Source organism: Alligator mississippiensis, chromosome 7 (genome assembly GCF_030867095.1).
Source record: "Alligator mississippiensis isolate rAllMis1 chromosome 7, rAllMis1, whole genome shotgun sequence".
Lineage (NCBI taxonomy): Eukaryota > Metazoa > Chordata > Crocodylia > Alligatoridae > Alligator > Alligator mississippiensis.
The window spans coordinates 28574326-28635273 of record NC_081830.1 but is presented as its reverse complement, the minus strand read 5'-3'; the positions used below and the strand labels follow the sequence as shown (position 1 = coordinate 28635273).

The following is a 60948-nucleotide window of genomic DNA, read 5'->3' as shown; positions in this document are numbered from 1 at the left end:
GCTCCATGAGAGATATGACACTCCAACTAGAGCTAGGAGGAGTTGCTCCGCAGTAGCCTTCTGTGGGCGACCTTCGTGCCAGGTGTGAAATTTGTGGTTTACCTGTCCCACTACGAGTGCTGGGAGTGGGATGGGCCAGTGGGCACTGTCTGCGACCACATTCAAGTCGGTAACACGCCCACCACTCCATGCTGCCTGTCGGGTCAAGGCACTCGCTTCTTCTTTGTCCAAGGTATCAGATCCGAATTCCACTATTAACCGTCCTAACCACATTGCCAAGGTCTCTCCTGATCTTATTTTAGATTCCTTGCAAAGCTCTTGAATTTCTGGTCGAGTGCGTGTGCGTGAGATAACAGTGGTATGCGTGGCACCATCTTCATCTGCAACATGCTTCGTCACAGCTATCGGGTGAGCTGCGGTAGAGAAAGAGTTAAATTCTTCGTCTGGGAGCGTTGGGTACATCCCTCCCCCCATTGCCCCCTCCCCTTGGCAAGGAGGTGGGGCCGTTGGGAACGATGTCACCTCAGGGGGCGGAGGCGCTAGGCGGATCCCCGCCAGGTCTTCTGAAACTCCGCCCCTCCTTTCCGGGTTTCCCGGATGGCTCGCGCTTCTTTTGGCGCCATTTTCTGCTAGCAGTATCATGCGGCCGGTGCTTCTGACAAGCGCCACTCCGGAGCTTTCTGCTGTTCGCTCCAGCGACTCCTTACCTGCCGTATGCATCTGTGCCTCTAAATTTGCGTATTCCCTTAGTAGACCCGCTACTGTATGGAACAGCACATTTATCATTTTTCCCTTCTTCCATTTAGTTAGACCCCATCTCGGCACATGACGGCCCTTAGTTTCCAAATCCTCCCGGAGCTGAACGAGGAGCTCATGACCCCGCGACTCCGGCACCAAATCCGGACAGTTAAACCAATCCGTGGGGGTGGATTCCCCTCCTTCCCTTAAGTATCGAATGCATTGATTGAACTCTTGAGCGGGGGTCAGCTTCTCTGCCTTCCGCGCTTTCACCCCGGCTAAGGATATAGTCGAGGTTTCCTCCGGAGGTCGATAATAGACCCGGTCGCTCCCCATTATACATCAAACTCCCCAAGGGATAGCTTAGTTCTCCATTCCTTCACTACTGCTTCTTCTCTCTTTACGGAGAAGTAACCATCAATATTTCTTTCATCCCCTTCTACCGCCTGGTGGTAAGCGATATGCGCCCATAGATCGTTAGCATTCTCTACGTGGTGGTTCCCGGTGCGCCAGGGGCAGCACCCGATCAGGTTCTTCTCTATCACCGTGCCCTTTAATCCCATCCTCGTCGCCATGTCTCGGACGGCCAAAGCCGACTCGAGGTGATTCAATAATTACTCGTTCGTCGGGGCGGGCTGGTGAATAGAGAGGCCGAGAAAGCTTTATGGTTGTAAAACTTTACTTATGTCGCTTGCGGTTGCGATGAAAAATGGTCCGGTCGTCTGAACAACTACGTTAGTTGTTCCAGCTGGCAGGGCTCAAGCCAGCATGTCCGTCTACAAATCTTGTCGGCAGGGAAAAGGATACGTCTGGGATTGCGCTCAGTGACAGGGAGAAGAATCGATAGGTGATCAGTCTATTGATCAGCTCAGCCACGAGTCAGATCTCTTCAGAGGCACTCTGCAGCGTGCTCAAAGTTCTCTGACTTGGGCGGAAGTCGCGCTAATTTTTAAATGGCCAGCAAGCCAATTACTAGCTGCCACGTAGGAATAATTGAGAGCTAGCCAATAGCGGGACACAAATTTACATTCGAATGGCGGGAACTCTCTTGCACCGGGGGTTTTCTGCAGCAACAGAAAGCCTTTACTTTGCAAGAGGCTCTCATGTGGCGGGAAAATTCCACCGTGCCGAAGCACCAAAATCACTGGGTTGTGACAGTGGCAATGACAGAACAAAGAGCAACGGCCTCAAGTTGCAGCAAGGGAAGTTGAGGTTAGATATTAGGAAAACCTTTTTTACTAAGAGGGTAGTGAAGCAGTGGAACAGGTTATCCAGAGAGGTGGTAGAATTTCCATCCTTGAAGGTTTTTAAGACCCAGCTAGACAAACCCTTGGCTGGCTTGATCTAGTTGGGGCTGGTCCTGCTTTGAGCAGGGGGTTGGACTAGATGTGACCTCCTGAGGTCCCTTCCAATCCTCATTTTCTATTGTTCTGTGATTTCTTGTCAGAAATGAAGCTGGAGTTGAGCATTGTAGACTAGACAGAGAAGAGAAGTGCCACCTGGTGTCTAAGCAAGAGCTCAGTACCCTGCATGCAGTTCTGCCAGGTCTTTGTAGCCCATGGGAGCTCCCGGAGTCTGTTCATCCCAGCCCTGTGCTGCTCCTGGGTTTGATAGCCTTCTTGTAACACTGTTGGGTTGCAGGTAGACAGACAGTTCTTTGGGGATCTGGGTCAGGACAGGGAGGTGGGGCCAGCAGGGGTAAGGCTGGGGGTGGATTTGTAGGTGGGGAATGAGGTTGTGGGTGTGAATAAGAGCCCCCTGGGGTAGAGCTGCATGAAGTAAAACTACTGCTCCAATCAAGCAGGGTGGCCAACTCAAGAATTTATATTTTTTACTGATTACCTAAAAACATTGTACTGACAATGAACTTATATGGTAGTTTTAAACCCCTAAATTTGAACCCTGGACTTGTTCATGGCTTAGCAGAAGGGTTACATTTGCATTGTGTAAAACATATGTCAGTAAAACATGTCATTTCAAACCTGTTGTCAGTAATAATTTTGCAGATTATCAGTTTAAAAAAAAAAAAAAGATTGGATTGGCAACCTTGCAGGAGGTATGACAGTGAAGCCCAGGGGGTGACGTACTTTTAGGCCATAGGCTTAAAGTGCTGCTATGCCCAGGGATAATGGGAAGTGAGGGAAACAAACAGTGAGGCCCTCAGGATGTCAGGGCAGTCCTGTAAATCAGTGTAACTGCAGTTGGTCCAAATCCCCAGCTGGTATAAACTGGTTGTTCTGCTGGACTCCCTGATTTGGTTCCCCAGGTGGTATCCATCAGCAGAGCTCCTCTGAAGCCAATGGGAGCTGTTCCAGGTCAGGGTAGCTCCATTTAAGTCAAGAGAACTACAACAAGTTATGCTAACTATGGAGCCCGGGTTAGACAATTAACCACCATTTTGTAACAGATGTATTTTCTTTATTCATTCACTTCTCTATACATCAGCGCTCTACTCTTCCATGCATTGCTGCCATGTGATTGGCCATAGTTCTGTAAATCACTAATACAAAGGAACATGAAAGTACAAACAAGTATGACTTGACCCTAAGCAACTTGTTAACAAGGGTTCAGATTCTTAGCTGGTGCCAATCCATGCAGCCCTACAGATCTCTTTACTGCCTGTAGGATTAGTATCAGCCATGGATCTGGTCCAAGGTAACTCCACAAGATTTCAGAAGTATTATGCAACAGACATATTCTGCTCCAGTGTAAATTTTGGCCCCAATATTTAGCTAGTATAAATTAGTGTCACTTTACTGAGATTTTTTAAAAAAAATGGCTTGTTTCAAATGGAGTTTGATACATTTATGAACAGGGTTATAGGATTTGGTTTCCTGTGATAAATGGAACTAGACTCAGTAGAACTTCCAGTCCTATAGTCCTAAGACAGTGGATTTGTGGTGATTTATATGAGTTGGAGTCTGAATGTTTTACAGTCAAATAAATGACCCAAGTTACTCTGGATTAGCACTTATTTAATTAAGAGCAGCATCTGTTGTAGTAATCTTGTGTGAAAGTCTAAAATTAGGAACCCAATTTTCAAAAGCATTAAGCACACAAAAGCTTCTATTTATAAAACTATATAGGTGGCTAGATTTTCAAAGGACACAAACTCCCATTTAGGCTTTTTAAAGACGTGTCCAATTCATGTTGAATTCATCAAATCTTTTTGGGTGGCTAAAACGGTGAGAATACATTTAAAAAAATTGAAAATATTTTGTTTCCACATTTTCAGCTTTGTTTTAGATTACTTAAATGTTTCCCTTTGACATCTCCAACATAAAACTTTTTTACTTTTCTTTCCAAGTATCATTTTTCACTTAAACATTGACCTAAATTTGGACTAAGGGAAGGTTCTAAGCAAGATTAAAAAAAAAAAAAAGGGAAAAGTTCTAAAAAGAGTTATATATAAATACAACTATTTAAATTCAGGCTTAATGAATCTTTCAGTTAAGTCAAAATGATTTTTAAACTTATTTTTCATTTTGTTTCATTTTTTTTTTTACAATTCCACTCCAGTTCAGCTCAAACCTCCCGTTCCCCCGAATTTCAGTTTGACCACCAAACCAAAAATGTATTGTTTGCCCAGGTCTTGCTGTGAGTTCTGAGCCTGGGAAAATCCAGTCACATGGACCTACATTTTTAAAAGTGACTTCTAATTTTGAGTATGTTGATTCTGATGTGCCCCATTGGAGACCTTCAACACAGTCTCAACAAGTTCTGAGCACACACCTTTCAGACTGGGAGACCCAAAATTACAAGGCATTTTTCAAAATCCAGGCCACACAGACTGGGACTGTCCAAGAAGCCTAGGAGAGTTAAGTGGCCCAGTGCTATGCATGCTTGATGGGACACGAGCACCTACCTCTCCTAGGCTCCTTTGAAAGTCCAAGCCCTACAGTTCTGAGCTTTTCAAATTCCTCCCGCAGGAACCGAGCATGGGTAAATGTAACAAAAGTGAGTTTGGCTCTTACGTCACGTAGGTCCAGATCTCCAAATGTATTTTGTAGCTCAACTCCTCTTCAGGGTCTTATAATGAAAACACTGGCAGTTAGACACCTAAATAGAAATGAAGTGCCTAAATATATCTGAGGCTGTGGGTTTAGGAGCATCTAAAATTTTATCTTCTCATTTCTATTGCGGTTCAGTCATATTCAGTGGGTTCTATCCCACTTGGCAGAAGGAATTTTCAAGGACCAGAACTGTATGAGTTAGTTTTTAATTCATCTATAAAAACTAAATGCACATTTGTGTTCATTGGGGCACCCCAAAATTACAGCACCCAGCACAAATGGCTGCTGAGGAACTGCATTTTCACTGAATGGATTCAGTAATGCCAAATTTTGATTGGTTGCTTTCCTCAGCATCTGTTATAAAAATGAAAAGTGGATGGACTCTGTAAGCACTCCACGTGGGATTTTAAAGGAGGCCTAAAAGAGTTCCTATGTCCCACTGAACCAGGTGCCTGATTCAATTAAGCCTCTTACTGAATTCCAGCTTCCACAGAGGGGATGGAGAACCATAGAAAATGGGGGATGGAAGGGACCTCAGGAAGTCACGTCTAGTCCAAACCCCTGCTCAAAGCAGGACCATCGTGAACATCTATTGAAGTTTTCAGTGTTGCGATTGATGGAACAAAACAACAGTTGTGGACAGTCCTGGAGCGAATATTCACCAGCCTGGATAGAATGGCAGAATTGTTCCGTGCTATTTATTTTGCGCCAGCTGCATTTAACAGTTTTCAAAGAGGAGAGGATGCCTGCCATAAAGAGCTCACAATCTAAGTTAGTCACAGACAGCCGACATGAATGATGAAACCCACTGGTCAGGCACTGGGCTGTGGTGGAGGGAAGGCAAAGGAGTTCAGAGAAGGGGAGGGAACGGGGACCCAAGGGGAGAATGGTCACAGCAATGATGATTACTTCGTGTTGCAGTAACACCAAGGAGTGCCTATGTTGGACTTGGCCCCCATTGGGCTCAGTGGGCACGTCTACATGTTCATTAATGCGCTGTAATTAGAGCTCATTAAGTTTAGTACCTGTAATGACAGGTACAAATTTAATGCACCGTAATTAGCACTATTGTGCATTAGTGCAAACATTTTTTTGGTGACATTAATGCTCAGTAGACTAAATCTACTGCACATTAGCCCATTAGCACAGGTTTTTCCCACCATGCTAATGCACAGTAGAATTAGTGTACTGCACTCAAAGTTTCTCATATAGACATACCCAGTGTAATGCAAATGTAACAAAATGAGTGTTTCTGCCTCTTGGGTTTACAATCTAAAAATAAAACCAGGGACAACAGATAGGTGCAGAGACACAAGAGGAGCACAAATACAAGCAATGCATTTCTCTTACTGTTTAAGTAGCATTGCATCACAGCAGGAATATTTTCCAGTTTGGGCAAAGGAGCATGCTTTAGCAAAGCGGGGCTGAGAATTTTATTAAAAAAAAAAATCCACAACATTTTAAAAAACAAAATGGCAGCAGAAAGTGAGGGACAGGGAAGGGCAGATTTGTTGATACAATAGGGGCCTAGGAATAGCAGAGGTGGAAGCAAAACCATTGTTGTTTTAAGCATGTTGCTGGTTTAAAGTTACAGCAGTCATTTTCACTATTCAGCTATAGGAGCAAACAGACAGTAGTTGCATCAGTTCAGCTGACGTGTGTTCCCAAGTGAGAAGTCCTGCTCACTTACAACAGCTGAGTGTAACGTGCCTATATTTTAAGAGTAAATGGTGATTATGCATTAATCATAAGGAGGGTTTTATCTTTCTTCATCTGATTCTTTTTCCCCCTTTGGAATCGATGGATAAATAGATGGACAGAGAGAGAGACAGACAACCCTGAATTGTGGCCCTTGTTTTTAAAAAGCTAGAAATGATAGAGAGCTAAGAACATCAACACTATTGAAAAGGATGTTTAGTTCTTGACCAACTACTTGACTATTTCCTGAAAGATTATTTGATGATTCTTTCAAATGGTTATTACTGAACTCTGGGATTAAGTCACTGTGGGATACATATCCAATTTCTCTGTTACCGATCCAGCCATGAAGTCATACAAAGGCTGCATGTTTTATGACCTTACTTGTGCTTTGCATTGCTTTAACTGCAATTTGAATAATTTTGTTGTTGTTCTTTGTTTCAGGTTGGATCCTTACCTGGCTGAGAGTAACAGTTAAAAAAAGCAGTTCTCCAGCCGAGCATCCATACCCAGATGGATAACAATTGAAAGAATGCAAGGGTGGGCTAGAGCACTGAGGTTAAACCGTGTTCAGTGGGCGGAGCATCCCTTTAGAGTCTGCACATCCCAGTGCCCCTAGCACCACCCTTGGGCACTGCATTCAGCACCAACTGTGCGGGGAGAATTCCTCTACTGAAGCTATGGTGCTTTCTTCAGCACCCCGTGGGACATTGCTGTCAGTAATGATATAACAAGGTGAGAGCTGTCCTCGTGTTTTCTGCAACACACTATCAGTGCTCTGGGGCACTGCTGTCTGCACTCACACTACTACTGTCTGTAGCAGGTCCCTTTGGTATCACAATGGGCATCAGAGTCAGGACCAGTGTTGTGGGGAGAGTGCCCCTTCCTGAGCTGCTCACCATGCTCACTGAGATATTTTTGGTGGTCCTCCTAGCTGGAAGCACAGCCAGCTCTACTTAGCTTGTGAAATCTGAAAGACACGAAGGAGAGCACAGCTGAGATTTTCAGGGCTGCCTAAGGGATCTGGATTCCCCGGTCACATGAACATTCATGAGAATGGGATACCCCTTTGTGGCTTGAAAATCTCAGCCTGGAAATACTGTTTTGGTTGCTGCCTTTTAAAACCAAGACCAGAGAAGAGCAGTTCATTGCTGCAAGATCTGATAAGAGGTAATTTTCTCATTGAAGCAGAACAAACCAGCAAACCTACAGCCACAGTAGCCACTATGGGATATGCAAAGGAGTCTAAGGGGGGTCGGATACCCAAATTAAATGCATGTTGAATGCCTGATTTCCTCAGGCTTCTCTGAAAAATCTCAGACTCTGTGTCGAATCACTTCGGTGGCTTTGCCTACCTCAGCCGGATATAAAAATGATTTTTGAGTATTCCATATAGAAATCTGGGGGGAAGTCAATGCACGTAGCTAGAGAGCTACAATAGGGCCTGACACCTTAAAATTAAGTTGCTTTTTAAGTGTGTGATGATTCCTTTGGAGCCCCAATATTAAAGTCACCATGACTGACTCTTTTGCTTAAGCATTTATCTTAAGCAAACCAGCCTGCTGTAGGATGTGGCTACTATGGCACAACTGTCTGAATACCCCTACTGAATTCTAGTCAACAGGCTACAATGTAAAAAGAAATGTGACTGAACAAAAAAGGCAAAAGGTATAATAAATCCTGTAGGATTTTCATAGGGGCTGAGATTTTTCAAAGGATGCACAGGGGTTTAATACAGTGCCTAATTTCTCTACGTCCCTTTGGAAAGTCCAAACAGGTAGCACAGTGTTCTTTTACAGTACATATGCAACTTCCTTTCCAAAGGCACACAATCACCAATATCAAACTTAAATACAGATCAAATAATATATACAGCACTACCATGGAACCAAAGCTTCAACCTGTGGTCTGTGTTCAGCATCCAGAGAGTCAAAAGCAAGATTTTTCAAAGTAGCTTAAGGGAATTAGGTCGCTATCTCAAAGGCATGGATTATGGTGCCCCATTTCCCAGTTAAGTAGAAATACAAGCAGTGCATACTGTATCTTTGCACAGGGTTGATTTTCACCCTAGATCAGAGATATTCATAGACCATTAAGGAGACTAGGATGACCTGTTTAATTATTAATTGAAACTGAGTCTTCAAATAACTTTTGGAGACTTTGAAAGTCAAAGTCTAGATTTAGAAGGGGACAGGAATAGCCTATAAACTCTTGTTCCCTGTTCAAATCTCACCTGCAGTGGCCAAAGCATGGCAAAAGATGCTTTGTAACAAATGGGAAAAATCCCACTGGGTCTCAGCTGTAGTTGGGCAAAATTTGGTAATGGGGAAGAAATTGTTAGAAAGTTCAGAACTTTAAACAAAGAGTATCTTAAAATGTTGAGATTTAAAAAATGGGGGGAAAAATAACATTTTTCACTGTTTTTTGTTTTCTTTTTAAACAGCTTTAGTTACATTCTGATTTTCTCCCTGTCACAAAGTTAGCAGTGCTGTAGCAGGCTGTAACAAGCTGCTAGAGCTAAAGGCTAGTCTGACTCTTTTTCCATCACAAAGTTAGCAGCACTGTAACAGGTTGCTGAAGCTACAGCCCAGCTGCAGGCAGCAATGCTAAGTCCAGGCTGCTCAGGACAACTGGGCCAGCTGAGAGAGATATTTAGCAGCTACAGGAAGTTAAAAGGCTTCTGGGCAGGGGGAGTGGCTAAGCTAATGACTACAATGCTGGATCAGGGATTCTCAGGGTTTGGAAACAGCACCATGGGGAAAGAGGAGTAGCAAGGTAGAGGCACCTTCTCAGGGGCTGAAAAGGTCTGAGACCTGTAAGTTAGCCCTTCACGGGCAGTGTTTGTGGACTGAGTGATGTAGGAGTCTGCTTGTGGGGCAGATGTGCCTTGGGAATAAAGGACTGCATTTTGATTAAAGGCTTTCTGAGCTAAGCAATAATCCCAAACCCACTACAAGCACCAAATAGGCATGACTCGTAACCTCCCCCTGGAAGACCAAGCAGCATAGCAAAGGATGGAATTTGCCATAGAGACTGAACTTCTCTTCCCCTCTATTTCATTCTTCCTTTTCCAGACTGAGCTGTGGTAAGGCAGGGTAAGGGAACTTGCATAGTTCCTATCTTTGCTGTGCATATCTTGTGGTTAAGGGAGGAATTCATTCTCTAGAGCAGAGGTTCTCCAACTGTGGTCTGCGAGCTCCATTCAGGTGGTCCACAGAAAGGTGACCTAAGGCTAAAGCTGACAAACATTACACCTGACTTCCCAGAACTTTACTGAAAAAAACAGCAGGCCTATCCACTGCATTAGAAAGGTAAGACTACTGATATTACAATATGAGTTGTTATGCTTTGATTTGTTGAACAAAAAAGTTTATTAAATGGTCTGCTGAGGCCTCAGGAATTTTCAAGTGGTCCCCAAACCCCCCCCCCCCCCCCCCCCCCGGAAAAAAAAAAAAAAAGTTTGAGGACCACTGCTCTAGAGTCCTCAATCTAGCACCTAACACAGATAATAAATGAGCACTAGGGAACATCATGGTGAGGAATGGAGAAGAAACAGCTGTACAGTGAATTGGCTAGTGGAAGTTGAGGGAATTGGCAAGGGGGGTTTACTGTCCAATTGGCACCAGGAGGTAGGAAAACATGGGGTGGGGAAGGAGAGAAAGACACTGCTAAGTGAATAATGCAGCTATGTATTTGTCTTTCTATCTAGTTACCTACTTTGCCATTTGTATCCATCCACAAATCTTCCAACTCATTCACTACCTGTCTTTTTACATGTTTACTCAATCCCAAGATGCTGGTCTGAAGATAAGCAGAACCCTGACAACATTGAACTGTCTGTAAGCAGTAAATTGTGTGAGGCCTGAAGGACAAAACTGAACCAATAAGGACCACAGGGCACAAAGATATCCCATGTTCCTGGCTACTTTGGGCCAGCACCTGAGTTCCTCTAGTTCCTATTTATGTTCCTTCTTGCATATTGCTACCTCAAAGTCATTCCTTCCTGAACTCAACAGTTCCAGGCAGGGCTAATACAACCTGCCTCCCAGACATAGGGTACATTGCCACACCACTGCTCATGGCAATGCTCAGTGCTCATGGCAATGCACTGTTCTGCCGTGCCTTGCTTTGCATTGCTCCGTACTCCTATTAGCTTGCTTTGTACTGCCTGGCATTTGACATGTTCTGCATTAGATTGCTTTGCATTATATTAAGTTCCCTGCGATACGCTGCATTGAACATCTTTGCAGGAGATGACACTATCCTCCAGTGCTGTTCTGCAGCCCTCCTGTTCATGCTCCTCTTAGATTGAATGAATCAGTCTATGCAAAATGCAACATCTTCATGGGACAGCCTGAGTGTAAACCCTGCAACCAGGATATAAAAAGCTTGGTGGTTGGAGCACGCTTTGAGTCAGTGTGCGTTCACATTCTAGATGAGTGCCCCAACCCCTAGATAAAGTAGCATTTTTGTGTGTCTAGCAGCTGCGTGAATCTGGTGGGTTTCCCCCACACCCAGCAAAATCTAGTTGGCAAGGGAAACCTGTATTTGTAAATTACTGCAGAACAACTGAAGCCACATTTTCAACTGGTAGTTTCACCCAGCATTAATGTCTAAAGCACAGTGCTATATTTCTCATCTCTGCTTTACATTGCTTATAACATTGCACAAACCTGTATTTCTGCCTTGATTTCCCTTGTGTTTTGCATTGCATTCCTGCTTTATTTTATGTTTTTTTTACTCTGCATTCCATTTTTCTCACTGCACTGCTTTGTCTTGCACAATTTAGATGGCTTTTTTTCATTGCATTCCTTCTCTCTAAAAATCTACATGTCTATCCCAATGTAAAGCAGGTAAGAAATACATTCACGTTTCTCATTGCAATTTCAAATACACTAGCTCTTCCAAGTATATTTTCCTTTCTCACTTGAATTTCCTTTAGACATTTAATTATTAAGAATGGAAAAGAGTAATAAAGTATTTAAAATAAGAAGCACAAAGGGAAAGAGCTACTGTAGATTGCAAATGGGGGATTTTATTTTTTTATTTTTTTAAGGAGGGGCAGTTTTGTGGTCCTACAGTGAAGTGGAGGATGGGCTGAAGAAAGCATGATAAATGACTATATGCACACTGCTAAAAACAGTGTGGCCTTGACTTAATTTTCTTCTATTACCTATATTCGCTTCCCCCCATAAACAGTATAGCTTTGACTTTTTTATTTTCTTTTGCCTACAAATACCATATATTTATATCTATAGAAATATAGATATAGATATTGGGCTTTTGGAGGTAATGGAAGAGAATGATGAAGCCAAAGCTACACCATGTCTTGATGAACTTTGAAAATTTAAAATGGTGTTTAAGGGCTTTAACAATACCTGGCAGTGCAAAATAAGGAAATTGAAAAGAAGTAAGGATAAAAAATATGGACATTTAAGAGGATATTTTTCTTGCTTACATAAAAACAAACCAGGGACAAACTGCATGTCTTTATCTTTTTGGTTCTTAACCCTTTCTGAACTATAATACTATGGTACAATGGGAAAAACTTTTGTCATACCTTTCCCACTAGCAATAGGTTATTAAAGCCTCTTTGTGCACCCCGTGTTGTAAATCCAAACTCTATCTACAGATATGTTGTTCTGATTATATATATAAAAAAAATAAGCATCTGGTATTTTTCCCAGCTATTGTTTTTTTTTGGTGTCGGAAAAAAGTTTCAAAATAGAATATCGCACAAAAGGATTAGCTTTCTTAAATGTTTCATTACATGTTAGAAACAATTTTGTATACATTATTGATGTTGGAAGAATTTTTAAAGAGGATGCTAAAAATTTCTTGATTAACTAACCAAAAATACTCGTGTAAAATGGTCTATGTGATGCACGGAAGCCTATATGATAAATAATATCTAAAATATGATCTATATAAAAATCAATTACCACTTTCAATACAAAACTTGAGTTAAATTTGGATTAAAATGCTTATGAAAATTAGTTAAAATATGATTAAAACTTTCCAATCAAAAGCAAGTTTTTCCAAAAGCAGGGGAAAAATGCGGGGGGTAGGGGGTATTTGTGAAAAATTTGTGAAGACTAAAATGAAAAATAATTCATATTTTTAATGATACTTTTTTTTGACCATTTCTGAGCTCCCACACCATTTCTGAGCTCCCACACCCCCACCCATTCATGGAAAAGTGTTAGTATCAGTCTGACACTGCAGGTCTCATCCTCAAAAACCCTTCTCATGTGCCACGTGACGTATGTCCTCCTATACCCCACCACCCCACGTACAGCACTTGGGAACATGCTTAACTTATGCTGACACCAGTTAGATTAGGGAGGGTGTAACACCCTCAGTCACCCTGAAACAGATACCTTATGGTGATGGAGAACTCCAGCGGAGTGGTGTACCTATGTGGCTACAGGGTTGCATTCGTTAGTTTAAGCTCTCAGTTTTTCCCCTCCCCCATGACTTTCTGCCCAGAAGCCTGCCTTGAGTAGGAGGCTGGAGGGGCCTCCACCCAGCTTCATCTGTGGCTGGGTGGTTAGGGCAGTGTCTTTGGTGATCTCAGATATGGGTCTAAATCCCTTCAGGCTGTAGAGGCAAATGCTTTAACCACTAAACTACTGGGCAGATGGGTGCAGCCAAGGATGCTACCCTCAGATTAGGGACTAGCTATTTTGGATCCCAAGTGGTAAAAGGCACCTAAGCGAGGAACCTGAGTGAGAGGTGGGAGTTCAGACATCCCCTGTGCTCAACATTTCCTGCTATCTAGTTCTAGGTACCTCCAGGATCTCTGAAGCATTCTTCAGAGGCAGCTGACTCTCTCCCTTGACTATATGGGGAGCTAATGTACTGAACTCCGGCTTAGATCATTTATCTGAAGCTAGGCACCTAATGGTATAGACAGGCATTAGACCTGTATTGCTACCAAGGCACATTGAGATGAGCTGTTATGTCTACATGATTGTGTACTGATACAAGCACAGGAATACTGCTTCAGCTTGAATGCTGCTTCTTTCAGGGTCAAAGTTAATGTGATTTAGCTCACTTATAATGCTACAGGCTCATGCACACAAAGCAGCGAGGCCTTGGAAAGACCTTCATTTGTAGTGCTACACAGGGCAGTCAAAGGGTAATTGGCACCCTAGGCATACTGTGTGCCTCGGTGCCTTCCAATATAGAGGAAAATAAGAAGTCTAGAATGAAGTTTTACTTCTGAGATTTTTTCTAAGGTCTTTCTCCCCTTACCGAACCAAAGGTCTTAGACCAAGGTGGAGCTGTAGCCCGTCAAGGCTGTTATTTAGAATGATGTTCTTGTTATTTTGTCTTGCATATAATTTTGGGGCCCCGCAAATGACAATTTTGGCAGTGCCTTTTTGTAGGGGGCCAGTGGTGTCTGTGGGTGGGTGCAACCCTGGGGCCCACTGCCGCACCCCCTCAGTTGCTGGGGACATGTGTTGTTCATGGCCCAGCCTGTACATATGCTAGTTTTTATGTAGTGGTAAGTGTTTGTAGCACTACAAATATGATCTCCAGCCTTGGATACACATGATAGCTGCTGCATGCTAAAGACCTCCAGCTTCTCCTGCTTTTTTAAAGGGCTAAAATGTACATTTGGCTATACCCTAATTGTTAGGTGTTGCAGTGCCTAAATGAAAGCATCACAGAGGCTAATCTGGATATATACGCATAGGCTGGTCACTGTGATGCTTCCATTTATATATTTCTTTATATATAATTACATGTATATACATATATGTACTCAGTAACTACAGCTATATACACAAATCAATATACACATAAACATATGAGTGTATATGCTTTCTCTGCCCATCTTCTCTCTATCTACATCTTCACTTGTGGCTATGGCTGTAGATCAGGGGTTGCCAACCTTTTGCTGGCATGGCCCACAGCTTGTGACCCAGCTGTCCTTGTGGGCTACAAGTCTACATCCCTTCTTCCTAACTGTTGGCAGCTGGCTGCAGTTACTGGACCCCCTTCAGCGAGGGGTGGAGCAGCAAGCTCTGCAGTGGAGGGAAGTGCAGCACGGGTTGGGTGCAGCTCTAGGACACTGATCCATTGTACTGGATCAGACCTTTTTGAGAGCCAAATCCAGCCCTGGGCTGTAGGTTGCCATCCCTTGCTACAGATTATATGCTAATATAATCTATATTACAATACATTTACAGTTACTTCACAATTTTCACGATAAGCCCCTGTTTGAAGTTATCCACTATTGCATCAAATGTTGACTATTTGGGCTGAAACTTCCAGTACCACATGTTTGCTTCAGGGTGGTTATTCTTTGGAAATTACAACAGAAATGGTTCATCTGACTTCTAGAACGAGGTAGGGAAACATGTCAATTTTTCACATCTAAAAATTCTTAATGGTGTTTCACTAAGAAGCTCTAGTGCCTCTGTGCTCTCCAGAGGGAACTTGACATTTGGCAACAATGTCACCCTGCAAAGACAGCAATGGCATTTTGCCAACTCAGTGAACACATGCCCAGAGCTGCCTAAGCTATACGCCTTGGAAAATGAACATCTCTAGTTTCCCTGCTAAGTCACTTGTAACTACATACTGTACCATCATGAATATGTATAAAAGGGCAGAATTGAGATGGCATGAATAACTGTAAAGCAGGCATTTCTAAATTCTTGAGGGTGTGTTTTGCCATCTAAACAAGGTTGCTTCAACGCGTATGCATGTGTGGTATATGTATATGCACTAGGTATGAAAATAAATATAGTTCTAGTAACAGGTATAGATAATGGTATAAATTGATGTAGAGATAAATATAGATAGCAACCTATGAAAACTTAGATATCTATCAATTGGCAAACCAAGGAAAAAGACAATATACCAATGCAGAATTTGAGAAATAAGCATATGCAAAATAAATGTTTTGTGGTACTCAGGTTAATGGGTACTAAACTGAGGGACTCTTACTTGTAAAATGCTCTGCTCTAAAGAATCAATCCTGTATCGCTGGCATACTAGAGGTCTTTGCAAAGGTTTTCAGTAAATTGGGAATAGCAGGGGGTTTGTAATTCAACTCCCCAGAAGACTATATATGCATGCAGACAAGTAGTGCCTTGAACTACCGCTCGGGCAACTCCATTAAAATTAAAGGGGGGGCTGCGTTTGGATTTTCAGTAGGATGTATTGGAGTTAGGCACCTGGATTGCATAAAACCTGAGTGAGGTTTGAAAGCCCAATTTCATTATTCCCCTGTGAAGATGCTACCTGGGGTACATTGATATTGCAGTGGTTGGTGCTTTTGAAAGGCAATACATAGGGACCTATTTCTCCCAGACCAGCTGGACTTTTTCTGGTGCACCTCAAGCCCAGCTTACTTGGAGAGGAAATCCTTTTTGCGCAGCAGTACCTTCCTCATTGCCTGCTTGATGTCATTGTTCCTCAGGCTGTAGATGATAGGGTTGATGACAGGAGTGAGCACGGAATAGAAGATGGACACCACCTTGTTGAAGTCAAAGGCCTGGATGGTCTTGGTGCGGATGTACATGAAGATGGTGGTGCCATAGAACATTGTGACGATGGTGAGGTGGGAGGCACAGGTGGAGAAGGCCTTGCTGCGCCCCTCAGCAGTGGGGATGCGTAGGATGGTGGCAACGATGAAGATGTAGGACACCATGGTGAGGACGAAGGAGCTGAGCAGCACAGCTGTGCCCACCATGAAATTGATCACTTCAATCTCAAAGATGTCCCGGCATGAGAGCTCCAGCAGTGGCGGTGAGTCACAGAAGAAGTGATTGATGACATTGGAGCCGCAGAAGGGCAAGCGGAAGATAAAGGCAGTTGGCACAGCTGGTGCTAGGAAACCACCTAGCCAGGACCCCAGGGCCAGCCTCACACAAACCCGCCGGTCCATCATGGTAGTGTAGTGGAGTGGGTTGCAAATAGCCAGGTAGCGATCATAGGCCATGGCTGCTAGCAGAAAGCACTCAGCTGAGCCCAGGAAGAAAAAGATGTAGAGCTGGGTGAAGCAACCGGTGATGGAGATGGTCCTTGACTGAATGGCAATGTTGGCCAGCATCTTGGGCACAGTGACAGTAGTGTAGCCAATCTCTAGAACAGAGAGGTTGCTGATGAAGAAGTACATAGGGGTGTGGAGGCGATAGTCCATGCCAATGACTAGGATGATGACTATATTCTCAGTGAAGGTCAAGGCGTACATCAGGAGAAAGACCGCAAAGAGGATCAGCTCAGTCTCTCGGGCATAAGGGAAGCCCAGGATGATGAACTCGGTTACTAGGGTCCAGTTGCTAGCACCCATCTCCTAGCTGGGAGGGGTCTGAATGCTGGAAAGGTGGAGAAATTCTCATTATACTGCTAGGAAGGACAAGCCTCATTTTAAGTTCACCAATTTGAACTTAGGTTGGATATATTTAATCAGTCAGAACGTTAGGGAGGAAAAAAGTGCCAGTAGGTCTATGATCTGGCTGGGCAGTTGTGTGGCGAAATAAGATTGTCCAGGTATTCATGCAGGGCTAGATAAGTCTCACTATTTTAGTTGCAGAAGAAGTGGGAGAAGGAGGAAGGCAAGGGCCTTCCCAATTAGTCTAGTGGTTAAAGCATTCACCTAGGGAACAGAAGACCTAGGTTCTCTCTCTCCTCACCTGGAGGAGTGGGGTGGAACCTGCACCTATTGTTTCCCAGCAAAGCCCTAGAATGCCCAGGCCAATGGGTTAACCCAATCCTTCTTCAGCCCTCCTCTTGTACCTGCCCACTGAACAGCTGGGAGGGGGGGGATATATGGGACCAGGAGGAAAAGAGCAAGTCAAAGCAAAGGGGGAGCTCAATTAAATGTATGCTTTCTGGAAGGGAGAGGGCCCTAGGGTCTAGTACAGGGAAGAAACTTTCCCAGTGCTGTTTATCCAACACAAATTAAATGCAGAGTGCACTGGGGAGCTTCAAGATGGGCTTGAGAAGGTCCTGGGTGATGCCTGTCCCATGTTGGTTAAAACACCTTGCAGGGATACAGGTTCAGGCACCCTCTGCATGAGGAGTGGGGCATAGAGCTTGATTCTTCTGATCCCTGGGCAAGTGTCTTAAGCACTCAATGACTGGGCCAAAAGGTGGGGAAGTCACCCCTCTTCCTCCACTGTTTTACCTCAAGCAGATAGGCCTTCAGGGGTATCTGAAACTCTGGGGGACAAACTGCAGTTCATATGGCTGTTCATGTGCCGTGTAGGCACCTACAGTAAAGTAGGGTGTAGACCCATAGAATCCCCAAAATAGGAACAGAACATTGGCCCAGTGCTTTGTCTCCCTCCGAGGCCTCTTGGAAAATTCCCACCAGATTCATGGAAGGGAGGAACCACTTCACTATGTGTTTCAAAGACTGAAGAAGTTCTCCTTGTGCCTGGGAATCTGGCAGGTCATGGGGACAAAAGGGAGTCTTGAGTTTTTAATGGTGCTCACTGCCTTGTAGGAATAAACTTTTCACATACTTAGCCCTTGAAAAACAAGGGATATTGCTCAGGGGGAAGGGGTGTATCGGGAGTGCTGGGGGTTTCTGAGGACACGGGGCAGTGCCATTCAGAAGAACAGCTTATAACGAGGTCTAATTTCCCCAGGGTGCAAAGTGGCTCCTCTGGAGCTGTCCCAGTTTGCATGAGCAGAGAACCTGGCCTGATGTCTCCTCAACCCCAATGTTCACCCCCGCCCCTTGGCACAGACTAAGGGATTGTGGCAGCCATTGTTTCTAGCTGGTGTGGAAGAGCTGCAAATTCTTGTTTTACCCCCTCTCACTGCTTTTTTCCCACCCCTTTTGTTGCCCAGAGCATATGAGGTTAATTAATGGGTATATTTCCCTTTATGGGTGTTGGTAACAAGGTCTCTTGGGAAGGAACAAAGCTCACAACCCTGGGGAAATGTCCTGAACTCAGGTCATTAGTAGTCAGGGGTGAATTTAAGTCAAATATGAAACCCCAAATAACTGGATCCCAGTGTTTGTATCTGAGAGATTGGCTCAAGGTGCCTCTGTTCTTTGCCATCAGGTGACTGTTTAGTGGTCTTAGTCCAAGAAAGTCCATGGACTTGGTCAATATTTCCTGTCATTGATCCCAAAGTCATTGCCCTCAGCACTAATTGGCTCCCAAGGGTGATGGCTCTGGCAGAGAGGCCAAGAAGGGAATGAGCCAGGGAGACAAAGCAGGGATGGGCTGAGGGATATAAATATGAACATGCCCTGTCTCTCTAGTCTTCTGTATCTAGGAAGTTCTCACTGCAGCTATCCACATTTGCCTATTCTTCAAAGGTGTAAAAGATTTCACTGGGAAGGAAAAAATATATTTGCTGCTGGGGGTCTAGAGCCTTAAAATCCCATCTGCCCTACAACAGGAAAATGGATCATCTTTTAATGCCATTTCAGTAGAATTTCTGAGGGAGATTTTGAAAGAGATGGAGATCCCACAGGCTCCTAGACTGTAAGTTTTTCTCTCTCTCCACCAGACTCCCTCCAAATGATGCCCAAAATCTTAGAAAAAAGTCTCCTCTCTACCATAGAAAATCCCCCAAAGGGAGGAGCTGGTGGAATAAGGTTTTAATTAGTTTTGTCCACCAGCTCCAGTGCTCTTGGATTTGCTCCACTCGTGTTGCAAGTGCCGTGGCCAGTGACAGAATGAAATCTCTTGGAATCTGTTCCTGAGCAGCTCTGTAGAAGCTGAAATGATTAGTAGTGAACAGGACCAGGTAGTACATCCAGCTCCCATGGCAAGGAGTAGCTGGAGGTGGTTGGAAAACTGTTCTGTTTTTGTTTTATTTCCTGATCAAAACATTCCTTTATACATATCTTATCAACATGTTAGACATTTAAAACAAGGTTTTTTTTCCTACTGAAAATGTTTCTTTTCTATCAATGATTCACAAACCAAAAACTGAACCTTTTTTGTCCAAAAGAGGCAAGTATTAAATCAAACATAGCTGAAAATACTGAACACCCATCACATAAACTCACACAATGTCCTGAATCCACCCCTTCTCCCCCCCTCCCCCCCAATATGATGAAAGAGCTGTTGAAAACAAGAAAAAAATCCAACTAAAACCTTCAGTGGAAAACTTATAAGGTGTCACATGTGACTCTCTCTGCCCATGGTTTTAGGACACAGACCTTTGGACATGAGAAGGGGGTCTGGTTTGGGAAGATAATGACTTATTATTTCTCTATGTCAAGTTCCTTTTAATAATTTCAAATCAATCCCCCAGACTTCAGTGCACTAAATTTAGCACCTTTGGCACAAACTATCTTGTAAGAGTAGTTGTGTTGGGGAGAGACTAAGAGTGGTAACATCTTTTGCATGCCCTACAGTGAGATTGCTGGTGCATCCTTCAGATCAGTGTTTGAAAAGATTGTTCAAGTTGCTATGGAGAACCCAGTAATTTTATTTTCCCTTGTGGAAAACTATTGCATTCTGAAGGGGATAAACCAAAGACTTGGATTAGGAGTAGATAGCTCCTTTGTAAATCCTACCTTGGGAGTCACTGCAGCAGGGAAATATAGATACAGTATTCTTAATGTCTTGCTCTCTTAGACATTGGTGCATCACTGTAAAATAAGGATAAAACAATTATCAATACAGTAATCTGTGTTGTACTATTTTATTTTGATTATACCTATTTAGTCACCCATTAATTTTAAGTCCCTTTACATTCTATCAGTAATTCCTTTGGCTAAATAAATATATTTGGTAATGTAGTCCTATACCTAGATATGATTAAAATATCTGTTTTGTTGAGAAATAAGATTATTTATAGACGTGCTTAACTTTATGCACTGTGCTATCCTTGAAATATGAAGTTAAGCATGTGTTGAAGTCTTTGGGTCAAAGGATTGTGCCTAGTTTTTGGATGGATGTGCTTCTTGGAGTAGCATTTACAAAAATGTTTTCCAACCCTGCCAACAGGATCCTACCTATGCATACTCCACAGGCAATTCATTTGACTCATTCTCATGAAATAGAGACTTATCCTAACAGGAAATAGGTGATAATCTCTGGATTGTATGAACAGGAGTCAAATTACGTGAGTAAAGTTGTATATTTGGTGCTCTTTTTGAAGGCTTGGGGCTATATGTGATTAAGCAGGACCTTCATAAATGATGAACTATGCAATAAGATTTCATTATGTAAAAGTGAAAGTAAGACTAATAAGTTATTACATAAAAATGCAAACTCATAACAAGATGATCTGAACAGGCTTGGAAGAAATATTTATGGGGAAATAACATTTCATTATTTCAGTTATTTATCCAAAATTTGCATACAAATCAGCTGGCAACTTTACTTTAAAACAATTTTCAACCCATTATTACCTAGCATTCTTAAAATTGCCTTTTAGCCTTTAACCCTATGGGTTAGAAAGCATTCACGCAAACCGACAGTGTCTATATGATTACAATTGTCAGCATTCAGATGTGGTTTGTATGAAATATAAGAGAAAGTTAAAAAAAAAAAAAAGGCAATCAGACAGAAACAGTTACATGAACCTCATTAGAATCTCATAGAATTAAAAAAAGAACTGAGGGGTTTTTGCTTGCATCTTTATTGGGCCAACTGTCTAGCTGGGAGAGATATTAAACAAGCTTTTGGGCACAGTGTCCTTCCTTTGGTCTTGGAAAGAAATGGACAAGATCTCTCCCAATTATTCAGTTGGTCCAAAAAGATATTACCCCCTTCCCCCCCCCAAAAAAACAAAACAAAACAAAACAAAAAACACCTTGCTTCTCACAAATTCCCAAAGCTACTACAAAAGGAAGAAAGACATTTTAAAATAATTCAAGTAAAATTTAATTCTGTGAGGTGACAAGACTCTGTCATAAAGATTCAGACACACAATGGGCAGACAATACATAAGAGAACCACTGCTTAATCACCTTTTTGTGTTCAGCTTTTCAAGAAGAAAGAGGAAGTTAAAAATAAAGTTGGGACAGAAGTTGGGACAGAAGCTAAGTAAATAGTCTTCCTTGGTGAGCCAGGTTTCTAAACTAGAGGGAAGGGAAATCTGCTTCTACTGATGAAGCCCACCCTCTACTGACCTATATAAGGGCTCTGACCCTGGGTGTTTGTCACTGAAGAGAGCCTGGCAATAATTGGTGCCTTGATACTGAGGCCCCAGGGAATAGCACAAACCCGGCAGCTCTGTAAGGGGTATGTGTTTTAGCAACAGATGCCAGGCTCTTAGGTTTGTCCCAGTAGTAGGATAAACACCCTAAACCAGAGAGAACAATGCATAGCAAACCTGCTGTGATCAAATCAGAAATCAGGATGGGAGTGTTGGTTGGAAAAAGAGGGAGAAGACTGCTTGTTTGAAGATCATGGCTTTGGCATGGTATGAGTGATTTATGATATGATCCTGCATCACTGAATTACCTGGACAGTCATGAGGAGCACAAGGAAAAATTAAAACAATCCATATCTCTTATCTGGCGCTCTTCAAAATGTTTTGGAAGAAGGTTAAGAGCATCGTTCCTCATAAGAGCCAGGGAGATCAAGGGGAAATGACTTGCTCAGTGTCACCCTGCAGGCTAGGGGGAGAGGCAGGTCTAGAAATGAGGTCTCTAGTTCTCTTACCACTATGGGGTGCTGCTTTATAGCTCTTCTGTGACTTTATGATGCTGTAGAAAGTGGTGGCCCATCTACAAGCATGGCTACCGAATACAGCAGAGACCCACAAGCTTTTAAACTTTTCCTGGGATTTATAACACACCTTTCCTGCTTGGAGGATTTGGGAATTTAGATACCAAATGACTTGGCACATATCTGTCTTAGGCTTCTTTGAATAATCCACCCATATGCCCTAAACCAGCAGGTATCTCAGTAATTTAACACTCATGAAGCAGTCTTATTGGGAGAAAAGCTGGTCTCGCTAAAATCAATGGGAATTTTGCTATTGACTTCAGTGGGGCAGAATTTCACACATTTGCCTGAATCGAACTAAAAGCTCTCAGCACACGCATAACTCTTTGCATCATCAAGACCTCAGAAAAGCCAGATATGGGTGCCATTGGCAGAAGTGTTCAGTTTGACGCCCTGTTATAACAAGGCAACTCAAGCAGGGCTTCCCTCCCCAAGGAAGTCCAGGGGAGAATGGATGCACACTGGTCTGGGAATGGGGACTCTTGGGTTCTTTTTCTTGTTCTGCCACTGTCTGTTGAGTGACTTGGGTAACTTCCCTTCTGTTTTACTGTGTTTCAGATTTCACATCTCAAACAAATGGCAATAAAAGTACTATATCAGACTTAGATATTATTATTGAAAGCCAGTAGACTTGGGCATCTAATTGCTATCTGTATCTTTGAAAATCCCTGCCCGGGCATCTCGGACCTCTTTGCAAATCTAGCCTAGTGTGTGGAATGTAGAAGACCTCAACTCTCTTTTTTCCTTTTTTGATTAAGCATTTGACCCTTCCCACTGTGCTTGATTACCAAGATGCATCAAGAAAAATAAAGATTTTTCTCTCAAATGATCCAGTGGATCACCTCTCCTCTCATTTTATACAGTATACTTGTTACTCAAGTCTGGTCAGCAGTTGGTTTCAGTATTCCTGTCCATTGATCTCTGCCAGTATCCGATGGAGAATTTGTCCCATACATTTCACTGGCATCAGATTCTGGACCTTTGCGAAGGTTGTTTCTCCCATCACTGGAAAACCATCTTCAATTAAAAGCAAGACCAGCAAATAAAAGTATCTCAAAACTTTGCTTATGCAACTTTTACCTCTCATGGGACAGACTGAGGCAATAGTTTTTGCTTCTTGCATTGGTCCTTCTTTATTTGAGTTCTGTTTATTGCTAGTGAGCATAGAGACTGGAGAATCCTGCTGAGGTTGTTTCCATTGTCTATTATCTCTGAAATACTTTCTCAGGGTGCTAACAGCTTTCACATCACATGCAGCCAGTTCCTAACTCTTTAATTAGGTCCTTATGGATTTTACTAAGCATAGAGGAAAAAAAACAATCACCTCAAGGCCTCCAGAAAACAAAACTTTTAATGAATAATACTTTGGGAAATGTTTCAAGAAAGTTGAAGAGCCTGGAACACAGGATCCCACTTGTGTTTAAAACATACAGGGGTCACTCCTGCACTTGGTAAGGAGCATTAAGTCATTCTCTGTCCTGTATTCATCATCAAGTGCTTCTTGTTTAGATCTGGCCACTTTTGAAAATGGGACGTAAGGCTCCTAAATCACAGGAAAAAGAGGTCTAAAATTAAAGTGGATTGTATGGGCCAGAGCTACATAATGTAAAATAATGAATGCTGAAAAATAAGTGAAAACATTGTAAATACCAACTGATCAAAATGCAATCAAATTTATCTTAAACTTTTCCCCCTGCAATTTTATATTTGGATGGATGTGTCTTGTATCCTGGAAAATCTGGTTCGTAGAGTGGGCCTTACTGAGGGAATTGAGGCAAATCACACTACTTCTGTTTCTCCTTCTGTTTGCTTGCTTGTCAGTATGTAATCATCCCCTTCTGTTTTGGGGCTCATTCTGTACCCACTCACCACCCAGTACTATAGAGTGAGCCCAGAGATGAGCCTGCAGTACAAGTTACTGGCTCTGTCTGATGCACAGATTACATTTTCCACTTGTGTGCTCTCACTCGGATGGTACTTTTCTCCTGGGCAGTGGTGGGTCTCACTCCTCACTTCCTTGTTTCATGCTTGTTTACACCAGTGCAAAGAAGGTATAAAGTGCTCCAAAGTGGAATATTATTTTCTACACTTTGCACAGAGGTAAATGACTGCACTAGCGATTTCTTTTCTCATGTTACTGTTTGCAGTGTAGAAGGGCACATTTTTCCAAAGGAAAGGAGAAAAAAAATGTGGCTGTTAAAAAAGAGGTTGGGGGGGAGAGGGCAGGGGTGGGTATGTGTGTGGACCTTTTATAGTTGCCAGACACACCTTAATACATAGAATGGAAAGAGCTTAGGAGAACCTGGGATTTTCCTTTGTTGATTCACTTGTCTAATACAGGCTTTTGATAGCATGCTAGGGGAAATTCAGCTGAAACACCAGCTCCTAATGAATTTCTTTGGGAATCAACTTTCCTCAACAATATTAGGCCCCTTGGAGAATCCCAGTGCTTGTGTGAAAGGCCAGAACAATCCCAATAGGCCATAGAAGTCCTTCCTGAAAGGCCAGAATTAGGCATGGAGTGTTGCATAGTGCTTTTTTTAAATTTTCAGTCACAATATTATCATAATTATCATATTATAACATTGCAGTCAGACAGGAATATAAACTGAAGCCAATTTCCTATAATCATCAATATTGCCTAACTAGATAGCACTAAGGATATGAATATGAAATATTATTATATGGGACTACTCTGGTTTTAGTAATAAGAATGAACAATCCCTCGCATGTATGTGTATCATAGTTTTTTTTCCTTGTTCTTGTCCTGTTTATTCCAGATGAGGTTAAAGACATGCTAGTTGTGATTTGTTTTTAGGGTTTTCTTTTTTTTTGCCCATTGGGATTAGGTGGGTGTGAGAGGAAAAAAAAAAATCAGCATCTTTTTTTGCTTAATGATGGTACTTTTTTTTTCTTGCAACACCTGGCAGATGACTCAGCCTAAGCATCTAGCTAGATCCCTGCTAATGGTGGTCTCCAATTAAAGAAGGAAGAGAGAGAAGGGAAGCAGTGTAGTTGTTTGATCCCTTGGGGATCATTAGATGAGCTTCAGCGGTGGTAGTGTCAGGTGAGGATTTGAAAGGCAAAGCAAAGTGCATCCTTGCTGTGGCTCTGACTCCTGTGACTGATACTCCCCTTGCTGGGCACTTCAGATCTAATCATCCTCTTGATGTGGGTCTCACTTACCTGGCCAGAGCCCTTAATTGAATTAAGTGCCAAATCATAGCCCCCTGTGATTTTGAGTAAAACCCAGGCATTCACAGGATTTTCAATTTGCACACAGTAGGAAAGCCCCTGGGGTTGGGGGAAGAGAGAGAGAAGGTGTTGGGGATGGTATTCTACAGATTTCCTTTTACAGGTTGAGCACTGCAGGCCATGGGAATCCAAAGGGAAAATCTTGCAACTCTCAGTCACAGCAAGTTGAGTCAAATGAAGCTAGGTTTTATGACTATGATATTATGTAACCCTTCTGCTAGGCACAGGACAGCAGTAATGAAGACAAGAGTTCAGTGTAGGGGATTTTACATAAAGCTATTGTCTTAGCCTGAGCCCTCACCCAGAAAGCTGGGAAAATAAATTCTGTGTGGGTGCTCCACAGTGAACAAACTTCCCCAGTTGCAAGCAATGTTAAATCATTGCAGGGCTTATTGAAAGGTGAAGGAAAATGGGACAACAAATGCTGCTGGGGAAATGTAATACCATCTCCCCATCCCCCTTTTTTGTTGAATCCAAGTGCCAGTTCAGTTCCAAATTCAGTTGACCAAAGCTCAATAGCCATGTCTACATGGGCCAGGAAATTATAACCAGGCCAGTATCCTTCTTCCCTCCCAAACCCGTAGGCCTGTGAGTTCCCATGTCTAGGTGGGCATCCCATATGCAAGTCTCTCAGGCCTAGATGCCTGAGAGTTCAGATGCGTCATCTGAACAAAAGAACAGGAACTGGTGATGATGATGATTTTTTTTTAAAGTCCGTGTCTCAGACCAAACCAGTTTCAAATTGTATGGACAGAGCAGAGCTCAATTGTTCACGTCTAAAACAGTAAGTGATTGAGAAAATCCTAACCTGAGCTTTTCCCTTAGTCCAGTTTAGTATGCCTGAGCTGAGGGTCCCTGTACTTTTAGACCCCTCAGCAACCTTTACCTATTTTCCTATTGCAACATCTATACCCATATAAACCTTACAGTTGTAGAAGGTTGGGCCTGTGCACACAGCCCAATTCACCTATTCCCTTATATTCAAGCTGTTAAAAGCAGGTTGGCAAAATGAAAACAAACACAGAAACATTTCTACTTCTCTTTACCATGCATATCAATGAGAGTATGCAGATAAGCACCATGGAGAGGTTGTCACACAACATGAGTACAGTTGCAAGGGGGCAGTTATGACAGTATATATAGATTATAATAACCAATGTTGTGATAGTATAATATACCATATTATAAAGGCCGGGGTAACAAGTGGCAGGTTGGGCAGTATTTGAATTCTCCGTCTCTCTCACTCCCTGACATCTCTGCTGGTGATGCTATTTCCAACTGCCCCTTTCAGTAGCTACTTCCTGACTGGTTGTCTGCCATGGAGTTACTGGTGTGAGAAAAGTGAAATACCCACTGAAGTAGGGAGAGTATATCACTTACAAAGAATAGGCAAGAGGGCTATAACTGTAAGGATGCAGACAGATGCCTGCTGAAATGCTCAGAAGATTGTGTCCCTAACTCCTGTTGGAGTCCAAGTGTCTTATTTTTTCCTCCCAAATAACATGAATGTTTTTCAAGTAAACCACTGATCTTCTGGATCTTGAGCCTGTTTGTTTACATAGTCAAGCTTTTCCCTGCGGTCGGTACTTCCATAAATGGCAAGATTCTGTATATACCGGAGACTCCAGAAACTGGAGCTTTCATAAAAATGCCAAATATTGTGAGACTCTTGAAAAAAATGGGAGAGGAGGTAGTGCTTCAGTAGGAATTCCTTTACTAACCTCCTTTGGGAACCTGAACTTCAGGATTAAGATGGTGACCCAGGCACTCTGGGGACTGAGGGGTAGGAATCGGGCAGCCTAGTCAGTAATGTTCATGTTTAGGCAGGAAATACACACAGATAACCACGGTGATAAAATACTTATATCCACATACTGATTTCTCCCAAACTCTGCAAATCCTTCAACATTTTGATTTTAGTCTGTTCCTTTGGTGGTATTTCAATAAGAGACTTGTAAATTCCAAAGCTAGTGGAAACTATTTAAAGCTGTTGTGAATAATGAACCATAGTGGACATTTTTTCTCCCAGCTTTATTCACAACTGCCATCTACTGACCACTTGGTATATTTCATATTATTATATAAAACAGTATTTCTGGTTTTCTGTGAGCCTGTTCTGGAAGTTTTCTTTGAAATTACCCCATTTTTTTATAGAGGCAAAGCTAATTGATTCTGGCATATGTTTTTCTGCTGGGGGCTGAAACATTTTACAAGGCTTGTAGTGGATTTTCTTCTTTCCAATTTTTATTATTGGTTGTGTTTCTAAACCTGTTATCATTCTTACAGGGGTGTAGGTTGTAGCTGTGTTGGTTTAAGGACATAGGCAAAGAAGGTTCTTTGGGTGCATCTGATATCTTTTATTAATTGAGTTGGTCTAATAAAAGAGATCAGATTTACCCAAAGAACCTTATCATTCTTTCCGCCCTTCTCTAGACTCTCTCCAATTTCATAGTTTCATAGATGTTAGGGGCTGGAGGGGACCTTACAGATCATCAGGTCTAGCTCCCCCTGCACATGGGCAGGAAAGACTACTTTGTCTATATATATATATGTGTGTGTGTGTGTGTGTGTGTGTGTGTGTGTGTGTGTGTGTGTGTGTGTATATATATATATATATATATATATAATTAGTTTAAAAGTGTGATGGACATGATATATACCAGCAGAGGCACTGACAACAGTAGAATAATTTAACTCCTATTTCTTGTATTTGGCTCAACTTTAACACCTCCTTGAATGAAATTTGAGTTTTATTTTCACAACAACATCACGTTGTTGGCTCATGTAGTGGATCACAAATTAACCACAAAAGATCTTTCTCTTCCATAATTCTGTTGAGGATGCCCCATTTTATCTATACATTTGCTTCTCTTTTCTTTTATGTAGCACTTTGTACTTACTGTATTTTGTCTCATTGATTTCAGGCCATTTCTCCAATTCATTGAGATGTTTTTGCATTATGATTCTGTCTTCTAAAATGGTTTGGCATCATCTGTAAATCTTGTAAGTGTCTGCTATTTTTAACCTAATTCAAAGAAGAACTAATTCAGGGGAGTCTTGTCGCTTATGTTTTAGAAGGGAAACACTCTGATTTTATAATCTCTGAATGCAATCCTGGGAGTTTTTTCAAAGGAGAGGAAGAGAGTCGGACTGACTTTCCATAAGCTATTTTGTGGGGAGAAGTTGTGGTTATGATCACTTATTTTGTGCTAATTAAAGCACTTAGTAAAGCCCTGCCTGATGGCAACAGAGCAAGGCCATCAGGATTTGCCCCTTGTTATTAAATAATATTTTATAGGAAGGGATAGCCAGCATGAGCTCAGATTGGGCTATATTGCCCTGGTCACTAACCTGGGGCCCTGCACTCTAGAATTATATGTATGTATTAGATTTATATGCTGACCTTTCCAGCAAAGGCTGAAGATGGCTTATAGTAAAAGACATAACATATAAAGGATTGGAATATTTAAAATGTGAAGCAAAACACTATTACTGCTTAGCCTCATTGACCGAGGCCACAAGTTCGGTCTCTGTGCTCTGTCTAGGATGAAACCCAGGTGGCAAGGGTCCAGGAATCTTAACAGCATCCAGATGCACGTGGATCTGTTGAGTAATCCCCAGTTCAATAACTTTTCTCCAAATGGGGAAGTTGGAAATAGGGCAATAGGTGGCTGGAGAGACAGCATTAAGAGTTTCTTTTATAGGAGCCAGGCAATTACACTTAAGAATGGCCAACACTCTGCCCTCCCAGAGGGAGGCATTGATAACCCCTTTCAGCCATAACTCTGGTTGTCCCCAGCTGGGTTTTAAAATCCAGGACAGGTGTGGGTTCAATTTACAGCTGGTTGCTCCTTCCCCTATGCATATCTTCTGCATCACTGGGTGACAGCAATTTTAAACTGGTCCCAGTAAAGAAATTAAGCTTGTATAGATGAAGATGGTTCTTTCCAAAGAGCCCAAGGTAGGAAGGTAGTGGTGGGAACTGAGTCACGGGATAACCTAGGTGCCCTGCCACTGTATGCCAGCTGTAGCCATGTGTTAAGTACCCTGGTTCCCTGTACAACTTTCAGGGAAAGTAAATCACTTAGAGCAGCAGTTAGGCAATTAGTCCAAAAGAGGACTGAGGCAGCTGATTCGGGAACTGAAGAACATTTTGGTGGCTAAATCCAAAATGGTGATTCTGAAAACCCCTATGCAGCTGCCACCAAATCCTGGAATTGCCATCTGTGTCTCAGATTTTACCTTAACCTTAATCTTGTCTTTGAACAATATTCTAGTGCAACGGTACTCAAATCTTTGGTGCCCACCAGCCAGATGAGTGGCTTGGAGCTGGCCTGCTGGATGGCTGGAGGTCAGCATGCCAGGATCAGGCCCTGGGGCCCAACACCACTTGCTCCCTACCCCAGATGCCAGGATTATGTGGGCAAATTAGAGAAAATAGAGCAGAAGATAATGAAAATGGATTGGAGGCTGGAGCACATGACTTCTGGGGAAAATGGGCTTATTTAGTTTGGAGAAGAAAAGACTGAGGGGGGATTTAATAGAAGCCTTCAACTACCAGAAGGGCGGTTCCAGAGAGGATGGAGCTGGATTATTCTCAGTGGTGGCAGATGAAACAAGGAGTAATGGTCTCAAATTGCAGCAAGGGAAGATGAAGTTAGATATTAGAAAAAACTTTATTACAACGTAGGTTGAAACAGGCTACCCAGAGAGGTTGTGGCTGGGATGATCTAATTGGGGGTGGTCCTACTTTGAGCAGGGGTTTGGACTAGATGTGACCTCCTGAGGTCCCTTACCACCCTCATTTTCTGTTTAGGCCACAGTACCCACCCCCTCCTGCCCTTGCATGCTAGGATTGGGCCCAGGAGACTGGGGCTGCCTCCTCCCACTACTGTGCACTGGGATTGGGCTCCAGGGTCCTGTCACTGCACCCTCCAGACCCCAAAATATTTTTTTTCTGGAGCCCAGTGGTGCAGGGGCTTCCTGCAGCTCCCCATAGTCTGGAGTCCTTTCTCCTTGGCCAGGCAGGCCCCTCTCCTCCCTGAAGCTTTGCTCCCTGCAGCATGCAGAGGCAGACTGTCCACCAGGCCTTGGGTGTATATGCCTCTAAATTCCACCCCTTCTGGTCATGTGACCACACACAGGGGATTTCCTCTTTGCCTAATGGCCTGCCTGTGCTCCTCTTGCTGCAGGTCCCACGCAGCAGGCTTGGCCTACTGCAGTCTCTCCTTGAAATGACAAGAGCTAATGGCTCCCTGTCACATGTGGGGAAACTAACAATGAAGCCAGGAGGTTCTTATTAAGTAATATCACCATCTTTGAAATAATTGTTTTCCCAAGAGGTGTAAAATTCAGGTAAAGAGGTAGGAGAATAGAACTAGTCAGGAGTTTCTATCAAAGCAATGCTCTCTCATTTGGAGAGGATGAGCATTGTGGGAACTGCTTGACTGCCATGTGCCATGAGAAGTGCATTCCAGAAAGGCCAAGTGACAGGGAAGACTTGGGGGCATGAGGCATTGGAAGTATACCTCCAGTAACACAATGTGACACCTCAGTGAAATGCTATTTAAGTTAAATTGATTCAAGATAATTAATCAACTTCAGTTAACCCCCCCAAAACAAAACCGAAAACCCCCAGCCCTCCAAAAACACCCCAAAACAACAACAAAAAAGAGAGAAACCTCCCAAAATCCCAAAACAAAATAAAACTTTACATTTCATGATGGTGAAAACTCTCTTTTTGATTGGGAGCATTGACATGAATCATGTTGTCATTTCTGACTAGTAAAGATAGAAATCAGGCCTTTTTGATTTAGCAGTAAACTGACATTTTAGCACTTGAAGACAGTGTGCAATGGGAAGCAGAAGTGGAGATCCTGGAATTTCCTATGGGATGGAAATTCTGTATTTCACTCAGCTCTGCTGGGAAATGAAAAGAGTTGCTTACGACCCAGTGTGCCTGGCATTTCCTGAATTAAGCAAGACTGTTTCTTGTAGACCTAAAACTGTGAGTGAAGAGAACAATAGAGGTTCTAATTAATCCTTCTTTGCTTTTCTGAAATCCTGAAAAGCAACAGTTTACAATGAGTCACAATATGCATGTTAAAATGAGATTAATTAAAAATATAATCCCTATCTGGAAAACTCAAGTAAATGTAAGGCATTTATAATGCACCAGAGAAAACCTGCATAAAAAAGGATTGTGCTTATATAACCCTGCTTGTGTTACACATGATTATGCTGCATTATGGTAAATTAGTGTATTCCTTCTCTGCATGCCTTCATTAGTAGGCCTGCTAAGAGGCTTGGGGGCTACTTGGTTTTACTGTTTGAGGGTAAAGAGTGCACACTTAGACTTTATCCGCCCAGCCCTATGTGTCCCCAGGTCCTCTGGTGCTAACCTATGGAGTTCATAGACGCATACAGGTTGCCAAAAGGGAAGGTGAGCAAAGATTACCAAGGGGTTAGCAATCTCTGCAGTTCCAGCGTGGAAAGGGAGTGTCTGAGGAACAGGAGAGACTCCAAACAGTTTGTCATCAGATCCTCAAAGTGCCTGTGTACCCAACGCAGCTGGAAGCCTGTCACCCATGAGTTCTAGAAGAGCAGAAATTTGGGAGCCTGCTGTTTAGTAGGTCAGGGTCTAAAAGGCCTGGGGTTGCATAAGCAATTTACTGAGGAGTGGTGGACCTACGGCGGCAACCCGCAGTGGCACTGAGGAGCAGAGGAGTCCCAGCAGCAGAGGGGGGGTGACTTCTGGCAGCAGCAAGGAGCAGTGGAACGGCAGCAACCCCTGGCAACAGCAGCAGCAATCCTCAATGGCAGCATGGCAGTGACACCCCCCCCCCCCCACTTCCTTCCCATGCAGCGCAGGTGCAGGAGAAAGGGCTGCCAGAGCTGCGGTGAACTTTGCAGGCCTCCCTACACAGCACTTGCTACCTTGGCTGGTGCAGGTGGTAGAGGCCCCAGAGCAGAGCATGGTGGCAGTGAGGAGCAGCGGGGTCCTCGGAGTGGGCTGCTTCTGTCTGATCTGGGTGTGACAGTTCCTGGATGGCAGCCCTGGGTGAGTTTCCTTTCTTGATGGTTTGGGCTAGGCAGTAGCTCCCCTAGGCTGGTTTAGCAGTAATTGTGAGCAGCACCGGGTTAACACACAGGCAAGCTAGGCCCTAAGTGAAGAAGGGGCCCAGTTGTACTTATTTTACGTATTATAATTTATTGAGTGAAAAAAAAGTAGGGGCCCATGAGTTAGTTTGCCTGGAGCCCACTAAAGGGTTAATCTGGCCCTGATTGTGAGAGAGACTTAACTGCTTGGGGTTTCAGTTAATATTTAATACTCAAGGTTTTCTTTAGAGTTGTGTATATCTCCTTTCCCCATTCATATACCCTGTTACGGTTGCATGTTTGCTTGTGAGTGGAGTCGTTTTGTTCTCTTTGGAACACCCTGTTACAATTTATTTTCTCAGGTGTCTAGGTTGGGGCTGGTGTCCATATAGAAAGTTTGTGTAAACCCCTCAACGTGAACCTGGCCTTTCCTACTGCCATCTAGTGCCTGGCAGAAGGGTTGCACATGCTTTATTTAAGGACGTTTATTTAATATCATTGAGCATAGCATGGTCAAAATTGCTTCGGATTTTAATTCAGTGACATTGCTATTGCTATTGCTACTGTTGTTGTGGTTCAGTAGTAGAGTTCATGTCTACCACATAGGAAATCTGAGTTCAATTCCCAGATGTGGATGTAATTACAGCCACTGAGGTACTGAATGTCTTGGGTTCAGTCTGGCCTATGGATTCTTTCTCAATGGTCTGAAGAGGGAATGAAAGGATTGGGCAGCCTCCACTTTTCCATACTCCATACATGTCAAGGCCTGGGTGACCTCTCATGTATATACCACCATGCAGAAAGATCAATGGTTGCCTGCTCTTGTCTTGATTGAAATCTTTTGTGCAGCTGGATGTTCAAGAACACATTTAAGGCAAGAGTCACTTTCAGTACACATTCACACACCCAAATGGCATATACATGGTGGTTACAGAGCGTAGTGGTAATGGACTTCACCTAGGAAGTGGGAGACCCAAGGTTATATTGTTGTAACTCCAGGCACCTACCTGGCTGCTGCTTCTCCCTTAGCTTCAGCCGCAGCAGTGGCCAGTGACTGGTATCCCCACCTTCCTCCAGCTTCTCATTCCTGCCCTCTGCCCCAGGGGTGGTAAGGGACAGCATGGCAGGACACCACCCATGGCATCACAGAACCCTGCAACCAGGAGCACCTTTACAGTGCAGTGGAGGTGCTCCTAGCTGGGAAGGTGAAGTTTGGGCCAGGTTGCCCACATGCATGCAAGGTGGGAGGGGAATGAGGGTAGAAGGCCTGTGCACACATTGCCAGTGTGGTCCATGCAGCTGGTGGGAGGGAGTTGTGGCTTACACTGGTGTGGCGCACACAACTGCTACATGCACAACTTGGACATGAGGCTTGGGGGCACAGTGCTAGAGTAGTCACAAGCTGAGGGTCAAGGCAGAGGGAGCAGGCAGGAACAAAACTGAGGATGGAGACTGGGAAAGGATCCAGGCAAGACCAAGGCAGGGAAAACGGAGCCAAGGGATCTCAGACTAGGAATCAGGAGCACAGGGTCTAATCAGAGGGGAACATGTCTTGATTCAAGCCCACGGAGCACTGCAAGGACTACTGCTTGCATACCCAACTAAGGGTACTTGGGTAGTTGGTAGCTAGCCGCCAGTCCCATCCAGGCTATTGAGGCCAGCTGGGGCTCCTCTGGGCAGTAATATGTTATGCTAACCCACTGCTTTGGCCTATGCAGTGTGCGTGTTCTGACCACTTAGAAGTTGGACAGCTCTGTAGATAATAACACACAAAACATGATAGTGCAAAAGACAACTCTAGGGTAATGATTTCATCCTCAGGATGCCCCAAATGTCCTTCAAGAGTTGCCAGAGCATGTGTGGAATGACTTTAGTATGATTGTCCACATTTCCCCATTAGAAACAACCTTGGTGCACTAACAGTTCCAACTGATGTGACACAAGAGGTGTCCACTGAGAGGTTTGGCCGCCTAGTGCTGTACCTTGTAGAATCATGCCTCTCAAGGGCAAGAACATCATCCTTTGTTTCCTTATTTGTGTGCATTTGTGGGGGTGGCAAGTAAACAGTCCATAAAGTTGAAATGAGAACCCTTTTTCTATTGTCTTTTCCTTTCAGTGGCCTCTTGGACAAAGGTGATGTGACAACCTGTCAACATTGTTGAGTCCCCCTATACTTCATAGCATAGGCTCTTAGGATCATGGGAAAATCGAGCTGCAATGGAAGGGAGGCATCACAATATACAAATACATCAGTTGATGTCAGTAATTTCTTTGCTTTCTTGTATGCATACTCACATGCTCTAGTCCAGTGCCATTTCTGGTTTGCTTACAATAGCTGCTTGCAGGTAACAAAACCATTGCCAGAATAGGCAGGAATTTTACCATAATAGTTAATAACACCAAGAAGGAATGTAACTATAAAGCATTTTCTTGTAGTGCTTGAAGGTATTTTCTCTGGTCATTTCCTTAAATGTATGGCATCAATGACATGCCCAAGGTATTCAGTGGAGGGTTTGAAAAACTCCCATTAATCCCTGCACACTCGCAGTCATGGACTTTTATATGTTGCAGGATGGTGTCCGACTTTCAAAAGTGATCTTCCCTGTAACCAGGATCTCATCCAAATATGCTCTTTTTAGATCTTTTAACTCTTCAGCCATAGTTTTCTGAAAGAGGGCAGGAGAAGGTATAACACCAAAGGATATTTGATTATAGCAATATAATCCTTTTTGGGTGTTTATTGTGAGATTTTTGTGAGCTGTTGGATCCACTTCACTTTGGAGGTATGCATTATGCAAATTCAATATCCTGAAACACTGTTTTCTGTTAAGAGTGACCAACAAATCCGAGGCAGGGGATACTGGACAACACAAAATTTGTTTCAGTGTTACTTTGAAGTTGTCATATTTTTGAACTGAGGCATCCTTCCTTAACCAATAGACTATTGGGCTAAAACAGAGGAGGGCTGCCCTCCTCTATCTAGCACAGTGGCTTCCAACCTTTTTTTGCTGTGACTCTAAATCCAGGTCATGACCCCCACCCCTGCTGCCGACTCTCATGACTGGTGGCGCCAGCAGAGCCTGGGTGGGGCCGCGATCGCGGGGGGCAGTGGTGATGAGAGCCGTGCAGATTGTGTGCCAGGAGAGCCCGGCAGGCGGGAGGGGCAGACCCTCTGCGACCCTGATTTGGGTCATGCCCCAAGGTTGGGAGCCACTGATTTAGCAGCTACTAGTCATGGCTTTTTTTCTTTTTCTGTTTTTTTTGCCTGGCTACAATTTCTGAACATTCATGATTTTTGCGCATTTCCCCTCATGTGGAATAGGATCACACTGTGATCACAACGGGGTCAGTGGCATTTGGGCAGGGAAAGTGGAATAAGATCTAGCCCTCATGGCACATTTTTAAAGGCATCTCAGATAGATGCTTGGTACAATTTTCAAAAGCATCTAAGCAAGTTTGGTACTTAACTTCCATTAAAAATCAATTGTTGCACTGCTCTCTCTAAAAATCTAGCCTTAGTGCTTGTCACCACTGACAATAGCACCTGGGCTCCAGGATTAATCCAAGACCATTTGAAACTTTTTCCATAAGACCTCTGAAAGCCAGTGAGAGTTGTGCTTCCACTCACAGGTCACTTATGCACAGTATTAAGTAGTCCCATTGAATTAAATGCAGGTACACACATACTTAAGTACACTTTTAGCGGTTTGCTGATCAGTGCCTTAATTGCAAATATGATTTACAGAATTTAAGGCCAAAGGGACCTGTGATCATGTAGTCTGATCTCCCGTATAACACAAATATGAATTCCACTAAGTCATTTTTCTGTTCAGGTTCATAGCTACTGATAAGGGAGACAGAGAATTTTTAAAATTTAATTTTAGAGATTTCTCTTGTGTTTTATTGGGATAGCTTATTATGATAATAACTTATGTTAGCTGTAGAACAAATTGACTTTGTGTTATTCTCTTTACATTGTTATCAACTAATGGGGATTATCATTTGTATTAATTGCTAGTGACCTTGCCTCTGTAGTAGGAATATTTCTGCCACCATTTTGAAATACCCTGTGGCCATGATATGAAGCAAGAACCATAAGTTCTTGAAATGGCCATGGATGTATTGTAACGAGATGCAAACTTTTCCTTGAAAGTTTAATTACACAAATAGGTAGACTTTTTAAATGAAATACCATCTAACAAACATTATGGGATATATTATATAACACTGAAGTGGAAAGACAATCAGGGTTATGCATTTAAATAAGAAAAAGATCTAGGGTAGCTCATTGGGGAAAGATTCATAGTGCATGTAAAATTGGGGTGGCCATTTGTATAGGTGGACCCCATCTGAAAAGCTTAAACTACATAAGCTTCAGTTACTAATTTGGATTATGGTGCAGACAAATGAATAGACAGACAGACTGACAGACCTGAGCTGTGCTTGCAGTTTTCTCTTGAAGGTAACTGGTTACTCACCTAAATAAAATCAGACGTGTAAGTGCATGCAGGATTTTGACCATGATGTGGTTCTATTTCTTGGATAGGTTGACAGGAAGGAAAGGAAGGAAGAAAACTGGAGGAAGGAAGGACAATGATAGATAAATAGACAGACAGACTGAACTATCTACTACATCCTAGTTGAACCCATAGAACCCACTTCCTATCCCCATCCCTACCAACAAACCATGACAAAAGTGGTTATGCTCTTTAGAAAGACTTTGCTGTTACTCACTGTCTGTCTTAGTGCCTCCTTCACCTCCTTGTTCCTTAGGCTGTAGATCAGGGGGTTGAGGAGTGGAGTGACCACAGCACAGAAGACTGACACCACTTTTTCCAGCTTTGTGGTGAAGGAGGACATGGGCCGGACATACATGATGATACCTGTCCCATAGTAAACCACCACTACGATAAGGTGAGAGGTGCAGGTGGAAAAGGCCTTGCGGCGCCCTGTTACAGAGGGGATGCTCAGGATAGTAGTAATGATGTGGGCATAGGAGACCATGGTGAGGAGGCATGTGCTGAGGATGACAAATGAAGCCAACACTGAGATGAGGGTGGCACTGAGGGAAGTATCACTACAAGACACCCGTAACAAGGGGCCTGCATCACAGAAGAAATGATGAATCTTGGGGCCACAGAATGAGAGCTGGGCAATGAGCAAGATGGGAAGCAAGGGGGCAAGGAAGCCACCCACCCAGGCTGCCCCCAACAGCTGAGTGCAGACCCGCACATTCATGAGGGCTGGGTAGCGCAGAGGATGGCAGATGGCTAGATAACGGTCGTAGGCCATGGTGGTCAGCAAGAAACACTCGGTGGAGCCCAGGGCAAAGAAAAGATATAGCTGGGCCACACAGCCAGCCACAGTGATAGTGCTTCTGCCACACAAGAAGTTTTCCAGCATTTTGGGCACGGTGGAGGAGGTGTACCATATCTCCAGAAAGGAAAAGCTGCCCAGGAAGTAGTACATGGGTCGGTGCAGGTGATGGGAGGTCTTGACCACTGAGATGATGACCAGGTTGGCAACCACTGTCAGGAGGTAGGTAGCCAGGATCAATGCAAAAAATAAAGTCTGGAACTGTGGCATGCCAGGGAAGCCCAGGATGACAAAAGACTTCACTATGCTGTGATTGGTGCTTTCCATGCCTTCAGCCTCTTGGAGCTCTGGGGTTGATGAGATACAAATGCAACAGGGAGAAGAAGACATTCCTGAGGATAAAAGAAATGGGCAAGAGTAAGAGCGATGATGGGGGGGATTGGAAAAGAGGGGGAAGGAAATAGAGGAGGATGGTGATGGGGCAACAAAAGAGGGGAAGTAAACAGCAGCAGCAGAACTGAAATTAGGAAAAGGAGATAGAGAAGGAAAAAGAAATTAAAATACAGTGAATTAAAACATCATAGTAGGAAATGGATTCACTGGCATATGAAACTTGTCATCAATTTTGATCAAGTCTTCAATTTAGGTCTAGACAAGACTGTTGGATCCTGTAGTGTGAAAGTTTAAAAGGCACTGGGCAGAGAAGTTCACTCAGTTGTTCCTGTACCAAACTCAATAGCATGCACTTAAAGTAGAACACAACAGGCCCAGATTTGAAGGAGGGAAGAGAAATAAAATGAAGAACTATAAGAGCACCCGAACTTCTTTTCCAGGATGAAATTTTGTTGTTTTGTTGCCATGTTTAGCAGCCCTAGTGTGAAGGACCAAAGCCCAGTGTTGCTGGATATCATACTAACACCAAACCAGCATGCCAATCTCTGCCTAAGGAGCTGACAGTCCAAGACAGTTGTTTCCAAAGCGTGTACTACAGAACCGTGGGCTTCCACAAGAGGTCATTAGGGGTTCAACAAAGAGGTTGGGGTAATGTTACAGTGGGCCGGGAGGTGTTGCATCCCTACTGCCACGCTGGGTTGCCTGGCTCTGTGTCAGTCATTAGGGTAGGGGAAGGGGTTCCACAATGGAAGAAGTGGTATGAAAGGGTTCTGTGTCTTTATGAAGTTTGAAAACCATTGGTCTAAGACAGAGGCCAATAGATGGAGGGAATTAAAGAAAAGGATGGTACATTGCAGTGCAATGTTACACACTGATCAGCATAAGCAGCGGTCTCATCACACCGGCATCCTGGCTATTGTCAATTTTTTAAGGTATCACAACAAAGAAGACTTGTAAGGAGTTATTGGCAGGAGGATAAAAAGCTTTTCTTGGAGCTCCTCCCAAATGTGAGAGGCAGCATGAAAGAGAGCTCATTTGGAAAGGTTCTCATTGGAAAAAGAAGAAGAGAGACATTAATCAGAAAGAAAGCTGTTTTACAGTGCTAAAGACCATTAAATATTTACCTTCGTGGAGTGTTGCTTATCCAGAGAACGTAGATGTCATATCAGATGTTCACTTGAAAAAAGGATTATTGAACCAAACTGATAGAGTGTTCTTGTTTAAATATATGCAAGTGGTATTATTATGAAGATAATTATTACTTATAGCAGGAAATGCACCAACAGCTAGATAGTATAAATATGTTTTTCTTTCTTTCTTTGCTAGTTTTAAGATATTCATCACTCTGGTCACTTCTATCACCTAAAATCTGCTATGTTTTCTTTGAGTATAACTGAGAGCTAGATATGTTGTAACTTCACACTGTAGAGATCCTGTGTTTGAGCCTACTGTTTCAGCTGATGTTCAGAACACATTAGGGATATAACTCCAAAGGCTCAGAAGATTCCCTGGGGAAACAGTCAGAACCCAATCAATTATACAAACATAGCATTCTTTTTTTCTACTTGAATAATAGTTCTAGCTCTCTATCCATGGGGTGTTGTCACAATTAATTGGTTAAAATTTATGCAGGTGTTTGAAACTGAAAAGTGCAGAGCTGCTATTGCTTGGCTGCTTGTGTTGTCAGTGGAGCCTTTCAGATAAAACACAGACCACAAGGTCTACCATAGTTTTTGTTATTCGCTTGAATGTCCTGGCTTTCTTGGTGACCACATGCCTGTTTCTCCATCTGTGAAATGGGAAAGATGATGCTTAGGGTGACATTTTTCCTTCCCTGCATATCTAAGTGGCCATTTGATCATTTACAGGGCGTTTTTGGCACTTTCTTGCCTAGAGGAATTCTATTCCTGGGCGCGTACCCTAGGTACATGGGTGACTATACAACTATGTAGTTGCAAGCACCGAACATGTACAGAAGGGGTCACAGCATATATGTGGCCCTTATGGCTACATAGTAACCTTAGATGCCTTAAAATAGAGTTAGTCAAAACTTCTGACTACCTGACTTGGACCAAGGAGCAGGAAAAGGCTGTGCATGTGCGCGTGTGTATATTTCTCTTTCCTCCCCATAGCTTAATGACTAGTGCTGATACCAGGAGGCCCTCCATTTTAGGCTCCCTTTGGCCACATCCAGACAAGCACAGATGTTTGCTTCCTCAGGGACAAGTAGCAGTGGCACACCTTGTGCAGCTGCTACTTGTCCCTGGGGAATGCTTATGCCACACGTGGTCTGGCATGCAGCAGGTTACCTCGGGTGGGGTAGGAGAGGCTGGGGCCTGCACCTGTGCTGGCCCCAGCAGCCTGTCCTAGGGGCCTCCCCCAGCTGCAGCCATGGCAGGAAGCCTGGTCAGCAGCCAGACTCCAGTTTTGAGCAGCATGCGGTTTTTGACCCTGGGATCTCCTAGGGTCAGCCCCGCTCCCCCGTGCTGCACTGCAGGGAGTGTCTGCATGTGCAGTGTGTGGTGCCACATACCACATGTCTGTGCTCATCTGGATGTAGCCAGTGGGTTTGAACACAGGTGCCCCTAACTTCACAGTGCCCAAACCAGCATCCCACATAGCAGCCATTGAGCACTTCCCTCTCCAGTGTTCCTTCTGAAGTTGAGCCACTTATACAGGCATTGCAAAAAATTGATGGAGGACAGTGCAGGGAGGAAGTTTCTGCCACATTGAGATGCAAGAGCCCAGGCTAGAACCTAGGTCCTTCTCTACCGACCACTTTGGTATGTAGACACGAACCACCTCATTGGAAAAAAAACAAAAAACCCTCCCCCCAGCTTCTCCCTCCCTGCCTGGTCCCACATACCTCCCATACACTCTGTTGTGGCTGCCCAAGGGGCCAGTTTCAAAAGGAGCACCAGAGAAGATCCCAGGTAACATCTGACCTGTGGTGTGATGATTAGTGCTGTGCTAGGATATGAGAGAAGCTGAGATTCAAGCTCCCCCTGGATAAAAGGGGCAGTGCTCTGCCTTCCAAGGGGAGTGCCCTATCACTGAGCCAGTTAGGGCAAAAGAGGCGAGGTGTTCCTCTTTCACACTCACATTTTGTTGCCAATGTGTGTGACTACATAGCTGTCCATGTGTGCAGGGCTATGCATCTGGGAACAGAATTTCTCTAGGCATGTAACTACCAAAAAATGCCCCATAGGTGACCAAAGGCTGGATACTGAGATTGCTAGGAAAGAAGAAAAATGTTATCTTTGCTTTCTTTGTAAAGCACTTGGAGAACTGATGAGGAAAAGTGCTAATACTAAGAAGGGTGGGTTTACCATATAAGAAGCACTTGGGAACAGCAGAGGATTGGGGTAGCTGGGCTGGACGGTGGGCTCTAGGAAATAGCGGAAGTTGTTTGTTGTGAAACCAAATGGAGTCTTTACTGTGGTTGTTTGACACAGGCAACCCCTATGGTCCTCTTAGCCTGTCTGCAGGTGCTGTTGAGTGCTAACTAAACTTGCATCTTCATGAAGTATAATTCATGCAGACTTGCAGGGCAAGAGTGAATGTTTGCCCATTTTTACTGAGTGTACAGGACATCTCTGAGCATACTGAGGCATCTCTTAAAGCCTGTCTTTCTGAGCATCCACAATTAACTTGGGACTTCCCATGCTAAAATGCCAAGTTCAAGTAGGAACATTTTATTTAAACTGAATTCAGAGAAAGGAGTGGTTTCACGCTTTGATGCAACAGACATTTCCAAACTTGAATTTGCCAAGTTTTGGACTGTTTGGCAAAAAAACCCCAAACCCCCAAAACCTGAATATTTGTTTTGGCTGGGAAAACTGCTGAAATATATGGTGGGAATTCAGAACACTGGGGGGGGGGGGGGAGGGGGGGGAGGCGAGTTAAGTGTCCCTATGAAAAAACACCCCTGAAATAAAAAAAAAAAAAAGAACTCAATGAACTAAAGATCTAATATTCAGTTAAAAAATTATGCTAAATTTTCAACTGGTGCTGTCTGGTATATTGGCATAGTAAAATGGACCGTGGCTAGGTTGGAGAGGAGAATTATGATGGCTCCAAGGCAGCTTCTGCTGTGGAGGCTCAGTTCTTCTGGAAGGACTTAGTCAATGTAGACAAGCAGTAATTCTACTGCTCAGTGTTTAGTGTCATTAGGTGGCCTTGAAGACCTCTGTTAAGGGTACAACTTTCCCTTAATTGCTAATGAGACTCTCAACATGGGTGTTTGACTCTGTCTCCACAATGCCCATATATTGTTCCGGATGGACCAATATTTTTTTTTAAGGAAAGGATGATTAGATACATTGGAAGCGAGTGGAAAATGGGATGAAATGCATTCTGGGGTCACTAAAGACGGATCAGTCCACCTTGATGACAAAATAAGGGTGGTCTGGTTTCTTGACCAGATTATATTACAGTAGTTTAGTTAGGAGGCCAGTAGCAAATAAACCTAATAATATTGCATTGTGAGCTCTATTTTAATAAGAATAGGTAAACTTTGAATTAGTTAGTAACATGGCAATCTTGGGCATTTCTGGACCATTTTTTACCCAAGACTCTCCAAGGACTTTGGGGATATTCCTGCTGCTTGTTGGCAAGGATTATCTCCATGCTAGAGATGGGGAGCTTGTGGCAAGAGCAAGGAGAAAGGGGAAGGACTCATGCCCCCTCTTTTGCTACAAACAAAAGGCGACAAATTCCACACTGCGTGGCCATCCCCCCACACAGTGCAGGTTTGCAGAGCTAGTGGGATAGCTGAGCTGTTAGATTTGTTCCAGTCTTTCAATCTGAGTTTATTCTGGCTACAGATATTTGTTGGCCAAAACATTCAGGAGATTTAAAGAGAAGATGACCACAAGTTGTTGTGAGAGTAGCACTATTGGGCTATAGGAAGGTTGCTAGTGAAGCTCCTCAAAGAATGGTCTTGGAAGCAATTTTATGTTTTCATGAGTAGCTCTGACAGAAAAAGGAGGAGTTATATGAAGTTTGAAGATGACATAAAGTTGGGAAGCATTATTAATACAGAGAAAGTTTTGAATGTTATACAGAAAGGCATGGGTCATCTTCAGCACTCAATAGCAACTAACCACAAGAATTTCTGATGCAAGCTGCGACTCGCCTTTTGGAAAAAAACAGAACAGTAACAAAGTAACCAGACCTGACTTAATGTGTTGATTACCAATTGACTGTGAGCCATTAATAAGAAGCGGCCATGAAAAAGGCAAATTCAATTCGAGGATGTATCAAGTAAGATTTTTCCAGTAGAGATTAGGAAGCATAAATGCCATTGGATGAAGCAGAGAGGAGACTACATGTAAATTCTGATCATCTCGTATTTGAGAAAATAACAAGTCAAATTGGAGAAGATGCTCTAAGGGCTGCTAAGACGATTGGGGCATGACGAACCTATCTTATGATTTGTTCATTTCAGTGAAACCGATACTGAGAGAAGATAAGAATGCTAATTTAGGAAAAACAGTAGGTTGATAAAGACCAGGGAGACAGAAGAGCTTTTTAAGGTATATCCTAATTTCAGCCCATCTCTAGACATTTCCCAGTGTTTAGAATTTCTTTTGGCGGCAGGCACCTATTCTCATAGCAACGGAAGAATCCTATGTGCCACTATAGGCTTGGGATGCACTGGCTACTTAGCTGGCTACTAGCTACTAGCTCTGCAGAAAAGGACCTTGGGGTTACTGTGGACAATAAGCTGAATATGCGCCAGCAGTGTGCCCCTGTTGCCAAGAAGGCTAACAGCATACTGGGCTGCATTGGTAGGAGTGTTGCCAGCACATCGAGGAAAGTAATTGTTCCCCTCCATTTGTCATTGGTGATGCCAGATCTGGAGTACTGTGTCCAGTTTTGGGTCCCCCACTATAGAAAGGATGTGGACAAGTTGGAGAGAGTCCAGTGGAGGTCAGTGAAAATGGTTAGGGGGTTGGGGCACAGGACTTCTGAGGATAGGCTGAGGGAACTGGGCTTGTTTAGTCTACAGAAGGGAAGGTTGAGAGGAGATTTGACAGCAGCCTTCAACTCCCTGCAGTGGGGTTCCAAAGAGGATGGAGCTGGACTGTTCTCAGTGGTGGCAAATGACAGAGCAAGGAGCAACTGTCTCAAGTTGCAACAAGGGAAGTTTAGGTTGGATATTATGAAAAACTCTCTCATTAGGAGGGTGGTGAAGCACTGGAACAGGTTAATCAGAGAGGTGGTGGAATCTCCATCCTTGGAGGTTTTAAAGACCCAGCTCAATAAAGCCTTGGATTGGATGATCTAGTTGGGACTGGTCCTGCTTTGAGCAGGGGGTTGGAGTACATGACCTCCTGAGGTCCCTTTCAACCCTAATTTTCTATGATTCTGTGATTTTTGACTAACAGTTCTAAATTGAGCTGCTGGGACATTTCTGGCAGAATACCACAAATTGTGGTGCCCATTCCTCAGGCCACTTCCTGAGGAATAATTTCACAGTTGTACTAAGACTGTGTATATCTGGGGGGATTCACTATGACTGGAAATATAGTTGAGCAACAAATAGATTTCTATCCAGCAGGAAATTCTGATACATATTTTAACATTTATTTATATCCCCAACTGGGGCAACAAGTAACTAGTATTTTTCTTTCTTGGAAGAAAGAATTCTGAAAGATTTCACTGCCGAAATGGAGGGACATTTTAGTTTGGATCAATATGACACCAAATGATGAGTTTCCTGATCTGCCACAATGCATCCTGGGAATCGTACTTTGGCTACCTTATTGTCTCCCAAGTGGGCTAGATTGCCTGAACAGATGGCATACCTCCTGGTTCAATGTAGCGATGTAAAACCCAGGCTGCACCCCTGATGTGGTCAGAAGGCACAGTTCAGCATGCCTGTGTGAAGCGGCTAGTATTTGCTTTGGATTTGGCCAATTCAGGGGACAGTGAGTCAAATCACTGTCCCAAATTGATTCAGCTGAATCTGATTCAGAGATTGGGCAGCTGCCGAATTGGCCGAATTTCTGAATCTGCCCCATCCCCTGCCTGCTGTCCCAACCCTGTCAATGGCTGCCTCGCCTGGCCCCAGCTTCCAGCTCTTTAAAAAAAAAAAATAAATAAATAAAAGCTCCCACTCACTGGCTGCTGCCAGGCAGTGGGGCAATCCTGGTTGCCCCCCCACTAGTCACTGCCCCACGCTGTGTGGGGGGCTCTGCCATGAGCCCCCATTCTCCACCCGCTCTCCTGGCCCCAGCTCCGCACTCACTGGCTGCTGGCAGGTAGGAGGGCGATCGGTGCTGTCGGGGGGCTCTGCCACAAGCCCCCCAAAAGCTCCGGGGCCGCTGCAGCAGCCAGTGAGTGGGGGCTCTTTTTTTAAAGACCCGGGAGCTGAAAGGGGCTGGGAGAGCAAGCAGGGGACAGGGCCTGACAGGAGTAAATAGGAGGGCTGACACCTCCTATTTACCAGCATGGAGTCTGGGTCCAGCTCCCTGCGGCTGTGAGTGGGGACTGCCCAAATCTCCGAAGCTCTCTGAATCAATTTGGAGAGCTTTGAATCAATTCAGACCTTTAATTGGTCTCCTGATTTGATTTGGATTTGGAGATTCAGCCACCGAATCTCCTCTGAATCGAATCGGCATCTGAGGCTTCACGCAGCCTTATGGTTCAGCCAAAGAACTTGTCTAAAAAAGCCAGCTTGGAACTCCCAAGTATAAATATTGCCAGTGCATTAACTGGTTGGATTCACTTTGATCTCAAAGTACAAGTCAAGCCCTGGAAATTTATTGTGACTTTTGGAACTCATTCTACAACATGCACTTGAGTTTAAAATGGGAGATGGGTGCCTAACTCTCTTAGGCCCTTTATGAAAATAACAGCCTATGGTCCAAGGTGCTATAGCTTTAAATAGAGTGGCTCACTTCTGTCTGAGGCCACAAACATTTTTATTCTTATTTGTGGATCCATTACTACCTGCAACAGTAGCATAAGTAGGGCAGTGTGAATGGGTCACTTGCCCCATACACTATGAGGGGTGCCAGAATCCCACCTGTGGGGAGTTTTTCTCATGGCAGGGGAAGCTTTGCTCTTTTGTTGCCTGGCCACAGAAGGCAAGTAGCATAGTGCCACACCAAACAGTGTATTTGGGGAGTGGGGGTGAAGTGGGTCAAGCAGAATGGTACCCCTCACCCAAGCTGCCCCCTGCATCTACTGTGGTCAGCATACCCTCGTTCCCTCTCTCACCCCCAGCCCCAAGCCCTCAATGAGTTCACAATGCCTCCGACCTGAGATATTGAGTTACATAATGGAAATAATTGAACAATTCCAGCTGAAATATCTAGGAGAAGACCTTTTCCAGTGCACTGATTTTCTCAGAGCATCTTTGAACTCCTTGTTCCTCAGGCAATAGATGACTGGGTTAATGAGAGGAGTCAGAACTGTGTAGACAGCAGACACCAGCTTGTTGGAGTCAAAAGAACTGATGGCCCGTGGCCTGGCATAGATGAATAGGGAGGCAGCATAGAACATGGTGACCACCAGTAGGTGAGAGGCACACGTGGAGAAGGCCTTGTAACGCCCATTAGCTGAAGGGATGCGCAGTACAGTGGAGATGATGCAGACATAGGAAGCTACAGTGATACAAAGTGGCACAAGGAGGATGAGCAAAGCCAGAAGGAAGTCCATGAGCTCTGCCAGTGACATGTCTGTGCAGGCCAGATTGAGCAGTGGTGAGACATCGCAGAAGAAGTGGTTGATGATGTTGGGTCCACAGTAGGTTAGGCGCGAGATGAAGAACACTTTCCACATGGAGATGAAGAAACCGCTCAGCCAGGACCCAGCTGCCAGGCGGACACAGGAACTGCACCTCATGATCACTGGATAGCGCAGTGGGTTGCAAATGGCCACATAGCGGTCATAGGCCATGGCAGCCAGGAGCACACATTCGGTGCAGGCCAATGCCAGGAAGAAGTAGAGCTGGGCCATGCATCCCGTGAAGGAGATGATCCTTCTCTGTGTCACAAAGCTCAGAAGCATCTTGGGCACTGTGACTGAGACATACCAGATCTCCAGGAAGGAGAGGTTGCCCAAGAAGACATACATGGGTTTCTGGAGCTGGTTGTTGGTCCAGACCAGCACAACGATCATGGCATTTTCTGTCACTGTCAGCACGTAGACTAGCAGGAACATCAGGAAAAGAAGGACCTGCAGTTCCAAGATGCCGGGGAAACCCACTAGAATGAATTCAGTCACATGTGTCTGGTTATCCCAGTGCATTTTGGCTGTCTCGACGCTGCGGTTATTCACTCTGAAGAAGAGGCAGAGGTATTGGTAGGTTGACCACACATCACCATAGCAGTCGCAGCTATGCCATAAATCCTGGGATTTGTAAAGACATATATGTCACTAGAGCTGTTTGAAATGAAATAATAGATATAATGAAATCTTGATATTATTAATGATGGTCTAGCTTTGCAGAAGTATTTCATTTTCTCCAGATACAGACGTATACTTAGAGCGGGATTCTCTTCATTTTTGGATGCTTAGGTGACCAGATCGGGTCATCTACATGGTCCTCTAAGTCTCCAAAAAATCTTATGCAGGCAGTCATTTCTGTGCATATGGCTATGCGTAAAGGAACAGAATGCCAACTCATGTGGAGGTGGCTTTTTGGGGGTCTTAGGCAACCATGTAGATGGCCAATTCAGAAAAGTACAGAATGTCAGTAAGGGGGAAGGTATGTAGTCTAATTCTCATTGATTTCAGTAGTGATTTCAGATGGACACCTCTATACTTTGGGTGCCAAATACATTTACAACGTTGAAAGAATAAATTTATATATAAACAAAAACATTTTACATGAGGCTGAAAGTGTTATTAGGAAAAAAAGCCAATGTTATTGATATATTTTTTTCTGTTTTTCATGATTTTTGAAATCAAGATGGTTTTCAAACTTTTTGCTCGCTAACAGCCATAGTCTTGGAAAACAAACAAAGGCCAAAAAACCTAGAAGTATGTTAAGAACTATTTTGATAAGTATTTTACTGAAACTATATTGTGAGTCATCTCACAGATGAATTAGAAAACTGTTTCAAACTTTGAGAAATGAAAGTAACGATGATCCCTTTAATCATTTTTGCCAGTTTCCAAAACAGCTGTCGCTGGATATCTGAGCTCTTCAAAGCCAGTTAGGGGAGCTGGATAGCCACTTTCCAATAAATTCAGGCATTTGGAATTAGACATTTATGGTGGATAGTTTAAAAAATGCCCTACTTGAGAATCTTTAAGTGCTAAGAACTCACCCTTTGAAAAAGATGCTCCATAGAGGTGTCTCCAGGTCAAAAATCAGTCTTTGTTTTCCAAAAGAATCTGTCCACAGTACTCTAAAGCCCATTGACTTCATTTAACTGCATAAATTCAAATGGGACCTAGCTATTCAAGAGGACCATATTCAAGGTGAAAGAAAAGGAATTGATGCCCAGCATCCTAGGTCCCTTTTAGGGAATTCATCAGAGAGGCTGCTAGCCTCAGCATGGCTTTCTTGAGGGCTTCCACTAAATTGATGATTCCTAGTGTTAAAAAGGGATTGCAAGACCAGATCCATCTTTGTCTGCCCCCGTTCCTCCTTCTGTCTCTTAGTTTCATTATAAAACACTTGGCAAAATCAGAAAACTGGACTTCAGTGTGACAATCTACTGAACAAAAGCCAGTCACATGAATTAATTCTGTAGTATTAGATTAACGTTCTTTTCATGTCATTCATTACATTAATGTTCTTTCCCTTCAAAGACAGGGATGAAAAAGTGATATGGAGATGTATATGAGCAAGAATAGGAAGGAATGGAATATTTATTTTTGTAATGTAAATTGGCATAGCCCTATAATTCTTATGTATGTCAGTGGATACCAGCTGAGACTGCGTGATTTGTATGATCAATTGTCAGACAAGTGAAAATGGCTGATAACCAGCAACTACTCCTTTTCTCTTTGTTTATTCAAGAAAGAAAGAGAGAAAGAAGCATATAAACAAAGGAAAGTGAGTAGCAAAACAGAAAGGAAGGAAGTTAAATAGGTAGGTAAGTAAACAGGATGGATGGATTGATGGATGCATGAGCAAAAAGAAGCAAAGAAAATCTGTTGTAAATGTGCATTGTCATGAATATTAAAAGATGTATTGAAAAAAAATGTTACATACCTGAGAGAGGCAGATGAAGATGAACAACATAGCTTTTTCCTGAAGCAAATTATTGATCAGGAAAAAATATGAAGAAGGAAACCCTTTCCAAGGAAGTAAAAACCCAAATGAAAGAGAGTTACACAAAGAAAGTGCTGGGGATAAGAGAAAACACAATGATTCTGTAATTATCCCAGAGAACTGGGGTTGCGTGGGCTGGGAGAGCTGTGTCCCCACAGAACTGCATGTGAAGGACAAGGCTAGTTCTCCTTGATGACTGATTAATACTGGGCACTTTCAGCTCCTCCCCATCTCTCTCACTGAGTTCAACGGGGTCAGGATTTCATCGCTGTAGAGTTTTTTACTTTAGTATTGACAAATTTCCAGTGTTATACTCCCCAAAGGAACTGTGCCAGGAGCCAACCCACTTCAAACATAACAGGCAGCGACAGCGAAGTTGACAGCTCTGCTCCGTGGACTCCTGTGGTTCCCTTGTGCATCACTTGCCCGGCCACGGCTCTTAATGGAGGAAGAAGCAGGCAGAAGTGCAGCAGGAGGAAGGGTCACAAATCCATGCTCTGGTGGGTGGTAAATGGTCCAGTTGCTCTGACTTGAGAAAGCTCGGTCTGCTATAATAGCCTCTGTTCTGTTTGTAACCCTTTATTCTGTGATAGAGAGATTATGGCTATGACATGAAAACTTTTTTTCATGTTGCTGGATCTGGGACTTCCAAAGAAGTTGAGACGTCCACCTATATCTTCAGGATCTGTGGGTGTCTGATGCCATTCAGCATCTTTGATTGCTTCCTCTTCCCCCAACCCAGTCCTGTAACCCACACACACCCGGTTCAGATGTGCATTTTCAGTCTTTGACCTTATACTTAGATGACCTCATAGTTTGCCTGCTCTTGGAAATGTGGCTGCAGCTACACTTGCTCTCAGTCTGGTGGACTGCCCGCATACAGCCATGCTTTGTATCTGAAAGCAGTGGGGCTAGGCACAGCCAGCTTTCAGTCTCGGTGGCATAATCTGGAAAAGGAGGAGGATTTCAGACATGCACCTCTCTTTTCAGCATCTCATATTGGCTGGCTTTGGCGGTCCCCTATCTAGTGTCCTGAGCGTGTGAATCCTGATCCTAGGTGTCTAACTTTTCCCATTTTATGTACTAGGAAGATAGGCACCTGAGCTGGGTTAGTGAATTGGACTCCTAGAAACAGAGAATGCTTGCAGTTGAGATATATGAATGCTCAGTGTCACCATGCCTAGGCCTATTTGTGGTCTGGCCTGAATGGATTTACTGCCCCAGAAACACTAATGGTTTTGTTTTAAGAGGTATAAAAATATTATTAGTCCTATTCTATAGATTGAGGTTAGGATTTTAAAGGGGAGACTGTGGGAGATACAGGCCCCAAATCCATTGAGACTGAGTGGGATATGGGAACCTAACACATGCAGACTTCTTTGATAGTCCCAGTCTAGGTAACTTGATACAATCACATAAGGAATTTCTTTTTTCTTTTCTGAAAGCAGTTCTCTAATCCAGAGTCTTAGGGAAATGGGCAGACAAATATGGGAAGCCCTTCTAATCCCAACCCAGATTGAAGCACTTCAAATGCAAAACACCTCAGTACTGCACCACCATACAGGCCCAGCTATAGTACTTCAAAATATGATGGAGCCAATGCTTGTGTGGTGCTACATAGCCAGGAGCTGCTGAGCAATCACCCCAGTATCCTCCATGGCCTTTGGACCAAGGGGCTTAGAAGAGCAGGTGAGTGGCAACAGCAGAGCTTTGTTGGGCAGTTGACCCCCTGGACTTCCTGTCTTTAAACTGACCAGCCCTTTAATGTGCATCACTTCCACAGTGGCAGCAGAGACTGGAACCATGCTGTCTCTTTGTCCTCCTCACTCTTGTAGAGCAGCACCACAAGGTCCTGGCTCTTCTCGCTAACTTGCAGTGAAGAGTTTTGGACAGCCAAGACTTTACACTGCATAGCTTCCTCTTCCAGCTCATCTGCCGGCTGGGGTGCTGCTGTGGCTGTTGTGTGTGAAGGTTGCCTCTTCAAGCTGTAGTCTGTGCTACATGCTCTATACATTTGAGAACTACTTACCAGAAGAGGGAGAAATAAAAGATACTACGAAAGGTGGCCCTTTTTGAGGCCACCTCCGGACTGTGTACCATTGCTTCTGGGCCAGAGACAGGAGCAGCGACTGGTGGGAGTGGGTAGTCCTGCGGTCTTGGAACAACGAGCAACGCCAGCAGAAATTTAGGATGAGCGGGCCCATCTTTGGGGTCATCGGTTCTGCAATGGCCCCATTGATTCAGTGGCAAGGTACCCATGACCATGAAGAAGTGTGGGGCAATTGCCATCTGGCAGCTGGCACCTCCCAAGAACCTCTGGTGTGTGGCCAGCCCCTTGGATGTGGGAAATTCCAATCAGATCAGCAGTGAGGGAGCTGTGCTCTGCTGGCATCTTTCCTCCACCTCTCTAGCCCATGGGAGGTTATTGCTATATTTTCTTGGAAGGGGTTTATGACCCGGGGCTGTGTACAATACCATAGAGTACTTAAACAGAAAAGGCTACTTCTATTGTGTTGCAGCAAAAGCGATGTGTAGGAGGGGTACAGGGGAGCAGGGCCCCCCCCGAGATTGGCCACCACCGACTTCTGCAGGTGGTTGCTGCTCCCACTTTGCTGTCGATGTGGCTGGCAGCTGCTGCGGGGGGTCCCCACTCATCATGGCCCTGCCCCCACCACCATCTGAAGATGGTCGCGATGCCCCTCCAGCCTCTGGAGGTATGTGTTGTTCGTGGTGTTATAGACCACAAAAGATAGCTCCCCCACATGACCATGAGGTGGTTGGGAAGGTCCATGACACCAAGGTCCTTTGGAATTCCAAACTCGTACCTATGTTGACAGGGAGAGTGCTTGTGTTGGGCACCCCTAGCTTGGAGCTCCTCCTGTTTCTTGATGACCCAGACCCATTCCTCCCATTATTCACAAAGGCTATACCAGACATGTGAATGCCAGGAAAGGGCTCTTCAGTTACTGGTTGGGCAGCTGCAGGATGAGTGTGGACTTCTTTGGGCTCCTCAAGTACAAAGGAAGGCATGTTGGGTATGCAGGGCCTGCCCTGGATTCTTATTTTGGCCTGTGTGCTGCACAGCATGTGCAAGTGTGACCTTCCTGGAGGCATTTAAAATATTTTATTAAACATTTTAAATATTTAAAACCTGTCTGAGGCTCTCTTAGACCAAAGTACAATACAAGTAGGAGTGGCAGTATATGGGAATTTCAACCTGCGCCAGAGGAAGCGGGGATAGAGAGGAGGAGTTTTCCTTGAAAGTGGCCCACAAGGGGCCTAGCCCTGCTGTCATGGGCTCACTGAATCCCCTGGAAGATATGTAAGTCCTTGGGTTTGAGTGACAGGGCAGCATGCTACCTCAGTGAGTGGGGAGCCTAAGGGGATCATGTCCCACTCAGCATTGCTTTTCCCCAAGGTGAAGTGTCTGAGACCCTGAGTTAAAGGGCTATGTCACATAGTGCATGTATATCCACTGATTAATTTAGGGGTGGGGGAACATTATTTTGCATATACAGGTATTCCCCCAAATTGGATTTACTGTTGTCACCTTTGGTCTCTATGAGCCGCTAACAACAAGCAGTGCTCATTTTTTTTATTTGTATGTTTGTATGCAACGTGGTTTTTGGTATGAATGTATCTTTGTATGTTTGTAGTCTCAAGAAACTGCAAGAGGGTTTATGGCCAAATCAGGTGACAGAAATGCTTCTCAGTAGACAGTGGCTGTTTGCCTAACAGGAAAGCTTTGGCCAATAAATCTATCAGGCAGGAAAGAAGAAAATCCATTTCGAAAGGAAAAAGAATCAGTTCTTGCCAGACAAAGATCACGCATTTGTCTCCCTTCAGTAGGAGGGTGATGAAGCACTGGAACAGGTTATCTAGAGAGACAGTGGCATCTCCATCCTTGAAGGATTTAAGGCTTGCCTTGATGAAGCCCTGGCTTGGATGATTTAGTTGGGGATGACCCTGCGTTGAGAAGGGGGTTGGACTAGATGTGACCTCCTGAGGTCCCTTTCAACTCTAATCTTATATAATACTATGAAAGGGAAAAGGCATCATATGCCTATCGAAGAGGTCACCTCTATTTGTTAAGCAGTGTCTGGAGGAGGTAATCATTTACAGGGATCACCTGGCAGAGAGTTATCAAAGATGAGGCCCATGGTCCATATATGGCCCATGGAGCTATATCGTTTGGGCTGTGGGGCTCTTGGAGGGGTGAGGAACCTGGGGGCAGGGTGAGTGGAGGCGGGACCTATTGCTGAATTCCAGCATTCAGAGCCCCATCGGGGACACATGTTGTTGTCAAAGGGGTGAGCAACCCTGGCTGTTTGTCCCACGTCTGGTTGCCCATCTGTTGGAGGTTGAGGCCCTTGCTCCCAGATTTACAGCAACAAGATGAATTTTGGTATTCTGCCTTCTAGCAAATCAGTCTGAGTACCGGGCAGCAGAGTCAACTTTACTTTCCTACCAAGCTGTTTCATTTTGTAAAAATAATTAGTCAATAATAGTTTCCTAGTTGGTAGGGTCGGTCAGAAGGGACCTGAGCAGATCATCAAGTCCAACCCCCTGCCATGGGCAGGAAAGAACACTGGGATCAAGCAACCCCGGCCAGGTGATTATCTAGCCTCCTTTTTAAGACCCCCAGGGTAGGAGCGAGCACCACTTCCCTTGGAAGTTGGTTCCAGATCGTAGCTGCCCTAACTGTGAAGTAGTGCTTCCTGATGTCTAGCCTGAACCTATTGTCAATCAACTTGTGGCTGTTATTCCTAGTTGCTCCTGGTAGTGCCCGGGGGAACAGGGACTCTCCCGTTCCCTGCCAGTCTGCCCTGGTAACTTTATAGATGGCCACCCGGTCCCCTCTCAGTCTTCTTTTGTGAAGGCCGAACAGGTTCAGGTCCTGTAGCCTCTCCTCATAGGGTCTGCCCTGCTGATCCCTGATCATGTGACTGGCCCTCCTTTGGACCCTCTCAATGTTGTCCACATCCCTCCTGAAGTGCGGCGCCCAGAACTGAACACAGTACTCCAACTGCAGCCTGACCAGTAACGCATAGAGGGGGAGGATCACCTCCTTGGACCTGCTCGTGATACATCTGTGGATGCATGACAAGGTACGGTTAGCCTTCTGTAATGACTCCAAGATCCTTTTCTGCCTCTGTGCTGACAATAAGGGAGTTCCCCAGCCTGTAGGTATGCTGCTGGTACTTCCCCCTCCTAGGTGCAGTACCTTGCACTTGTCAGTATTGAATCCCACCTTGTTCTCATCTGCTCACCCCTGTAACCTGTCCAGATCTAGTTGTAGCCTGTCCGTCCCTTCTATCATGCCCACCTCTCCCCACATCTTAGTGTCATCTGCAAATTTGAACAAGGTGCTTTTCAGCCGCTCATCCAAGTCAGTGATGAAGAACAGTATGGGCCTGAGGACTGAGCCCTGGGGGATCCCACTTCCCACATCCCTTCAGGCTGAAAATGACCCGTCCACCACCACTCTCTGGGTGCGGCCCCTCAGCCAATTTGTGATCCATCTGGCTGCGTAGGCATCAATGCCACAGTTGCCTAATTTTTTAATGAGAATGGGGTAAGAGACAGTGCCAAAGGCCCTCCTAAAGTCCAGAAAGCCTATGTCCACCGCGACACCTGTGCCCAAGGATTTTGTGACCTGGTCGTAAAAGGCAACCAGTTTGGTCTGACAGGACCTGCCCCTAATGAACCCATGCTGGTTGCCCCTGAGCATAATATCCCTTGCTGGTCCCTCGCAGATGTGCTCCTTGATAATTTTCTCAAAGAGCTTCCCTAAAACTGAGGTAAGACTAATAGGCCTGTAGTTTCCTGGGTCCTCCTTCCTCCCTTTTTTGAAAATGAGGACCACATTGGCCCTTTTCCAGTCCTCTGGCACCATGAGTGCTCGTAAAGCTGCGCCAGGGGTCCCACAATGACCCCTGCCAATTCCCTCAGCATCTCTGGTGGAGATCATCTGGATCTGCTGATTTAATCACGTCCCACCCCTCCAGAAGTTCTCTAACTAGGTCCTCCCTGACCCTAGGCCTGGTGGTGCCTCTCCTGGGTCTGTCTGGAATCCCAGTGGGGGGGGATGTACCGGTCCCAGCTCAGAAATATGGAGGCAAAGAATTTGTTAAAGAGGTCAGCTTTATCGTCTGGTGCAACCACCAGATTGCCAAGCGTGTCCTGCAGGGGCCCCATGTTACCTGGCGCCTTCTTTTTACTCCTTATTTATTTAAAAAAGAACTTCTTGTTATCTTTGATCCTGGTTGCTAGTCCCAGTTGTGTCTCTGCCTTAGCCTTCCTAACAGCCCCCCTATAGTCTCGAGCCATGGAGATGTTTAAATCCTCTTTGGTGATGGCCCCTCCCTTCTACCAGGTGTACACCTCCTTTTTAGCTTTCAGACATTCCTGAATGCCTTTGGTTAGCCATGGGGGCTTTTCAGCACCCTTGCCCATTTTGATTTGCATTGCGACTGTCACCCTTTGGGCTCAGAGGATCATCTTCTTAAGGAATGACTACTTGTCTTAGACTCTCAAGTCCCCTACCCCCCGGGACCTCAGTGCCTCTCCGACTAATCTCCTTAACTCATTGAAATTGACCTTTCTGAAGTCAAGGGCTACTGCCTTGTTGCAGGCCCTTGACACCCTGTGTTGGATAGTGAATTCTGGTAGGCGATGATCGCTATCACCCAGGTGGTTGAGAACCTGCAGTTCCCTCACCAGGCCATTGCCTGTGGCCACGACCAGGTCCAGCAAGGCATTTCCCCTGGTGGGACTGTGCACCTCCTAGGTTAGGTGGAGGTCTGATATCTTGGCTAGGAACCTACGTGAATAATCAAGTACTATATTTTCTGTCACCTGGCATGCATCCTTTCCCAAAAAAATCAGCCCCCACCAAATTGGGATGTGTGTATTAAGTGGGGTAACTGATTTTCTGTCTGGGGTAGAAGCTTTACTATTCTGGTGATTGAGTGAGTTAATTGATTTAATGGCTCCTTCATTCTAGAGATGTCAATGACCATCTTTCCTTTTTAATGGTCTAGAGATGTTCCACTAATTAAGCTAACATTTCTTGTAGCAATTCTGCTGTCTGCTTGCTGTTCCTGGCTTTGTCTTGCTATTTCACAACTTTTGAAGAGCGCTAAAGAGTCTCCAAATCATTCACCCATGGAGACAAGACTTCAAGAGCAGCTGGGGTTTCAGCTTTAGTTCAGCAGGAGGGGGAGTCATCTGAAGATTGGTCTCCAACTCTGCTCTATGCAGCCACAACTTTGCAAAAATCTATTTTCTTTCATTTTGCGTTTCAGAAACAAGGTGTGTATTATTTTCTGGGGATTGTGTGCAAGAAAATACAGTAACCAAAGTCATCCAAATTCAAGGGCCACATCTAATAAAAAAGAAAGTCATTACACATTAGACCAGTGGTTCCCAACCTTTTTTTTCTGCACCCCACTACTGGGAGTGGAGTGCGGCAGCCCAGGGTCGGGGGGGTTCCTGGCACGCAATGTGGCTCTTTTCTGCGGTGCTGCCAGCATTGCCTCCACGATCCTTGTTTGAGTCTCAGCTGGGGGTTGGAAACTGTTTCATTAGATACTACAGCACCTTTATTTTGGAAGCTTGCCATCATGACTAGCCTATGGTTAGGATATTTGATGAGAGAGGGAGAGTCCTGGTCCTTTATTCAGAGACTTTTTATGCATTTTATATTAAGCAGTGACTGAACAAAAAATGGACTGGGATCAGGACTGCCCACCCAAGCTGAATACCTAAACCACTGGAAGGCTGCCCTGGCCTGCTGTCCTGTCCCATGACTTGCACTTTTGGCTACACAGAAGCTCATCAGTAAGAGAGAGGATTTGTGAATGGAGGTTTCTGTGGCTGCTGTGCTTTCTACTGAACTCTGCTCTAGGAGTGCGTTAGCTCTGCTTTCCCTGTCTACCAGGCCAGGATGCTTTGTACACTATCAGCCAAGTTTCTGGACTCCAGCAGGGGTTAGGCAGGAGATAGATGCCAAGCTGCTCAGGCCAGGGCAGTCCTGGGCATGTAGAGAAGGATGAGAAGAGAAAATGTATGGGCTTCCACTATACATATACATTGGAAACAAACAATTTGGGGAGGAGCGAGAGAGAGATTTTCTTTATATAACATAAGTAGTAAGAGGAGACCTTTCTTTTTCTTTTAATATTGTCTAATTACAGGTCATTTGCCTTCCTTATAAATTGAAGGATATAACAAGTTAGTTCATTAAAAAACCTCAGTCTTGTTTAGTGTGTAGGGGAAGCACACCTAGCATGAGGAGATCCCAATTATTTTGTTTGAAAGAGTGCAAGATCCTATTTCACTGTGTGCACCTCAATGACACTTGCCCAGCCATGTAACTTGACATTTTTGGCACTTACAATCCCATTTCACAGAGTCACCAAATGTGCAGTAGACTGTATGTCGGCCAAGCAGGTATGTGGCTGCAAAAAACAGATGTGAGCAATTGTAAGCCCTCACATTGCTGACAGGCAAAAATTAAAGTGTGGGAGGGCATCTGAATAGTGGGGAGGGAGATATATAAGGGACCAGGTGGAAGAGAGCAAACTAGAGGGTGTATGGCTCAGTCTGCAAGCTGCTGCTCTGAAAAGGATGAGGCTCTTGGATCTAGCCTGGGCCCTTGCTCCCAGTGGGCCAGGAACATCCTCATTATTCTCTCCCCATTTTATTCTATGAATATTAAATACATATTTAAATCTAGTGGTTAGGGCACTTTACCAGGAAGCAGGAGATATGGATACTAAGACCCGCTCTATCCTGAAGGGGACAAAACCCTCATCTCTGATTTTTCATCTGCACAGTGCTTTAACTACCAGGGCACAGCTACCATTTTCCCATGTCATAGAATCATAGAAAATGAGGGTTGGAAGGAACTTCAGGAGGTCACATCTAGTCCAATCCCTGCTGAAAGCAGGACCGGCCCCAACTAGATCAAAATGTCTCCTCTTTAATCCTCCTCTTGAAAATAGGCCACGGCACTTTGCATAACTTTCAGTTCATTTGGGTGGGTAAATGGAAATAGGATTTTGCCACCAGTGTCCATAGATAATCTCCAAAATACCAAAGTTTTACTCTTCCCAGCTCCATGAGCAATTGCTATCTTACTTCAGTTCCTGTGGGGAGATAGACCCTCATTTATTCACCCTTGTCTCCCAGGTACTGGTGTAGTCACTACAGAGAAGGGTGAACGAACCCAATTTCTTCCTGCAGAAAGTAGCCTTGCTGAATTTGGTACATTTTGCGGTTTTGTGTTTGAGAGGGCTGTTTGGTCTAAACCCCGTCTTATGAGAGACACCAGTGTTTTTACTCTTAAAAGCTGTTTTTACATCCTGCTGTCATGAGTGTGACCAGTTCCCTGAACGGATGCTACTCTACTGCTGTTACGTGGATTCAAAGCTGGATTTAATGTATTTTGCTGTTTTCATAATTGTAATTTCCTTTGTTATTCTTGTATGTATGTACATATCTTTTTCAGAAGGAAAATGAATGTGATGACAAGAACTGGAGCCTGCCAGACATCTCTGGAAAATTCAGACAAGCCCAAGGGAGTTAAATGCTCTTCTCCCATCAGAGCTGGGTGCATCATTCTCTCAGGTGCCTTTGAAAAGTTCCCTTACAAATACTTCTTGCTATAATATGAATTTTAATTTGGAAGTTCCCTTGTGAGTTTTAAAAATAATGCTTTGCGAGCGTGTCTGTAAAGTAAGAAGAAAAAAAACCCCACAATAGCAGAGGACTAAACTTTTGCGAGGGAGATGAACTTTGGAAAAGTTGTCAGTGTTGCTGTGTCAGTGTTTGCTTCTGTCAGTGTTGTGGTTTCACACAGAACTGTACTGAGTTCTGTCACATTGTTGGGGTTTTTTGGGGTGATGTGGCTATAGAGGAATGTATGCCTTGGTCCATAATGTTGTTGGTTGTAGCCTTGTTGGTCTAAGGACTGACTTGGTTCATAGCGCACCTTGTGCAACAGTGATCGTGACTTTCCAAGAAGCTTGAGTTATGTGGTCAATTCCTTTGAAAACCTAAGTCAGTAAGTATATATTTTAATGAATGATTTCTGCTCTAGGGAAACTTTAAAACTGACTCCATCTCACTATTGATAATCTATTCTGTTTTAACCCCTTCACCTTCTCTCTCTCCCTCACTGTCTTTCATTCTTATACATACTTGTCTGCCTGCCTGTCTAAGGAAAGAAAGAAGGAAAGAGTACAGAGTGAGTGAGAAAGAGAGAAGGAAGTATGGAAGGAAAAGCCGAAAGAAATCAAGCAGGGAAGAAACCCTTCTGTCTCTGTCGCTCTTCTATTAAAGCTTTCAGTGGAAGCCATTCTTAGGCAAAAAACCAAACCAACAAACAAAACTCACACCAAACAAACAAAGCACAGTATGATTTTGATCTTCTCTACAATACAAAAGGTGCACTAGTTACATTGGTCTAATTAAATTTGTACAATGCTGCTAGTGTACACAGAAACAACCGGCAAAAATATGCATATATAGGTGTAGTTTTACTGCTTTAATATTGGCATACATGTATCCAAGTTAGGGGATATCCTGGCAGAAATATATCAGGAAACATTGCAGCCTTAACTGACATACTCCACTTCCAAAATTTTTCATCATTCAGGTCTTTGATGGTATGAACAAAGGTTACATATCTGAGTAAAACTTTCTATCATCAGGCCCTATTTTATGGCAAAACTCAACTTTGCTAAATGGAGAGACATGACAACTTTGTATTATGAATAAGAATAGCAACAAATAGAAATGTTTGAGAGGAACGCCAACTCCAACACATTCTGTTTGTGAGTATTGCCATTGATTTCAGTGGAGTCAGGATTTCATGCATAAAGTTTTGATAGCTCAGTAAACATAAAATAGATGCACACAAGGACAGAGACTGACTCTGTCCGTTGCTCTTTTATCATCACTTACACCTCTGCTACTCACTATTCAGATCATTTGATTCATTATGAAATATTTCTTTGATGTCAATCAGACCAGGAATCACCTGAAAGTAATTCCAGCTTCCTTATAAAGAACTTGGAGGGGACTCAGGTGTCAAAATGACTCAAATCTATAGCAGTTCTGAATTAATTTTACAGTTCCTGAGTTTGAGTCATTTAGTAAGAAGGCAGAAAGAAGGATAGGAATGAGTGGCCCAATGAGGGAAGGATTAAACGTTTCAGTAAAGTAATCGGAAAAGGAAGCTAGCTGAACGTTAAGGAAACTGAATGTAAAGCTGACTTGCAGTGATAAGCTGCTCTATGTATATCCTGCCTACTGCATCAGGCAAATTGCAAAAAGGGGTATGTTTTCATGTAGTTAAAGGCTGAAGGCCAAATCCTTCTGAGGAGTAAATCAGTACAGTCTATTAATGTTAATGTAGGTGTGCCAAATTGTACTCACTGGGGGTCCCGAATCACATGGTAATGCACATGTCTGAATACATGAGCAACCTTCATTCTAGCATTTCAATGTAATCTGATTC

The 60948-nt window shown here is 43.9% G+C and overlaps 3 protein-coding genes and 1 long non-coding RNA gene across 4 annotated transcripts; 1 reads left to right on the top strand and 3 right to left on the bottom strand.

Moving 5' to 3' along the window:
* The first annotated feature begins 7199 nt into the window (after positions 1-7199).
* Positions 7200-12131, top strand: LOC109283678 (uncharacterized). The gene is made up of 2 exons (XR_002090948.2): positions 7200-9760; positions 10243-12131. It is a non-coding gene; the product is annotated as an uncharacterized LOC109283678 (long non-coding RNA).
* A 3682-nt stretch (positions 12132-15813) lies between these two features.
* LOC102560177 (olfactory receptor 6N1) lies at positions 15814-16758 on the bottom strand. The gene has a single exon (XM_006270459.1). It carries the CDS (start codon positions 16756-16758, stop codon positions 15814-15816), a length of 945 nt encoding a protein of 314 aa, XP_006270521.1.
* Positions 16759-37147: 20389 nt separating this feature from the next.
* On the bottom strand, positions 37148-38116 carry LOC102559951 (olfactory receptor 6F1). Its single transcript, XM_019489806.1, has one exon. The coding sequence runs from the start codon at positions 38114-38116 to the stop codon at positions 37148-37150; it is 969 nt and encodes a 322-aa protein (XP_019345351.1).
* Positions 38117-46465: 8349 nt separating this feature from the next.
* LOC102559723 (olfactory receptor 6B1) lies at positions 46466-47443 on the bottom strand. Its single transcript, XM_006270457.1, has one exon. The coding sequence runs from the start codon at positions 47441-47443 to the stop codon at positions 46466-46468; it is 978 nt and encodes a 325-aa protein (XP_006270519.1).
* Positions 47444-60948: the final 13505 nt, after the last annotated feature.

Coding starts and splice junctions, on each gene's coding strand:
- LOC102560177 (XM_006270459.1), bottom strand. CDS start 16,758: ATGGGTGCTAGCAACTGGACCCTAGTAACCGAGTTCATCATCCTGGGC.
- LOC102559951 (XM_019489806.1), bottom strand. CDS start 38,116: ATGGAAAGCACCAATCACAGCATAGTGAAGTCTTTTGTCATCCTGGGC.
- LOC102559723 (XM_006270457.1), bottom strand. CDS start 47,443: ATGCACTGGGATAACCAGACACATGTGACTGAATTCATTCTAGTGGGT.